The sequence below is a fragment of the Hyperolius riggenbachi genome, chromosome 8, assembly GCF_040937935.1.
Source record: "Hyperolius riggenbachi isolate aHypRig1 chromosome 8, aHypRig1.pri, whole genome shotgun sequence".
NCBI lineage: Eukaryota > Metazoa > Chordata > Amphibia > Anura > Hyperoliidae > Hyperolius > Hyperolius riggenbachi.
In genome coordinates, this window is record NC_090653.1 from 93,294,456 (window position 1) to 93,366,544 (window position 72,089).

General features: G+C 47.1%; 1 protein-coding gene across 2 annotated transcripts; it reads right to left on the reverse strand.

Annotated features, from left to right (window-relative positions):
• Positions 1–23,111: 23,111 nt before the first annotated feature.
• P2RY10 (P2Y receptor family member 10) lies at positions 23,112–54,934 on the reverse strand. 2 transcript variants are annotated; one of them, XM_068249553.1, is made up of 3 exons: positions 54,877–54,934; positions 34,362–34,418; positions 23,112–24,179 (listed from the first exon to the last, which is right to left on the reverse strand). In XM_068249553.1, exon 3 carries the CDS (start codon positions 24,135–24,137, stop codon positions 23,169–23,171), a length of 969 nt encoding a protein of 322 aa, XP_068105654.1. In that variant the 5' UTR covers positions 24,138–24,179; positions 34,362–34,418; positions 54,877–54,934; the 3' UTR covers positions 23,112–23,168. The 2 variants fall into 2 exon arrangements, with proteins under 2 accessions (XP_068105654.1, XP_068105655.1); XM_068249554.1 differs by lacking the exon at positions 54,877–54,934 and adding an exon at positions 46,024–46,107.
• Between the last annotated feature and the right edge of the window lie 17,155 nt (positions 54,935–72,089).

The following is a 72,089-nucleotide window of genomic DNA, read 5'->3' on the forward strand; positions in this document are numbered from 1 at the left end:
CTCCATTACTGCTGGGCCACTATCCCACCTCCATTACTGCTGGGCCACTATCACACCTCTATTACTGCTGGGCCACTATCACACCTCCATTACTGCTGGGCCACTATCACACCTCCATTACTGCTGGGCCACTATCCCACCTCCATTACTGCTGGGCCACTATCACACCTCTATTACTGCTGGACCACTATCCCACCTCCATTACTGCTGAGCCACTATCACACCTCCATTACTGCTGGACCACTATCCCACCTCCATTACTGCTGGGCCACTATCACACCTCCATTACTGCTGGACCACTATCCCACCTCCATTACTGCTGGGCCAGTATCACACCTCCATTACTGCTGGGCCACTATCCCACCTACATTACTGCTGGACCACTATCACACCTACATTACTGCTGGGCCACTATCACACCTCCATTACTGCTGCGCCAGTATCACACCTCCATTACTGCTGGACGACTATCCCACCTCCATTACTGCTGGGCCACTATCACACCTCCATTACTGCTGGACCACTATCCCACCTCCATTACTGCTGGGCCACTATCCCACCTACATTACTGCTGGACCACTATCCCACCTCCATTACTGCTGGGCCACTATCACACCTCCATTACTGCTGGGCCACTATCACACCTCCATTACTGCTGGGCCACTATCACACCGCCATTACTGCTGGGCCACTATCACACCTCCATTACTGCTGGGCCACTATCACACCTCTATTACTGCTGGGCCACTATCACATCTCCATTACTGCTGGGCCACTATCACACCGCCATTACTGCTGGGCCACTATCCCACCTCCATTACTGCTGGGCCACTATCACACCTCCATTACTGCTGGACCACTATCCCACCTCCATTACTGCTGGGCCACTATCCCACCTACATTACTGCTGGACCACTATCCCACCTCCATTACTGCTGGGCCACTATCACACCTCCATTACTGCTGGACCACTATCACACCTCCATTACTGCTGGGCCAGTATCACACCTCCATTACTGCTGGACGACTATCCCACCTCCATTACTGCTGAGCCACTATCACACCTCCACTACTGCTGGGCCACTATAACACCTCCATTACTGCTGGGCCACTATCACACCTCCATTACTGCTGGGCCACTATCCCACCTCCATTACTGCTGAGCCACTATCACACCTCCATTACTGCTGGGCCACTATCCCACCTCCATTACTACTGAGCCACTATCACACCTCCATTACTGCTGGGCCACTATCCCACCTCCATTACTACTGAGGCACTATCACACCTCCATTACTGCTGGGCCACTATCACACCTCCATTACTGCTGGGCCACTATCCCACCTCCATTACTGCTGGGCCACTATCACACCTCCATTACTGCTGGACCACTATCACACCTCCATTACTGCTGGGCCACTATCCCACCTTCATTACTGCTGGGCCACTATCACACCTCCATTACTGCTGGGCCACTATCACACCGCCATTACTGCTGGGCCACTATCCCACCTCCATTACTGCTGGGCCACTATCACACCTCCATTACTGCTGGACCACTATCCCACCTTCATTACTGCTGGGCCACTATCCCACCTACATTACTGCTGGACCACTATCCCACCTCCATTACTGCTGGGCCACTATCACACCTCCATTACTGCTGGACCACTATCACACGTCCATTACTGCTGGACCACTATCCCACCTCCATTACTGCTGGGCCACTATCCCACTTCCATTACTGCTGGGCCACTATCACACCTCCATTACTGCTGGGCCACTATCACACCTCCATTACTGCTGGGCCACTATCACACCTCCATTACTGCTGGGCCACTATCCCACCTCCATTACTGCTGGGCCACTATCCCACCTCCATTACTGCTGGGCCACTATCATACCTCCATTACTGCTGGGCCACTATCACACCTCCATTACTGATGGGCCACTATCACACCTCTATTACTGCTGGGCCACTATCACACCTCCATTGCTGCTGCTCCACTATCACACCTCCATTACTGCTGGGCCACTATCACACCTCCATTACTGCTGCATTACTGCTGGACCACTATCACACCTCTATTACTGCTGGGCCACTATCACACCTCCATTACTGCTGGGCCACTATCACACCTCCATTACTGCTGGACCACTATCCCACCTCCAATACTGCTGGATTAGTGATGGGCGAACACCTGGATGTTCGGGTTCGGGAAAGTTCGCCGAACATGGCCGAGATGTTCGGCATGTTCGGGCCGAACCCCGAACTTCCCGAACATCCCTATTTTGGGGGCCCTATGGGGTCGCAGGCATAAGGGGGGAGCATGCCCCGATCGCGGGGGGGGTCGGAAATTCCCCCCACCCCCTCCGCTAGCGCTCCCCCCTCTGCCCGCTTCCCCATTCAAAAGTTTCAAGAAGTACCTGTATAGCGGATGGCCTGGCAGTGGGCGGCACTGTGGAGTGAGGAGGAGGAGGAGTCCGGAGAGTGACGAGTTGAGGGAGGCCGGGCAGCGGGCGTGAGGTCAGCGAAAGGGCGGAACTTCCGCCCTTTCTCTGACCTCACGCCCGCTGCCCGGCCTCCCTCAACTCGTCACTCTCCGGACTCCTCCTCCTCCTCACTCCACAGTGCCGCCCACTGCCAGGCCATCCGCTATACAGGTACTTCTTGAAACTTTTGAATGGGGAAGCGGGCAGAGGGGGGAGCGCTAGCGGAGGGGGTGGGGGGAATTTCCGACCCCCCCCGCGATCGGGGCATGCTCCCCCCTTATGCCTGCGACCCCATAGGGGGGCCGTATTGCGGCCTGTTCGGCCGAACAGGGCCCTGTTCGCCCGAACAGGGGCCCTGTTCGGCCCTGTTCGGGGGCATACAGAAGTTCGGGGCGAACCCGAACTTAAAAGGCCGAACACCATGAGGTGTTCGGCCGAACTCGAACATCACCCGAACAGGGTGATGTTCTGCAGAACCCGAACAGTGGCGAACACTGTTCGCCCAACACTATGCTGGATCACTATCACACCTCCATTACTGCTGGGCCACTATCCCACCTCCATTACTGCTGGGACACTATCCCACCTCTATTACTGCTGGGCCACTATCACACCTCCATTACTGCTGGGCCACTATCACACCTCCATTACTGCTGGACCACTATCCCACCTCCATTACTGCTGGACCACTATCACACCTCTATTACTGCTGGGCCACTATCCCACCTCCATTACTGCTGGACCACTATCACACCTCCATTACTGCTGGACCTCCATCCCACCTCCATTACTGCTGGGCCACTATCACACCTCCATTACTGCTGGGCCACTATCACACCTCCATTACTGCTGGGCCACGATCACACCTCTATTACTGCTGGACCACTATCCCACCTCCATTACTGCTGGGCCACTATCACACCTCTTTTACTGCTGGACCACTATCCCACCTCCATTATTGCTGGGCCACTATCACACCTCCATTACTGCTGGACCACTATCACACCTCCATTACTGCTGGGCCACTATCACACCTCCATTACTGCTGGGCCACTATCACACCTCTACAGGGCCGGATTTACAGCTCAGGAGCCTATAGGCACAGAAGTTCTGGCGCCCTAAGCCCCGCCTATCAGCACAGGCCACACCCCTAACTCACGCCCCCTTTTCTTACGCAGGCTAATGTAGATATTACCAAAGGCAATTAGAGAATACTAACAATATGCAGATATTGCCAATGACATGCAGAATTTACCAAATGTATGCTATTACCAACAACAAGCAGATAATACAAATCACAAGGAATTAATACAGATAACATACAGTTTCTAATTACAGGCAGATACTAGTGAGTAGATTTTAGTGATGGGTAGATTCTATTGATAGGAAGGTGGAGGTAGGCAATATGGATGGTCTGTGAGTTGATCCAAATTTGGTGGCAATTAGTCTGCTAGTGGGAAGCAGCTGTGTCCTGCCTCCCGTGGCGTAGCTAAGGAGCTGTGGGCCCCGGTGCAAGTTTTACAATGGGGCCCCCCAAGCACTCTATACATAACAATTGATACGGCGCACCAAAACCTGCCAATGGCAACTACAGTGTCAGAGGTGCAAGAAGGGGGTGGGGAACAGCTTGTTACTGATTACCCCCAAGCACTCTATACATAGCAATCCCTGCCAATGGCAACTACAGTGTCAGAGGTGCAAGAAGGGGGTGGGGAACAGCTTGTTACTGATTACCCCCAAGCACTCTATACATAGCAATCCCTGCCAATGGCAACTACAGTGTCAGAGGAGCAAGAAGGGTATGGGGAGCAGCTTGTTACTGATTACCCCCAAGCACTCTATACATAGCAATCCCTGCCAATGGCAACTACAGTGTCAGAGGTGCAGGAAGGGGATGGGGAACAGCTTGTTACTGATTACCCCCAAGCACTCTATACATAGCAATCCCTGCCAATGGCAACTACAGTGTCAGAGGAGCAAGAAGGGGATGGGGAGCAGCTTGTTACTGATTACCCCCAAGCACTCTATACATAGCAATCCCTGCCAATGGCAACTACAGTGTCAGAGGTGCAAGAAGGGGTTGGGGAACAGCTTGTTACTGATTACCCCCCAAGCACTCTATACATAGCCATCCCTGCCAATGGCAACTACAGTGTCAGAGGTGCAAGAAGGGGGTGGGGAACAGCTTGTTACTGATTACCCCCAAGCACTCTATACATAACCATCCCTGCCAATGGCAACTACAGTGTCAGAGGTGCAAGAAGGGGGTGGGGAACAGCTTGTTACTGATTACCCCCAAGCACTCTATACATAGCAATCCCTGCCAATGGCAACTACAGTGTCAGAGGTGCAAGAAGGGGGTGGGGAACAGCTTGTTACTGATTACCCCCAAGCACTCTATACATAGCAATCCCTGCCAATGGCAACTACAGTGTCAGAGGTGCAAGAAGGGGGTGGGGAACAGCTTGTTACTGATTACCCCCAAGCACTCTATACATAGCAATCCCTGCCAATGGCAACTACAGTGTCAGAGGAGCAAGAAGGGGATGGGGAGCAGCTTGTTACTGATTACCCCCAAGCACTCTATACATAGCAATCCCTGCCAATGGCAACTACAGTGTCAGAGGAGCAAGAAGGGGATGGGGAGCAGCTTGTTACTGATTACCCACAAGCACTCTATACATAGCAATCCCTGCCAATGGCAACTACAGTGTCAGAGGTGCAAGAAGGGGGTGGGGAACAGCTTGTTACTGATTACCCCCCAAGCACTCTATACATAGCAATCCCTGCCAATGGCAACTACAGTGTCAGAGGTGCAAGAAGGGGGTGGGGAACAGCTTGTTACTGATTACCCCCAAGCACTCTATACATAGCCATCCCTGCCAATGGCAACTACAGTGTCAGAGGTGCAAGAAGGGGGTGGGGAACAGCTTGTTACTGATTACCCCCAAGCACTCTATACATAGCAATCCCTGCCAATGGCAACTACAGTGTCAGAGGTGCAAGAAGGGGGTGGGGAACAGCTTGTTACTGATTACCCCCAAGCACTCTACACATAGCAATCCCTGCCAATGGCAACTACAGTGTCAGAGGTGCAAGAAGGGGGTGGGGAACAGCTTGTTACTGATTACCCCCAAGCACTCCATACATAGCAATCCCTGCCAATGGCAACTACAGTGTCAGAGGAGCAAGAAGGGTATGGGGAGCAGCTTGTCACTGATTACCCCCAAGTAGTGTTGGGCGAACAGTGTTCGCCACTGTTCGGGTTCTGCAGAACATCACCCTGTTCGGGTGATGTTCGAGTTCGGCCGAACACCTGACGGTGCTCGGCCAAACCGTTCGGCCACATGGCCGAACTAAGAGCGCATGGCCGAACGTTCCCCGAACGTTCGGCTAGCGCTGTGATTGGCCGAACGGGTCACGTGGTTCGGGCCCGAACGCGCTCTGATTGGCCGAACGGTCACGTGGTTCGGGTAAATAAATACCCGAACCACGTCATATCTCCGCCATTTGTCTGTGGGTTTAGCTTTGGGTAGGCAGGCAGGGTAGTTCGCTCTCCAGCCACGCTAGCCAGGGTCCCCTCCAGTCATTGTGTGTCGCTGCTGGGAACAGTAGTACACCGCTCGCTCAGCCACACTATATATATAGCATTGTTTACTGCCACTGTGTACCTCACTCAGCCACGCTATATATAGCATTGTGTTTTCTGACACTCTGTGTACACGGCTTAGCCTGGCTATATAGCATTGTGTGTACTGCCACTGTGCACCTCGCTCAGCCACGCTATATATAGCATTGTGTTTTCTGACACTCTGTGTACACGGCTTAGCCTGACTATATAGCATTGTGTGTACTGCCACTGTGCACCTCGCTCAGCCACGCTATATATAGCATTGTGTTTACTGCCACTCTGTGTACACCGCTCAGCCAGACTATATACCATTGTTTACTGACACTCTGTGTACACCGCTCAGCCAGACTATATACCATTGTTTACTGACACTCTGTGTACACGGCTCAGCCAGACTATATATCATTGTGTGTACTGCCACTCTGTGTACACCGCTCAGCCAGACTATATAGCATTATGTGTACTGCCACTCTGTGTACACCGCTCAGCCAGACTATATAGCATTGTGTGTACTGCCACTCTGTGTACACCGCTCAGCCAGACTATATAGCATTGTGTGTACTGCCACTCTGTGTACACCGCTCAGCCAGACTATATAGCATTGTGTGTACTGCTACTCTGTGTACACCGCTCAGCCAGACTATATACCATTGTTTACTGCCACTCTGTGTACACCGCTCAGCCAGACTATATACCATTGTTTACTGACACTCTGTGTACACCGCTCAGCTAGACTATATACCATTGTTTACTGACACTGTGTGTACACCGCTCAGCCAGACTATATAGCATTGTGTGTACTGCCACTGTGTACCTCGCTCAGCCACGCTATATATAGCATTGTTTACTGACACTCTGTGTACACGGCTCAGCCAGACTATATAGCATTGTGTGTACTGCCACTCTGTGTACACCGCTCAGCCAGACTTTATAGCATTGTGTGTACTGCCACTCTGTGTACACCGCTCAGCCAGACTATATAGCATTGTGTTTACTTCCACTCTGTGTCTGCTGGGCCTGGGAACAGTAGTACACCGCTCACCTGCCACTGTATAGCATTGTGCTCTGTGTCGCTGCTGGGAATAGTGGTACACCGCTCACCCGCCACTGTATAGCATTGTGCTCTGTGTCGCTGCTGGGAATAGTGGTACTGTATAGCATTTCTGTACTGCCACTGTACTGCTGCCAGTCAGCGTGTACTGTAAGGATAAGTGAAATGAGGAAGAAATCCGGTGAAAGAGGAAGGGGCAAGGGAAGAGGTGTTTCCCCTGACGGTTCACGTACAGGCCACAGGGGAGCACCCAAGAAAACCCACTCAATACCGCCCATGTTGTCCAGGACAACAACCCTCACAGATCCAAAAGAACAGGACCAGATAATTACTTGGATGACCTCTCAAGCGTCCAGCAGTGGGTTAAGCAGCACCAGCACATCACGCACGAGGTCCGAGTCCTCAGCCAGTTACAAGGAGCCAGTGGGCACAAAGCTGACACAACCGGCAGCGACACCACGCACACAACTGCCAGATAACCAGTCCGATGAATTACCTCAGGACACAATGGGGTATTCGCAGGAGCTATTCCCAGCCCAACAAACTTCCACCTTTCAAAGGTCAATGGAGGAACAGCCAGAAATGTTGTGCCCGGATTCACAACCATTAACTGTGGGAAATGCACCGCGCACTGAAATACAAGGCGAGTCCGAGGAGGACTCGGAAACCCAAATCCCAGAGCAAGTTGGGCAGGAGGGGTTGCAATTGCAGGAGGTCGGCCGACAAGATCTGGAAGACGACGTTGGAGTGAGCTGCGCAGAGGTTGTTCTGGGGAGCTCTACTCCACGGCGGCGGCCCCCCACAATGACATATGACGAGTTTGAGGAGATGGAAGAGGAGGGTATGGACAATGTGGACAGAGACCCAGATTTTGTTTGTGAACGAGAACATCGCCGTCGTAGCAGCAGCACAGATGAGTCTGTTGAAGAACCCACTGCTGCACGAGTTCGCCTTGTGCCACAAGGTAGGCGGCGCGCAATTTCAGGCACCACAAGCGTGGAAGTTCAAGTGAGAGGCAAAAGAGGAGCAAACAGAAATCGCCAGCAAGGAGGCAGGTGCTCCAAAGTCTGGGCTTTCTTTGAAGACTGCACTGAGGATGTTACCATGGCGATTTGCAAGGTGTGCAAGACCCGCCTGAGCAGGGGGAAAAGTATTAACAACCTCTCCACCACCGGCATGAGCCGCCACATGCTATCCAAACATCCCACTCTGTGGGCAAACGCGGCAGGACAGGGTACCAGCAACACTGCCTCCCTTGGGTTCACCAGACTCACCACCAGACCCGCCTCAGCAGCAGCAGTAGCCCAGCCATTGCGTGGTTCACAACATTCACAAACATCAGACGACGCTGACACTGTCACTTTCCGGAGTAGTGCTCTTGAGGTCTCCCAGTGTTCATCAAACACAACAACCAACAGCCCTTCCGTGTGCAGCGCTACGGTTCAGTTGTCTGTGTCGGAGATGTTTGAGCGCAAGAGGAAATTGCCAGCAAATGACCCCCGGGCCGTGGCAGTAACAGCCAGCATAGCCAAGCTTCTGGCCTGCGAAATGCTGCCATATTGAGTGGTGGAGACAAACAGCTTCAAGGGCATGATGTCAGTGGCCATCCCACGTTACGTGGTTCCCAGCCGCTACCACTTTGCGCGCTCTGCAGTGCCTGAGTTGCATGAGCACGTGGTCAGCAAAATAACCCGAAGCTTGAAGAATGCCGTTGCCTGCAAGGTTCACCTCACCACTGACACTTGGACGAGTGCGTTCGGACAGGGTCGATACATCTCCCTTACCGCGCACTGGGTGAACCTTGTGGAGCCTGGCAGCGATTCCTCACCTGCTACGGCGCGGGTGTTGCCCACGCCGCAAACAGCTGCACCGCCGTCCCTCCCACTGGATAACAACAGCAGCACCTACCTCTCTGACTCCTTCTCCTCCAACGCATCTCAAAGCTGTACCTCATCCGGAAACGCTAACCCAGCAGCAGTAGGATCGTGGAAGCAGTGCAGCACAGCTGTTGGCATGCGTCAGCAAGCGTTGCTGAAGCTGATCTGCCTTGGGGATAAGCAGCACACAGGGGAGGAAATTTGGAAGGGAATAAAGGAACAGACGGATTTGTGGCTGGCACCGCTGGACTTGAAACCGGGCATGGTTGTGTGTGATAATGGGAGTAATCTCATTCGCGCTTTAAGGTTGGCTAAGCTGACACACATCCCTTGCCTGGCGCACGTGATGAACCTAGTAGTTCAGCGGTTCCTGAGGACATACCCAGGCGTGGCCGATCTTCTGTTGAAGGTGCGTCGAGTGGCCAAACATTGTAGAAATTCCAGTACTGCTTCGGGGGCACTCGCCAAGATGCAGGAGCGCTTCAATCTCCCCCACCATCGCTTGCTGTGTGATGTCCCTACGCGCTGGAATTCTACGCTGCACATGCTAGCACGCTTTTGTGAGCAGAAGAGTGCAGTGGTCCAGTACATGACGGCGCAGTACCGAGGCGCATCCGGACAGCTGCCAAGCTTCTGTGGATCCGATTGGGCCAACATGTTGGACCTCTGCCAAGTCCTCCAAAATTTTGAGCAATCCACGTTGCTTGTGAGCAGTGACAACTCTTCAGTCAGCATTACCATACCACTGCTGTGTTTACTGAAGAGGTCAATGTTGAAAATCAAGGAAACAGCTGTCATGATGCAACTGGGGGAATCTGAAGGAGAAAACGATCAGCGTGATGGTACCAACATCAGGCCATCCGCCTCAGGGAACGCTGGCCCCAGCAGCTATGACGAAGAAGAGGAGGAGGAACAGCTGGAGTTGGAGCAGGAATTTCATGCCACCACTGACGAGGGCCAGAGCGGTGCACGTTGGACTTCCACAATTCAGCGCGAATGGTCAGCAGAAGCAGACCAGGAGGAAGGTGATGACTATATTGCATCACAACAACTATCACAACGCTCACAAGAGGATGATGAGGATTCTGGTAGGACTCTTGCACACATGGCTCAATTCATGCTAGACTGCATTGAACGCGACCCACGCATTGTGCGCATTCTGGACAACACCACTTACTGGGTTTATACCCTTCTGGATCCACGGTACAAACACAATGTTCCAAAACTGCTTGAAGAAAGAGTCAGACAGGTCAAAATGGAAGAATACCAGCAGGCCCTTGTGGAGACTTTAGAGAGGAGATTGACATCCTCCCCCTCCTCTAGCCAGTTGTACGCCGACAGACTGACTTCCGCAAACCCAGGACGACCAGGAGGGCAGCAAACAACGCAAGCCGCAGCTAGTGCCCAAAAGGGAATGGTATCGGCAGTGTCCTTGGAGTGGGAAAATTTTCTGACACCCATGCAGCAGCAGCCCACTGAACAGGAAGCGTGCAGATCCACCTCCAACACCGATCGCCTGGAGAAGATGGTCAAGGACTACATGTCAGATGACTCAGCTGTGTCGAACAATCCATCTGCACCCTTCAACTATTGGGTATCGAAGCTAGACACCTGGCACGAACTGGCAATGCACGCAATAGAGGTGCTGGCTTGCCCGGCAGCCAGCGTTATGTCGGAACGCTGTTTCAGTGCTGCCGGAGGCATCGTCACAGATCGGCGTATCCGCCTCTCCACAGAAAATGCAGACCGTCTGACTCAAATTAAAATGAATCAATCCTGGATTGGAAATGACTACACAACACTCCAGGACCCCAACCAAGTAACATGACCAATGAACATCTGGGATGGTGTAGCGTTTCCGGTCCCTGTTTATTGAACCTCTCATCTGTATTACATTTATGACTGCATGGCGGCAAAAAGCATTGCTGCTATATCCGCACGCTTTTTGTCCTCATGCAAGGCCTGGGTTGTTGTGTCTCAAAAAGCATGGCCTTCTCCTCCTGCGCCTGCTCCTGTTCCATCACGTGTGCTGCTGCTGCTGCTGGGTTAGCGTTGCCGGTCCCTGTTTATGGAACCTCTTATCTTTATTACATTTATGACTGCATGGCGGGACAAAGCATGCTATCCGCACGCTTCTTGTCCTCATGCAAGGCCTGGGTTGTTGTGTCTCACAAAGCGTGGCCTTCTCCTCCTGCGCCTCCTCCTGTTCCATCACGTCTGCTGCTGCTGGGTTAGCGTTGCCGCGTGGTCCCTGTTTATTGAACCACTTATCTTTATTACATTTATGACTGCATGGCGGTACAAAGCATGCTATCCGCACGCTTCTTGTCCTCATGCAAGGCCTGGGTTGTTGTGTCTCACAAAGCGTGGCCTTCTCCTCCTGCGCCTCCTCCTGTTCCATCACGTCTGCTGCTGCTGGGTTAGCGTTGCCGCGTGGTCCCTGTTTATTGAACCACTTATCTTTATTACATTTATGACTGCATGGCGGTACCTCATGCAAGGCCTGGGTTGTTGTGTCTCACAAAGCGTGGCCTTCTCCTCCTGCGCCTCCTCCTGTTCCATCACGTCTGCTGCTGCTGGGTTAGCGTTGCCGCGTGGTCCCTGTTTATTGAACCACTTATCTTTATTACATTTATGACTGCATGGCGGTACCTCATGCAAGGCCTGGGTTGTTGTGTCTCACAAAGCGTGGCCTTCTCCTCCTGCGCCTCCTCCTGTTCCATCACGTCTGCTGCTGCTGGGTTAGCGTTGCCGCGTGGTCCCTGTTTATTGAACCACTTATCTTTATTACATTTATGACTGCATGGCGGTAACTCATGCAAGGCCTGGGTTGTTGTGTCTCACAAAGCGTGGCCTTCTCCTCCTGCGCCTCCTCCTGTTCCATCACGTCTGCTGCTGCTGGGTTAGCGTTGCCGCGTGGTCCCTGTTTATTGAACCACTTATCTTTATTACATTTATGACTGCATGGCGGTACCTCATGCAAGGCCTGGGTTGTTGTGTCTCACAAAGCGTGGCCTTCTCCTCCTGCGCCTGCTCCTGTTCCATCACGTGTGCTGCTGCTGCTGCTGGGTTAGCGTTGCCGGTCCCTGTTTATGGAACCTCTTATCTTTATTACATTTATGACTGCATGGCGGTACAAAGCATGCTATCCGCACGCTTCTTGTCCTCATGCAAGGCCTGGGTTGTTGTGTCTCACAAAGCGTGGCCTTCTCCTTCTGCGCCTCCTCCTGTTCCATCACGTCTGCTGCTGCTGGGTTAGCGTTGCCGCGTGGTCCCTGTTTATTGAACCACTTATCTTTATTACATTTATGACTGCATGGCGGTACAAAGCATGCTATCCGCACGCTTCTTGTCCTCATGCAAGGCCTGGGTTGTTGTGTCTCACAAAGCGTGGCCTTCTCCTCCTGCGCCACCCTCCTCCTGTTCCATCACGTGTGCTGCTGCTGGGTTAGCGTTACCGGTCCCTTTTCCTGGAACCTTTTATATGTATTACATTTATGACTGCATGCCGACAAAAAGCATGTTACCTGTGCAAAGAAAACAGACATTTCCCGCATTTAAAAGACAGTTTTCCCTTTGAAAGTTTAAAATCGATTTTCTCAAAAACTATAACCTCTTTTTGCTAAAATTTTTTTCCTCTTGTACCCACTCCCAAGGTGCACATACCCTGTAAATTTGGGGTATGTAGCATGTAAGGAGGCTTTACAAAGCACAAAAGTTCGGGTCCCCATTGACTTCCATTATGTTCGGAGTTCGGCTCGAACACCCGAACATCGCGGCCATGTTCGGCCTGTTCGGCCCGAACCCGAACATCTAGATGTTCGCCCAACACTACCCCCAAGCACTCTATACATAGCAATCCCTGCCAATGGCAACTACAGTGTCAGAGGTGCAAGAAGGGGGTGGGGAACAGCTTGTTACTGATTACCCCCAAGCACTCTATACATAGCAATCCCTGCCAATGGCAACTACAGTGTCAGAGGTGCAAGAAGGGGATGGGGAACAGCTTGTTACTGATTACCCCCCAAGCACTCTATACATAGCAATCCCTGCCAATGGCAACTACAGTGTCAGAGGTGCAAGAAGGGGGTGGGGAACAGCTTGTTACTGATTACCCCCAAGCACTCTATACATAGCAATCCCTGCCAATGGCAACTACAGTGTCAGAGGTGCAAGAAGGGGATGGGGAGCAGCTTGTTACTGATTACCCCCAAGCACTCTATACATAGCAATCCCTGCCAATGGCAACTACAGTGTCAGCGGAGCAAGAAGGGGATGGGGAACAGCTTGTTACTGATTACCCCCCAAGCACTCTATACATAGCAATCCCTGCCAATGACAACTACAGTGTCAGAGGTGCAAGAAGGGGATGGGGAACAGCCTGTTAATGATAACCACTATTCAAAGTATCTATAGAAGTGATTATTATGAGCACAGGACCAATAGAGAGCTAATACTGCAGTTGAGGGAGGGCCCTTCGGGGCCCCTCTGGCCCAAGGGCCCGATGCGGTCGCTACCTCTGCACCCCCTATTGCTACGCCCCTGCCTGCCTCCTCACATAGAAACAGCACACTGTTCAGGTATACCCAAGCGATGTCACACTAAGGACTGAGCTCAATCCATACAGGTGACACTTATTATAATAGGAGCCTCATCAGTCTTCAAAGGATACCTTACTCCTAAACGTATCATCAAATTGGCGCCCCGTGTGTGTGTGTGTGTGTGTGTGTGTGTGTGTGTGGAGAGGGGGGGGGCGGTATGCATGTGCTTACTGTGTTTCCCGTGTCCAAGCGTCTGCGTCCGTTTGCCCGTTATCCTCCCTTTCAGAGTCCTGGTCGGCACCCTGTGCCCCTAACATACTATGCTGTGCACGTGCAGTTTGTCTGACGGGTACATCTTGGTGTGACAGTGCGCATGTAAAGCACTTGGAGGTTCCCAGCAAGTGCGGTCACAAGGCGCCCAAGTGGACATACTGTGCATGCACAGCGTAGTATGTCTGGGTTTTAAGGGTTCCAACAGGACCCTTAGAATGGGGAGGAAAATAGGCAAACGGAGGCAGACACCGGCCCACGGGAGGTGCAGTAAGAATATGTACAGCTCCCCTCACACACAGACAATTTGAGGATATGTTTAGGACTAAGATATCGCTAAAAGAAATAGCAGGCATTCGCGAAAATGTGGAAAATGCGATGTACTTACCTGTTGCTTCCTCCAGCCCCGGAAAGCTATGAGTCCCTTGCTACAGTTCCGCTCCCAGCTGGTCTCCAAAGGTCCCCACTGTTGCAGATGCCGACCTGGTAAGGTCGTTATTTTCTGCGCCAGTGTGCGGCTGCTCGCGATCACGTAGCCGGGAGATTTGTGTGCAGGTGCAGTACTTCTGCGCCTGCACAGAACACTCCCGGCTACGTGAGCGTGATCCCGCAGGTGCAGAAGATACCAACATCGCTGGGTTGGCATCTGCAACCGAGGGTACCTTTGGAGACCGGCTGGGAGCAGAGCTGTGGCAACAGACACCTAGCTCTCTGGGGCTGGAAGAAGGAACAGTTAAGTAGATTGCATTTTCTTTAAAATACATACTTCGTTTAACCCTCACTGATCTCTAGCTGAGAGACTACATTACTTCCTCCTTCTAAAGCTAAGTACTCACGGGGGGACAATTGTAGCTGTCGCTGCACACGGGAGCGTTTGCGCGACAGTTCGGAGACAGTTCGGCGACAGCTCGTCGCCAAGTCCCTCTGCATACACACGGCAGCAGAGGGATTAGCGATGCGGCGGAAGCTGTCGCCGAGGTTCCTCCCCCCCGCCGGATGCTCCGTGTACTGTGTGTGGGTAGCTGTCGCTAGCCCGCATACACATGCGGGGCTAGCGACAGTTCCGGCGATGTTGCGGCGACGGCTGTAGCCGGCGATTGAACATGTCAATCGCCTGGCGACAGCTCCGACGGGCGACGGTTCGGGGCGCGCGCGTCATACACACGGACGAACCGTCGCCGCAACACGCGCGTGCCACGTGGTTGCGGCGACGGCCGTACCCCGTGTGTATGAGCCTTAAAAGTGTCCCCTTCTGAGGCAATCCTATCAAGTGGTTCCCCTCCCCATTTGACACATAGACCTGGCCTCCAGCAGTGTTTTCACAGAGTGACACCTCAGCACTGACCAGCTGTCACCTGACCGGATCAGAGCAGCAAATACATCTGAATAGGTCAGGTGACATCTGTACAGAGCTGCCTGTCACCCTATGGAAACATCACAGGATTGTCTCAGCAGGGGATACTGTTCAGGGGGGGGGGGGGGAGGGGGGAGCATTATAGTCTCAGCTAGGAGGGGGGGGGAGCATTATAGTCTCAGCTAGGAGGGGGGCGGGGGGAGCATTATAGTCTCAGCTAGGAGGGGGGGAGCATTATAGTCTCAGCTAGGAGAGGGGGGGGAGCATTATAGTCTCAGCTAGGAGGGGGGGGGGAGCATTATAGTCTCAGCTAGGAGGGCGGGGGGGAGCATTATAGTCTCAGCTCGGGGGGGAGCATTATAGTCTCAGCTAGGAGGGCAGGGGGGAGGGGGGAGCATTATAGTCTCAGCTAGGAGGGGGGGAGGGGGGAGCGTTATAGTCTCAGCTAGGAGGGCAGGGGGGGAGGGGGGAGCATTATAGTCTCAGCTAGGAGGGGGGGAGCATTATAGTCTCAGCTAGGAGGGCGGGGGGGGAGCATTATAGTCTCAGCTCGGGGGGGAGCATTATAGTCTCAGCTGGCAGGGCGGGGGGCATTATAGTCTCAGCTAGGGGGGGGAGCATTATAGTATCAGCTAGGAGGGCAGGGGGGGAGGGGAGCATTATAGTCTCAGCTAGGAGGGGGGGGAGGGGGAAATCAAAGGTCCCGAGCCTCTCTGCATTATTGATCAGCCACTTACTGTCCCTGTAACTGGCTGCAGATCTCGCTGGCTGCAATACAGATAGCCTGTGTGAATGCACGCTGGTCCTGTCACTGTAATCATGTGATGGAGCAGGAAGGAATGGCATCTGCAAAAGTCCCGGGCACAGGAACACACTGAACCAATAGACACGGGGAGGGGGGCAGAGCTGTAGCCCATCACACGCTGTGCAGCAATCAATCACAGCATTCCCTGCTGCTCTCCCCACCACTCGCCTGTCACTTTACTGACCCTTTGCCTGCACGTGTGAGATGGAAGGGGAGGCGGAGCTTTATGTACTTAGCCTGGCTCTGCTTTCTCCTCCCCCTCCACAGACTTTGTAGTGACTTCGGTAACTTTCTCCCCGATAGCTCCCGGCGGCTAAAGAGTGAACAAATAAAGTCAGCCGGAGGACAGTGTACGCTGCTCTCATCTCCCCGACACCCCCGTCCATGGCAAGGCACTGTGTCACTCCGCCCCCCCGCTGCCTATGCACGCAGCTATTCACGCAAGCATGCGTGCAGGCATGGAAACGGTGGGCGGGGAGAGCGGGGTAATGAATGTGTTGTCACTAGCCGCACGCAGCCCGCCCCTCTCTGTAGTTGCAGCCGCGACCGCCCATTATCATGTAAATAAGGGCGCAAGCGGCCGCTATTGCATCTTCACTCATTCAAATTTAAAGGGGACATGACACAAAGCCGCCCTTTGATCAATCAGGCGCCTGTAGGCACGTGCCTAGTGTGCCTTATGGTAAATCCGGCCCTGCACCTCTATTACTGCTGGGCCACTATCCCACCTTTATTACTGCTGGACCACTATCCCATCTCCATTACTGCTGGGCCACTATCCCACCTCCATTACTGTTCCATTACCGCGATCGCATTGACATCAGAGGGTGATTAGACTACACTGTCTGATGTTTCCATACATGTGCTGTAGTTCACCACTGAATCGCAGCGCATGGTTGCATGCATTTTGGGTAGATTGCTCCTGCAATCCCCTTCACTGTAATGAATGCAAGCGCCGCCTCTGCTGATGCACCGCTGCTGCGTTGCATATGGAAACAAGCCCTTAGGTGTAAAAGGGGCCTGAAACAACCTGTACTGCTTACTTGGCTTTCTTTTGCCACATTTGTTTTTGCTGTTTCATTAAGTTAGTGAAGGTCATTGATTTTTAGTGTTTGTGTCTTTTTCTTTTTTTTATCTCCACCGGTTCCTCGGCTATTACGCCGCTTTATCAAGAGCAGGGGAATCTCAGTGACAGAGGGAGAGAGGACCCCAGGCGGATATCTCCACCGGTTCCACGGCTATTACGCCGCTTTTTCAAGAGCAGGGGAATCTCTGTGAGATCCGCGAATCTCACGGAGATTCCCCTGCTCTTGATAAAGCGGCGTAATAGCCGCGAAAACCGGTGGAGATATCCGCCTGGGGTCCTCTCTCCCTCCTCACGGAGATTCCCCTGCTCTTGATAAAGCGGCATAATAGCCGCGGAACCGGTGGAGATATCTGAATGGGGTCCTCTCTCCCTCCTCACGGAGATTCCCCTGCTCTTGATAAAGCGACATAATAGCCGCGGAACCGGTGGAGATATCTGCCTGGGGTCCTCTCTCCCTCCTGCCTGCCTGATGCTTGCGCTCCCATCCGGATAAGTAAATTGCTCTCTTGTTCACTCTATTACTTGCGCAGTATGCAGTATCATAGTCAATAAATGGGAATGTGTGTCTCACCTTCATAGGATTTTGTGTGTTCACAATATATATATTGATCATATTGCATCGTATTACTGTTTGCATCATATTGATAGCACTGTGTGATATTTGCTATTATCTTGGTTATTTTTTCTAATTTTCACTAGGGATCTTTTGCACTTTATCACTGGTATACTCGCAATTTACTGAACCCGGGTTCAAGCCCAGCGGGTGGCTCTTTGTTGAGCACCCCTGGGGCTATTTAATGTTCTATTATCATAATTAATTGTTGGGCGCTTTATATTTATGCAACACTGCTTATGCTAATTATTATTGATGCTACAGGCGGCATGAATGTTTTAATTGTTTTTGTTTCTATAGTGATGTTCTGAATTGTATTGAATAACATTTGCATATACTTTGAATACTATACCTGTGTGGTGCTGGTTTCTAAAGGGCCTAGTTCTCTTGTTCATATTAAAGATGGGCCGAACGGTTCGCCGGCGAATGGTTCCAGGCGAACTTCTGTGGTTCGCGTTCGCCATGCATAGGCGAACTTTTGCGGAAGTTCGATTCGCCCCATAATGCTCTATGGAGCAGAACTTTGACCCTCTACATCACAGTCAGCAGGCACATTGTTGCCAATCAGACTGCACTCACGCCTGGAGCCCCACCCCCCCTTATAAAAGGCAAGGTCCTTGTGCCGTTTTACTCACTCGTCTGCCTACATTAATTGGTTAAGGGACAGCTGCTACACACACTCTGCTTTTTGCTAGGGAGAGTTTAATTAGGCTGTTATATATTACCCTCCACCCTCCTACCGGAGGGAGGAGGGTCTCATCTGCTGGGGAATTGTAGTATTTCAAAAGCCAGCTCACATACCATGGCTGGGAATTGAACCCAGGTCTCACTGTGTGGTGGGCAAGTACCTTAACTGCTGTACCACCAACACTACTAACTGAAGCTAGCCTAGCATGTACCATTTCTGCTCAATCCAAGAGAAACATTAGGTTGCTTAAAGGGAACCTTAACTGAGAGTGATATGGATGTTTCCTGTTAAACAATACCAGTTGCCTGGCAGTCCAGCTGATCTCTGTGGCTGCAATAATAGTGGCTGAATCACACCCTGAATCAAGCATGCAGCTAATCCAGTCTGACTTCAGTCAGAGCACCTGATCTGCATGCTTGTTCAAGGGCTGTGGCTAAAAGTATTAGAGACACAGGATCAGCAGGCGATTCAGGCAACTGGTATTATTTTAAAAGGAAAAATCCATATCCTTCTCAGTTTAGGTTCCCTTTAAGGATTTGTAGCATAAAAGCAAACTCACATTGGCTGGGAATTGAACCCAGGTCTCACTGTGTGGTGGGCAGGTACCTTAACCGCTGTACCACAAACACTACTAAATGAAGCTAGCCTAGCATGTACCATTTCTACTCAATCCAAGAGAAAAATTAGACAAGACATATAACATTTATATCTCACTTTTATCCTGGTGGACTCAAAGCGCCAGAGCTGCAGCCACTAGGACACACTCTATAGGCAGTAGCAGTGTTAGTAAGACTTGCCTAAGGTCTCCTACTGAATAGGTGCTGGCTTACTGAACAGACAGAGCTGAGATTCGAACCCTGGTCTCCTGTGTCAGAGGCAGAGCCCTTAACCATTACAGCATCCAACCACCGCTTAAGGATTTGTAGCCAGTCATGGCCTTGCCTTTTGTGTTCAACAGTTGTCCAAAGAGAACCCCAGATAGCCAGGTAGATTCATCTCTCTCTCTCTCTCTCTCTCTCTCTCTTTCTCTCTGTCTCTCTTGTATTTTTGAGCATACATCGATTGAGCATAAATGGTACATGCTAGGCTGGCTTCAGCATGTAGTGTTGGTGGTACAGTGCCTGGCTATCTGGGGTTCTCTTTGGACAACTGTTGAACACAAAAGGCAAGGCCATGCCTGGCTACAAATCCTTAAGCAGTGGCTGGATGTTGTAATGGTTAAGGGCTCTGCCTCTGACACAGGAGACCAGGGTTTGAATCTTGGCTCTGTCTGTTCAGTAAGCCAGCACCTATTCAGTAGGAGGCCTTAGGCAAGTCTTCCTAACACTGCTACTGCCTATATAGAGTGTGCCCTAGTGGCTGAAGCTCTGGTGCTTTGAGTCGGCCAGGAGAAAAGCGAGATATAAATGTTGATTGTCTTGTCTAATTTTTCTTTTGGATTGAGCAGAAATGGTACATGCTAGGCTAGTTTCAGCTAGTAGTGTTGGTGGTATAATGGATATGTTAGTTACCTACCATACACTGAGACCTGGGTTCAATTCCCAGCCATGATATGTAAGCTGGCTTTTGAAATACTACAATTCTCTGGCAGATGAGACCCTCCTCAGGAGGGAGGAGAGAAGGCCAGGCCTGTAATTGAAAATTGACCTTAAAATAGGGGTTTATGTGAAATCTAGAATTTTGCCTGGGACTTTTGATGTGTATTTCACTCAATCATGTCTGCCTCCAGGTATTAGATCCCTTGAAACATGTTTTCTATCATTTTTCCAGCCGGTAGAATTTTTTCTATTTTTCAAAGTTCGCCTCCCCATTGAAGTCTATTGCGGTTCGCGAACTTTTTCGCGAACCGAACCTTTCGCGGATTCGCGAACCAAAAATCGGAGGTTCGGCCCATCTCTAGTTCATATACAGTTTCAAAATTGGTCCTAGCACACACATTGATAGTGTTGCGGAGTCACTGCTATTGTTTGTTTCTTTTTGCCAATAGCATCCACTTAACCTCAGAAATATGCTGTTCACAAGATGTTTCATTCTGACTATGGCAACAATGGGCAGAGAGCTACTCAAGCAGCCACAAACTACTGGACTGAGTCACTAAACAACATTAAAATTGTTGGGCGCTGTCACTTTACCACCGTCTGCGTAAGCAAGATTTCAATGCACACATAGTGTTTTTCCTTTTTTTGTGCTGTATTAAACTGTTAACCCCTGCCCACCCCCATTAACCCCTTGTGTCATCTGCACCTAGCCTTATTAAGGGCTTTTTTACCATTGCAAATAATGAACGCACTGCAATGAAATTGCAGTTTTTCCAAAATTGAACTCACATGTTCCATGCATATCTATGCAATTTCCACCCATTTTGAATCCTATGCCCTATTTGTGGGTGTTTAAAGTGAACACAAGGTGAGAGGGATATGGAGGCTTTCATATTCATTTCTTTTCTAAACAATACCAGTTGCCTTGGCAGCCCTGCTGATCTATTTGGCTGCAGAAGTGTCTGAATTACACCAAAAAACAAGAATGCAGCTGATCTTGTCAGATCTGACAATAATGTCATACCCTCTGATCTGCTGCATGCTTGTTCAGGCTCTATGGCTAAAAGTATTACAGGCAGATGATCATCAGGAAAGCCAGGCAACAGGTATTGCTTAACCATCTTAGCGGTATGGACGAGCTCAGCTCGTCCATCACCGCCGGAGGCTGGCGCTCAGGCCCTGCTGGGCCGATGTTGATGAAATAAAAAGCAGCACACGCAGCCGGCACTTTGCCAGCCGCGTGTGCTACCTGATCGCCGCCGCAGCGCGGCAATCCGCCGCGTGCAGTGGCAAAAGAGGGTCCCCCCAGCCGCCCGAGCCCTGCGCAGCCGGAACAAATAGTTCTGGCCAGCGCTAAGGGCTGGATCTGAGGCGGCTGACGTCAGGACGTCGGCTGACGTCCATGACGTCACTCCGCTCAAGGAAGGCTGCTCATTGCAGCCTTCCTTGTTACTTCTGGTTGCCGGAGGCAATCAGAAGAATGCGTCGGGAGCGCCCTCTAGTGGGCTTTTATGCAGCCAACTTTCAGTTGGCTGCATGAAATAGCTTTTTTTAATAAAAAAAAAACCGCTCCCGCAGCCGCCCTGGCGATCTTAATAGAACGCCAGGGTGGTTAAAAGGAAATAAATATGGTAGCCACCATATCCCTCTCATTTCAGGTTCACTTTAAACCTGACAGGATGTTGGATTTACAGACCTCCCACCGCTATAGCTCCCACCACTATTGTGCGCACCTGACGCTAGAGATTCAGCTTTCATTTGGCAGCTGACATCTCCTGGCACTGATCAGGAGCTGTGCCAATTGGCTCCTGATCATGTGATCACTAGTGATTGTAGTGATTGTAGGCACAGAGGGAGAATGGCTCTTACCTCTCCTCCTTCATCCTAATGATTGTCACTCTGCTTACCATGGCATCCAGCATCACACTGCCTCTAGTATCGGGTACCATCTTGATGAAGCCCCCTGCCCCCATCCCCCCATTAGTGTTTTAACCCATTAACCCCCTGTTCTTCTTTAGTTAAAAATATATAAATATTTTTTTAGTAGATTCTATCTCTGTGTTGATCAATTTATCTATTAATCCTACTGATTTATTAAACAATAGAATTAAATGTAGCTATCTATACTGGGGAGGGGGGGGGGCTGTACTACTACCTAAAACTGGGGGCACATCTGGCCACCTATAGTGGGGAATGGGGGACCTATATAATACTGGGCTGGGAACACATCTGCCAACCTATACTGGGTGGGGGAGACATAACTAATACTGGGGGCACATCTGGCTACCTATTCTGCTTGGGGTACATACCTAAAACTAGGGTCACATCTGGCTACCTATACTGGGGGGTGTACCTATCTAATACTAGGGTCACATCTGGCTATCCATACTGGGTGGGGGAGCTACCTACCTAATACTAGGGTCACATCAGGCTACCCATACTAGGTGGGGAGCTACCTAATACTAGGGTCACATCTAGCTGCCTATACTGGGGGGAGGGGGGCTACATAATAGTGGGCCAGGCACAATTTGGGGGAAGGTGGGAAGGGCACGTTTTAGAATCTCTGCCTCTGGTGCTGGAAAACCTTGTTCCGGCCCGGGTCAAAATTGTCCTGAAACACCTCCCCTTTAAATTCCCCCCCCCCCCCCCCAGTGGCGTAGCTAAGGAGCTGTGGGCCCTGATGCAGGTTTTACATGGGGCCCCCCAAACACTCTATACATAACAATTGATACGGGGCACCAAAATCTGCCAATGGCAACTACAGTGTCAGAGGTGCAAGAAGGGGATGGGGAACAGTTTGTTAATGATTACCACCATTCAAAGTATCTACAGTATAAAAGTGATTATAATGAGCACAGGACCAATAGAGAGCTAATACTGTAGTTGAGGGAGGGCCCTTCGAGGCCCCTCTGGCCCAAGGGCCCCGATACGGTCGCAACCTCTGCAACCCCTATTGCTACGCCCCTGCCCCCCCCCCCCCCCCATACACATCACTTAAATGTATTTAGTAAAGAAAAAGTTATTGCTGTATCAATAGCAACACAGCTGAAATGTCAGGTACTTAAAGGAAAACATTTCAGGAACCTTAAGGAATAAAATCCCTAGATTTTGCCTCATTTTAGACAGACTTCATAATAGAATAAACACACAGACACTTCAACAATACAATTTTGTTGTCGTTTATGTCAAGAGGCCAATAAATGAAGAGTGTCTTATCATGTCAGGGTGACATAGAAGAAACACTTTCTCTGCTTGTAAGACGCATACGGATCACAGACGACCCATGTTTAACCATCTCATTTTGGAATTCTGATGCTATAAAGAAATACAGGATCGGGTTCAGGCAGCAATTAAAACTGGCTAGACAAAGTGAAATGGGGTGAAAATCCATAATGATCTTCTGAGCGACACAGTTCTGGATGGCTTGTGAACCGACCAGTACGTAGAAGAAGAAACTAATATGGTACGGGGTAAAGCAAATGATAAATACAAAGGCACACATCATGACCATCCACAGAGCCTTCCTCTTTCCTTTTTCCTTTATACCCTCTAAGGAATTTATTTTGAGTTGTGTTCGAGTCTTTACAGTGCTGTAAGTAATAACAGTCAAAGGAATTATAAAGCCAGACAGTTCTGCGGCAATAAGCATGCCAACGGTGGTGCCACCAGTCATTTTTGAAGTGCCAAGGTCAGCAAAACAACTTGTGGAGTTTGTCATTCCAGAACTCCTGTAGATAGGGAATGCCAGGCATGCACTGCCAACCACAATCCATACGCATACGCTGATGGCAACATCATACCTCCTTTTCCAGTCCTTGGCTTTGAAAGGATTGGCGGTGAAGACGTATCTCTGGACGCTGATGAGCGTTAGAAAGATGATACTGGCGTACATGTTCAGATACTTGAGATAAAAACACAATAAGCATAAAAACCGTCCAAAAGGCCAGGTGTGATTTATGTAGTAATAAATCCGCAACGGCAGTGACAATACATGGGCGAGGTCAGCCGAAGCCAAATTGATCATGAAAATAATGGCTTTGCTCTTCTTGTTGATATAATTTCGGAGAACCCATACGGCAATGCTGTTGGCGAGCAGACCAGGTATGAAGATGACGGTGTAGGTGATGGCATACAGGGTATGTTGGAAGTCAGGTGGTTTGCTACAGTTTGATAGGTTTTCACTTGCCATTTTCGTTTCTTGCCTTAGGAGGTCGTGTGAAATCCTGAATGTCTGCATGAAAGATAACAATGGCTTAGGCTGAGTAAGATTACCAAGCTATACTAAGTTTAAAAAGTTGTGCTTTTCACTGATAGTATGACCCTGGCTAATGCTGGGTACACACGTTGCGATTTCCCGCTCGATCCGCGGGATTGATCGATTATTTCCAACATGTTCGATGAGGTTTTGATCGATACAGCCGTCGATTTTGCATACTTAACATGCAAAATCGACAGCTGTATCAATCAAAACCCGATCGAACATGTCAGAAATAATCGATTGATCCTGCGGATCGAGTGGGAAATCGCAACGTGTGTACCCAGCATAATGCTTGGCTCACACATACAAAGGTGTCCAGTTTTTGACAGTTGGCATCAGTTTTGTATGTGTTTCTATGGGTGTGTTCACACATAAAAGGTGTACATTCCTGGGCCAGTCAGATAAAACTGATAGAAAACTGATGCGTAACTGACAGGACTGACTGGACCAAACCGGAAATGTGCAGGTTTATGTCTGAACCAAGCCTAAGGCCCCATTCACACTAGAGCGTTTTGCCTTGATTTCGGCAAGCGTAATGAAACCCTATGGGCAAAAACGCCAAATGCGTAGCCTGCACCATTTTCAGGCGACTTCCCGGCGATCGCGTTTCAGTGCTATAGAAGCGCTAAACGCGATTGCCACAAAATCGCTGCACTGTTCAGTGATTTTTCCGCATGAAATCGCGGAAAAATCACTCCTGCAAAAACGTTTTCAAAAAGCAGGTTTGAATAGAGCCTAAAGGTGGCCACACACCATACAACTTTTAAATATCTTTACAAGTTAAGAATTGCAATCATTTTTTCTGAATTATGACAGTCACTGCGCTCTTGACATCAGAAAACAGGCATCCACCTTGCCCCCCTATATGAAACCACTCACCAGCAGTTGTGGTCTGCAGACAGACCAATCAGCGCTTTCGGGGTGTATGGCCCCCCGTTGCCTCCCTGGCTCTGCTGCCTCTGGCGTAGTCCGTAATTGATGCGGATCCGTAGTGGTCTCTTGGTCCGGCGTGGTGTCAGCTTGTTGAAAGGAAAAAAGAACACACAGGAAGACCCGCTTCCAATAGTGTGATTCCGTTTATTTAAAAAAAGCAAGGTATATAAAAATAAGTCACTAAGGGGCACTGAGCGATACACTAGATGGTAGATGGAGTCACCTTCTGTGTGGCCACCAGGTACTAGTGAACTCCTCTCCGTGCCGCTACCGTGCGCCCCGTGGAATTAAAAAACTTGCTAGGTACGCCAGGATCTATCGCACCGCTGTAGTCACTGTCTCCAGCGTCTATGCGTGCCTGCGTACTAGCTTGCGTAATACGTCACTCCGTTGGCTCCGCCCTACGCGTTTCGTTGCGTAGCAACTCATCAGGGGCTATCACGGAGTGACGTGTATGCCTCCATTTATTGCCTGTCAGGCCGCCATCCAGGAAGTGACTCCTCCCTTACAAATTGAGATAAAACAATACGTGATTCATTGGACTAATAGTATAAAAAGTAATACATGACATCTCATATGTACTGGGGATAGAGTCCCCTGCCTACAAAATAAGCTCATATTTAGCGCAGCATTACCAATGATTATGGCAATATTAGCAAATAATTTCAACACTTTAAAAAAATTCATCAGACGTAATCATTATTCACACAGTCAGTTCATGTTATCCCTAGTGATTGTTAGGACACATATGTACACATACGAGTGCAAGTCATCCAACATATAGGTCCCAAAAAGGTCATGATTATAACTGTTATTTAACATTCACAGAGATCAATGGCATTGATCATCAGATCAATGATTATAACGCTATTACTACCAGACCTGTGTCTCCAAGTTAGTACATATAGATATATAATAGCTCTGAAGGTCCTCATATGGGTCCTTTGAGTGACCAATTGACACCATTACCCGATGTGGGGTGCAGGTTGATACCTCCCCCACATGTACTGTATATTGGCCAGGCTAGTTATGATCCTGTGGTGGGTGACAGCCAAGTGTTGGCATCCACAACGCATCATCCGCACAGATCGATGCATCTAAGGGTCCCCCACCGCATAATTAGCATAACCCCACCTACATTCACCTCTAACCATAATGTTATTACTTACATTGGTATCACTGTATGAATGTTTAGAACAATGTCGGATATGGGGCAAGGGCCAGAGATTATAGGATAGACATGCTGAAGGAATTATGAGTTGTTTAGAAAACAATTAAGATCTATGTCGATGTTAAGCCCAGAGGGTTCAAGAGTGTCCAACTCATAGATATTTTTTGTTTCCAATTTAGAAAGTTACCGGATTTTGTTACAGCCTCTCCATGAGGGCTGCAATTTCTCCAGGCCGACCATACTCATATTTTTCAGTTTACATGAACCATTACCTACAAAATGTCTTGGTACACTATGGTTAGTGTGTCCCTTTTCAATCTTGTAGTAATGTTCTCCCAGACGTTCTTTCAACTCCCTACTGGTGCGCCCTATGTATTGTTTACCACATTGACAGGTCAGGCAATATACCACGAACTTGGTAGTACAGGTAATGAATCCTCTTACCCCGAACTCCCGGCCATTTGCAGTCGATATGACTGGCTTATAAATGGCAAATTAGGAAAAAGGTCAAAGCCCAGGAAGAGTCCGCCAGGGCTGCCCAGGCCAATTTACCTAACCAGCAACCTATAGATCCCCAACAACCAAGGGCACAGGCAATCAGCCTACCCACTGGCACCATCCCCAAAAGAGGTAGAGGTGGCTACATACCCAGGGGTAGGGGGAGAGGGAGTCCATACCATAAACCACTCCCCACTTGGAGGGACCCACAGCCACAGAGGCCAAGGGGTGGGGGTCCAAGGGGTGGTCACCCCCATGCTCCAACTTATTATAGACCGTATGAGCCTGTGGGGAGACCGTTACCCATATCTAATAGATATGACCCAATTAGAGATCAAAATGATCAGGAATCATCATCTTCTTTTTTATGGGAACCGCCCAAACCCAGATACAAACCTTGGGAAGAGGAAGACCTGAGCATGTATCAATCTCCAAGGAGACAGATCAAACGAGGCGCAGAAGAGGGTGCAGAGGAGGGGGAGGAAAAAAGAAGGAGACAATAACCCCTGATGGCATCTTCAATATCAGTGGTGTTAGGCTTGATAACAAAGAATTACACTTGCTGAGTAAAGGCCTCAAGCATGCCCCTAATAATAAAATGAGTAAGTTTGATACATACATTGATCTCAACAAATTTGTCAGAAAACTTAATATTAAAAAATATTTTTTGGGCAAGGATAATGGGATAGCTCGTAGGACCCCATTGGATCCATTCAGGCACACTAATCTCAAAAATAACTCGACCTTTAACCCCGCAGGTGCGCCTGTGGGCAGCACAGTGGAGACATTCAAGAGAATGGTATGTAAAGATCTACATGAACTTAAAACGAAATACCCAGACCAATCTGTCAGTAAGATAAAGAAGACTATCCAAGAGAAGCAACTGGTAGTAAGACCAGCTGACAAGGGCGGGGGGGGGGGGGGGGGTAGTTATCATGACCAACACGCAATATGACAACGAGTTGAGTAAACTGGTAGGAGACTCGACCACTTACAAACAACTGACTGGGGATCCCACAAAGATCTATCTAGGTGAGTTAAGGGAGCTTCTGAAACAAGGTCTTAGTGAAGGGTTGGTTAATGACTATGAATTTGACTACCTAATTCCCTCGGCCCCTAGAATACCGGTAATCTATCAAGTACCTAAAGTCCATAAAGATCCAGTGTGCCCACCAGGCAGACCAATCATTAGCGGTATGGGGTCGGTGACTCATCGATTGGGTCAGTACCTGGATGACATGCTGCAGCCAGCTGTGGCGCTTGTGCCACATCTTTTGAGGGACACAAGGCATGCCTTGCAGGTATTTGACAAGATCAAAATTGAACCCCATATGTTGCTGGTGACGGCAGATGTGGCGTCACTTTATACAAATATACCACATGGACCTGGGGTGGAAGCATCCAGAATATATCTGGCCCGCACTGGCATGATTGACAGACAGATAGAGTTCATAATACAATTACTGGAATTCGCCCTGAGAAGTAACTACTTCTGGTATAGAGATCACTTTTATGTGCAGATCAGGGGATGTGCCATGGGGGCGGGGTTTGCCCCGAGCTTTGCTAACCTGTTCATGGCGGTGTGGGAGGAGAGGGTCCTGCTACACCCCGCCTTCATGGCCGTTGTCACCTGGGCCAGGTACATAGATGACCTGATTTTGGTCTGGAATAATACTGAACAGGAATTAAGAGATTTTATGACCATACTAAATAACAACGATCTCAACATACAGCTCACAATGGAGGTCAGTGACACCAAAGTGCACTTCTTGGATCTTGAAGTGCATAAGGGCATATCCAAAATTTGGACGCGCACGTTTTTCAAGACGACGGACCGTAACGGTTTCATCGGGGTAGATAGTTGCCATCACCCTAATTGGGTCAAAGCGGTCCCCAAAGGACAGTTCCTTAGGATGAGGAGAAACTGTTCCCATCACAAAGATTTTTTGGAACAGTCTGATATATTGAAACAGCGTTTTGTACAAAAGGGATATGATCCGACCTACATTGATGAGCAACTTAACCAGGTAGCTATGATTGATAGACATCAAACCTTTGTCAAAACCTCTAAGGATAGAGATATGAACTCTTTACCATTCATAACAGGCTTTAGCCAACAGTATCGAGAATTAGAAAAAATTGTCAAACGACATTGGAGTATACTTAAAGCGGATGCACAGCTGGGTTCCATGTTGCCCACTAAACCACAATTTATTTATAGAAGGGCCAACAATTTGAAGTCTTACCTGGACCCCAGCTGTGTTAATCCACCTAAAAGACCTAAAAACCCTTGGCAACAAAATGGCTTTTACCCCTGTAGAACATGTAGATTGTGCCAAGCAGGAGTCACCAAAAAGACCTCATCGGTCATATCGACTGCAAATGGCCGGGAGTTCGGGGTAAGAGGATTCATTACCTGTACTACCAAGTTCGTGGTATATTGCCTGACCTGTCAATGTGGTAAACAATACATAGGGCGCACCAGTAGGGAGTTGAAAGAACGTCTGGGAGAACATTACTACAAGATTGAAAAGGGACACACTAACCATAGTGTACCAAGACATTTTGTAGGTAATGGTTCATGTAAACTGAAAAATATGAGTATGGTCGGCCTGGAGAAATTGCAGCCCTCATGGAGAGGCTGTAACAAAATCCGGGAACTTTCTAAATTGGAAACAAAAAATATCTATGAGTTGGACACTCTTGAACCCTCTGGGCTTAACATCGACATAGATCTAAATTGTTTTCTAAACAACTCATAATTCCTTCAGCATGTCTATCCTATAATCTCTGGCCCTTGCCCCATATCCGACATTGTTCTAAACATTCATACAGTGATACCAATGTAAGTAATAACATTATGGTTAGAGGTGAATGTAGGTGGGGTTATGCTAATTATGCGGTGGGGGACCCTTAGATGCATCGATCTGTGCGGATGATGCGTTGTGGATGCCAACACTTGGCTGTCACCCACCACAGGATCATAACTAGCCTGGCCAATATACAGTACATGTGGGGGAGGTATCAACCTGCACCCCACATCGGGTAATGGTGTCAATTGGTCACTCAAGGGACCCATATGAGGACCTTCAGAGCTATTATATATCTATATGTACTAACTTGGAGACACAGGTCTGGTAGTAATAGCGTTATAATCATTGATCTGATGATCAATGCCATTGATCTCTGTGAATGTTAAATAACAGTTATAATCATGACCTTTTTGGGACCTATATGTTGGATGACTTGCACTCGTATGTGTACATATGTGTCCTAACAATCACTAGGGATAACATGAACTGACTGTGTGAATAATGATTACGTCTGATGAATTTTTTTAAAGTGTACTGAAATTATTTGCTAATATTGCCATAATCATTGGTAATGCTGCGCTAAATATGAGCTTATTTTGTAGGCAGGGGACTCTATCCCCAGTACATATGAGATGTCATGTATTACTTTTTATACTATTAGTCCAATGAATCACGTATTGTTTTATCTCAATTTGTAAGGGAGGAGTCACTTCCTGGATGGCGGCCTGACAGGCAATAAATGGAGGCATACATATCACTCCGTGATAGCCCCTGATGAGTTGCTACGCAACGAAACGCGTAGGGCAGAGCCAACGGAGTGACGTATTACGCAAGCTAGTACGCAGGCACGCATAGACGCTGGAGACAGTGACTACAGCGGTGCGATAGATCCTGGCGTACCTAGCAAGTTTTTTAATTCCACGGGGCGCACGGTAGCGGCACGGAGAGGAATTCACTAGTACCTGGTGGCCACACAGAAGGTGACTCCATCTACCATCTAGTGTATCGCTCAGTGCCCCTTAGTGACTTATTTTTATATACCTTGCTTTTTTTAAATAAACGGAATCACACTATTGGAAGCGGGTCTTCCTGTGTGTTCTTTTTTCCTTTCAACAAGCTGACACCACGCCGGACCAAGAGACCACTACGGATCCGCATCAATTACGGACTACGCCAGAGGCAGCAGAGCCAGGGAGGCGACGGGGGGCCATACACCCCGAAAGCGCTGATTGGTCTGTCTGCAGACCACAACTGCTGGTGAGTGGTTTCATATAGGGGGGCAAGGTGGATGCCTGTTTTCTGATGTCAAGAGCGCAGTGACTGTCATATATCTATTGTTTATACTGGCACAACCCAGAAACTGAACTGCAGCACTTGGATTTTACTGTTATTTGAACTTTGTGCGATACAATAATACACCACTGCTTTAACAGTGGTGTTTCTGAGGAACGAGCGCTAATCTTGTATTTTTGCATTTTTTCTGATTGATTGTAACATTTTAAGAATCTGACCAATGTACCACACACATATGTTCAATTTTTCCCCAATCATTTTTGCTTCAGTGTCTCTTTAAGCTGTGCTGCTTTAGCAGTGCAGCTTAATGAATCAACCCCAATGATCCATCATTACTTTCAGGGTGCTCAGGTGATAACTAGGTATCACTTAAAGCCAACATCCTAGCAATAAATCAGTTGTAATGAATGAAAGGTTATTAACCACTTCACCACTGAGGAGTTTTTCCCCTGGAGCACCAAAGCAATTTTCACTTTTCAGCGCTCCTCCCTTTCTCTCCCCAATAATTTTATCACTACTCATCACAGCAAAATGATCTATATCTTTTTTCTTTTGCCACCATTTAGGCTTTCTTTGGGTGGTACATTATGCTAAAAATATTTTATTCTAAATGCATTTTAATAGGAATAATAAGAAAAAAATTGAAAAAGATTCATTATTTCTCAGTTTTTGATCAGTATAGTTTTAAAATAAAATGTTCTACTATGGATAAAAGCCACACATTTTATTTGCCCATTTGTCCCGGTTATTGCAATGTTTTACATTTTTCCCTAGTACAATGTATGGCGCCAATATTTTATTTGGAGATAAAGGTGCATTTTTTTAAGTTTTGCCTTCATCACTAATTTAAAGCCCTCTATTTTCAAAAATAACACTAATATACCCTCTTGACATACATATATAAAAAAGTTCCGTCCCTGAGGTAACTATTTATGTATATTTTTTAAATTGCCTTTTTTCTGCAAAATATTTATTTGGGTAATTATGGGAGAGTGTGGGAGACAAGGAGTTAATTTTTTGTAGGTCTTTTTATTGAAATACATGTATGTAGGTGACATTTTACTATTTTACCACAAGATGTCCTCACTCATTCTTTTCTTGTTAGCATACTATTGTTATGGAAACAGGAAATAATACATGAACGGGTAACTTTTTTTTTTTTTGCAATGATTGCAGCCAGGGTCAGACTGGGACACTGGGGGCCCACCAAAGAAATTTCAACCTGGGGCCCACACATCCCATTATTGCAGTGAAAAAAGGGCGTGACCATGCACCGGAAGGTGGGCGTGGTCATGATGTATTATGGACAGGGCCAAATGTACATCTTAGCAGAATTGTAATTCAGAGACACTGCTGCCCAGCAAAACTTTGCATAGAGTCCCCTCCTTCAATATAAAGTAATGTCCTACTTTGCAGAGGTTGCGACCGCAGAGGTTGCCGAGGTTGCGACTGCATCGGGGCCCTTGGGCCAAAGGGGCCCCGAAGGGCACTCCCTCAACTACAGTATTACCTCTCTATTGGTCCTGTGCTCATAATAATCACTTCTATAGATACTTTGAACAGTGGTAATCATTAACAAGCTGCTCCCTATCCCCTTCTTGCACCTCTGACACTGTAGTTGCCATTGGCAGGTTTTGGTGCGTCATATCAATTGTTATATATAGACTGCTTGGGGGCCCCATTGTAAAATTTGCATCGAGGCCTACAGCTCCTTAGCTACGCCACTGCTCTCAGCATGAGTGATTACAACACGGAGAATGGCTAAAGAAAGTAGTTCCACCTCTGCTTCAATGTCACTTACAAAATTTTATTAAAGGTATATCACACTTTGCATGTTGCTTCTGTATCAATTTAAAATCATAAAACACGCTGCTAGTTGTCTATAGCACAGCCGGCTGGGCTCATGCACTCAGCACTATCACACCTCTGCCACACGTGGGATCCCATCAAACACAATTCTACTCTAATAAAGGGCTTCAGATCTTCCCAACTAGAGTCCTGGGTTCCCCCCAGTAATTTGTGGATTAACTTCTTTAAGTTCAAGTCAGATGACTTAAAGGTATCAAGTGAGGAGGCTCACGCTGCGGCCTAGCACATGCCAGCCTGTCCTCCCTGCAGGAGCCCCTATGTTAGTCCGGCGCCGGACAGATCCTGGGGCTGTTCACAAGAGGGGATGAGAGACTGACCAGACCCCGGCTGTGAGCTAATGCTGGCACACACACATCAGCTGACTACCACCAGGGGAGGCCACATTGGCAGCACTATCTCTGGGACTCTGCACGTGATGAAGGTTCCTGAATGCTGTGCAAGGGACTAGCGACTGATGGCTGAAAACCATAGAATGGAGTGGTGAGAGCCTCTGTTGAGGCAGACAGCTCGCTGTTAACATTTATGACTGCCATATTGTTGCTGAACATGGGTCAGTGCATGCGGAACTGTAATAGAAGTGGCATTTGATACCTTTAAGTCATCTGACTTGACTTTAAAGAAGTTAATGTATAGCTGTGCTATAGACAACTAGCAGCGTGTTTTATGATTTTAAATTGATACAGAAGCAACATGCAAAGTGTGATATACCTTTAATAAAGTTTTGTAAGTGACATTGAAGCAGAGGTGGAACTACTTTCTTTAGCCATATCCATATCTGTCCACCTTGTGCTCCCCCAGTTATCTGGGGTGTCACACAGCCATCGCTAGTGAGTTCCATGTATGTATTTGATTTTTTTTACAACACTGAGAAGAGAATTTTGTGCTGCAGGCAGCAATTGGAGCTCTGTCAGACAAGGAGGGGGCCCACCAGAGACCTGGAGGCGGGGCCCACCGAGGGAAAAAACTGTACTACTGTGGCCCAGTCCAACCCTGATTGCAGCTTCTCATTGAAGCCGTCGATCATTGATAAGGTGGCTTAGATCAATGAATGGGAACTGGGTTCGCATTCACTGATCTCCCTACTACCGGTGGCGGCTTGAAAAAGTGCGGGAACGTGCGCACGAGTGAGCGGGAGCACGGACAGCAGAGGTCGCGGCGGAGATGTGTACATCTAAGCCCCAATCGCTGAGATGAAGTCTGCCGTGTACTGTATGCGGTCGCACAAGTGGTTAATACATCACTGCCATACTACTGCCTGCTTTTGTTTATACCATTTTGTTTTACTATTAGCGTTAACAGTGTGAGAATTGTTGTAATCTAATGCAAAAGTTGACATATACATCTTTACCATTTGTTTGGCAAGAGGTAAATACAGTGGCTCACAGTTTACTGTTATGTCAAGACGTTTGATCTCATAAGATAAAAGTGCGGCTTTGCTATTTCCTCTCAATTTCCTGCATGCAAAGTAACCCTAATTACATGGATGCAAACTAGGTAAACCGGGGAACACTCCCTTCTGTTAAAGTGAAACACACATATCAGTTTAACAGTGTAAAAGTGATGCAAGTACAATTTTACCTTGTCATGATCTCATACTGGTAGTTTCCACTGCGAAGCTTTGCAGGGTCACATATACTGTAAAATAAAGTTTAAATATAACAAAATGACAACTTGGTAAATAAATAAAAATACCTAAAAATATTGATGGGTGTAATTATGCATTTGGGTTGAATATATTCTCCATTACCATATACTTAGAGATTTTTTTTTACCACCAATACATTAGATTATTGAGATCAGCCTATAATCTGGGGACGACACATTGAGGGCCTGTTTCCACTTGCGCAGAAACGAATCCGCAGAGTTTCCCCGCAGGCAAATCACGGGGGGAAACTCTGCCATAGGGCGTAATGGAGCCGCCGGCCTAATCGCTTGCGCTAGCGATTCGGACGGCTTTTCCATCCGAATCTGTGCGCATCGCATAGCCGTGCATGGCACGGTTTATGGAATTCGTCAGCGTAACCGCGGATCCGGAAGTGCCGAGATGCGTCTCGCAGACGGCTGCAGTGGAAACGGGCCCTGAGTCATATTCAGGAAAACGTGGTAAAATTGTCATGTGTGTGCAGGCAATTTTATGAGTACTTACATAGCTTAACCCGAATGATGTGCACAGTGTGCACGTTGCCAGTATAATGTATGTTACATCAAATGTGTAACATACTTAGTACAGCGCCATGGAATATGTTGGCGCTTTATAAATCGATAATAGTAATAATAACAATAATAATACTTATACTAGCAACATTCATGTGCTACACCATTTGTGCAACACATGCTATATATTTTGATTAATTACTGGTAAAATTGACATGTGCTGCCAGTACATGGCAATTTATTGCAGTTTTGTGTATATGCCATTGGTCAATGCAGTGGCATAGCTTAGGAGCTCTGGGCCCCAGTGTGAGTTTTGTGTGGGACCCCCCAAGCACTCTATACATAACAATTGATATGTAGCGCCAAAACCTGCCAAAGACTGCCACAGTATTAGAGTAGTAAGTAGGGGATGGGGAACAGTTTGTTAATGATTACTACTATTAAAAACATCTATAGAAGTGATTATTACCAGCACAGGACCAATAGAGAGCTAATACTGCGGTTGAGGGAGGGTCCCCTAGTGGGTCCCTGTGGCCCAAGCACCCCAATGCGGCCGCGACTCGCAACCTCTGAATACCCTATTGCTACACCACTGGGTCACTGGTCTTTCAGTACTGTTGTGCAGCCTCAAATTGTTTGCTGTAAAGCATATAAAGGAAAAAAAAGACCACATTTAAAGCCCCACTACAAACACCTAGGGCCTGTTTCCACTGCACGCAGATTTGATGTAGATTGGATGCAGAATGGATGCAGAAAAACTGACTCCAATGAATGCCTATGGGCCTGCTTCCACTAAATGCAGTTTTTCTGATGCAGATTTTCCCATAGGCATTCATTGGGGTAGGTTTTTCTGCATCCATTCTGCATCCAATCTGCATGCAGTGGAAACAGGCCCTTATACTATATTCCGCTAGAGCTGTGTAGTAAAGCTGCTTAGATTTTGGTCAACTGACAGTAAATAACTTTGAGGCTGGGAGCACACTAAGCGGTGCAGAAAACCATGCGTTTTCTACACTGTTTTTTTAATTTTTTTGGTGCATTTTGGTATGTGTTTGTATTCTGCATTTGCATCTTTCATGCATATTTTCAATATTTTTCCTTTATCAAGTAAAATATGTTATACTTTTTTCTAAAAAAAAAAAAAAAAAAAAAAAAAACATGAAAAACACATTTAAAAACAGTCCTCTGCAGCGTTTTTTGTGTTGCAGATTTCATATGTTGTTACAGTAAAAGCTGTTACTGCACAGGTGCTGTAACAAAAATGCCTGGAAAACCGCTTTGATCTAGTGTTTTTCAGAGCGATTTTCCACTCTCCTATACTTTAACAATGAGGCAGAAACACCTCAAAAATCTTAAAAAAAATCTGCAGCCCCCGAGTTTGCGTTTGTGGAAAAAACGACCCGCTCTGATGTTCACTTTCCTTAGCCAATCGGGTTTCCTCCTGCAAGCGTTTTAAAAAACACTCCAGAACTGCTCTGGTGTGCACCAGTCCTCAAACAAAGAAAAAGTACTATGCAGGATGTCTACCAACTCAGGTTTTCCATCTCACCTATTTAAACCTTGCACATTCAAAAAATATATCATAGGGAGCGCAGGAAAATTGATATTATGATAATTTATTCTGGTTTACCATCTAGTGTGACACTGTGGGCTGATACTAGTTTATGTAGCTAGTTTGTAGCTATACTTGTAGCTACCATAATATAGAAACGAATAACATCCTGAAGGTGACATACTGTATCAATATTAAACAGCAATGCTAAAATCTGTAGTGCAACAGCATAATGAAATATAGTTAGTATCATCAATACACTTTTCACTTACAAAAAAAGGGGATTTTGTTAACTGCAATTCTCAAAATACTCACTCCCAAGAATCACTGTCAGTTAGGCAGATGTGTTATGCTAGTCCTCCAACACTCATTCTAAGAAAGGATATGACTACTTTTTGGATATTGTGAGAATGAACTCTCCTGGGGACATTTTCACTAACAACTGGTAAATCTTACATCTGCGTACACACACAACATTCACATTGCTGGTATAACCCATTGCACACTATGTACATAAAGTGCATGACACCAGCAGCATGTTGGTGCATGGCTACCAACTGTCCCTCTTTCTTCCTTATTCTTCCTTCTATGTAAATATACTGTATGTACTTGTGTTTGACTATAACTTTATTCCCATCAATTTGATATATTTCTTGTCTTCAAATCAGGGAATTTGAAGATATGTAACACCATGGGCATCCGCAGAAAATTTTCCAGGGGGGGGGGGGGGGTTGGGGAAAAAAGGTGGGGAAGAAGAGCCAAAGATTTCGGGGACGCAGTGTGGCCGAAAAATATAGAAGTTATGTTGAGCGGCCTGCACCGAAAAATGGGTGTGTCCATGGACCAAAAATGGGTGTGGCCACGGGTGAAGACAAATTTGCATGAATTTAGCAACGTGGGACATTAGATTAGGACAGTGGTGGCGAACCTTTTGGAGGCCGAGTGCCCAAACTGCAACCCACAAGTCACTTATCTATCACAAAGTGGCAACAGCAATTTAAACTAAATAGAAATGTTTTAACTCATACATGAACATTGTGGAAAATCCAAGTTGAAAATAAACTGTGAAGATAAACAATAATTTCATCCATCCGACTCCTGAAAAATGTATTCTTTTTTTAGTACCTCCCAGTTTTATTTTCGGTTTTAAAAAGCTAAAAAAGTAGGTTTAATGCTATTGTCTCATATGATGATGATTCAGCTTTTCCCATAGTCTCGCAGTTAGCAATCACGTGACCCCCAACAAGACAAATTCAGCAATCATAAGGGCCCCCAACAAATCATGAGGCCCCCAACAAATCATAAGGCCCCCAACAAGACAAATTCAGCAATCTTGAGGCCCCCAACAAATCATGAGGCCCCCAACAAGACAAATTCAGCAATCATGAGGCACATAAATAGACAGCATTTCACATAAATACAGAAGTCATGAGGCACATAAATAGACAGCATTTCACATAAATAGGCAGAATGCCCCCTTAATATGGTAGACACCTCTCACCTGGTTTCTCAATTCTCCCCTACTGGCTGCTGTGCCTGGCAATACTGTTTTTGTCTGGATTAAGGATGATGTGTGGGCTGAAAGGCCTTGTGGTGATGCTGTGGCCGGGCTGGCAGTGATGCTGTGGCCAGGCTGGCTGGCAGTGATGCTGTGGCTGGGTTGGCTGGTGGTGATGCTGTGACCTGGCTGACGGTGATGCTGGGCTGTGCTGGGCTAGTTGAAGTAAATGCTGGCCTGACTGGTGGTGATGCTGTGGCCTCTTTGACATTGATTCTGGGCTGGTTGGCAGGTGGTGATGCTGGGCTGGCTGGCCTGGATAGTTTAGGTAGTGACAGGTGTCCCCCAGTTTAGGTAGCGCCAGGAGCCCCCCAGTTTAGGTAGCGCCAGGAGCCCCCCCCCCCGGTTATGAAGTGACAGGCGTCCCCCAGGTTAGGAAGTGACAGGCGTCCCCCAGGTTAGGAAGTGACAGGCGTCCCCCAGGTTAGGAAGTGACAGGGACCCCCATTTAGGTAGTGCGTGACAGGGACCCCCATTTAGGTAGTGAGTGACAGGGACCCCCATTTAGGTAGTGAGTGACAGGGACCCCAAGTTAGGTAGTGACAGGGACCCCCATTTAAGTAGTGAGTGACAGGGACCCCCGTTTAGGTAGTGAGGGACAGGAACCCCCGTTTAGGTAGTGAGTGACAAGGACCCACATTTAAGTAGTGAGTGACAGGGACCCCCATTTAAGTAGTGAGTGACAGGGACCCCCATTTAAGTAGTGAGTGGCAGGGACCCCCGTTTAGGTAGTGAGTGACAGGGACCCCCGTTTAGGTAGTGAGTGACAGGGACCCCCATTTAGGTAGTGAGTGACAGGGACCCCCAATGGTAGTGAGTGATACAGACCCACGTTTAGGTAGTGAGTGACAGGGACCCCCAATGGTAGTGAGTGACAGGGACCGCATTTAGATAGTGAGTGACAGGGACCCCCAATGGTAGTGAGTGACAGGGACCCACGTTTAGGTAGTGACAGGGACCCCCAATGGTAGTGAGTGACAGGGACCCCCAATGGTAGTGAGTGACAGGGACCCCCATTTAGATAGTGAGTGACAGGGACCCCCAATGGTAGTGAGTGACAGGGACCCCCAATGGTAGTGAGTGACAGGGACCCACATTTAGATAGTGAGAGACAGGGACCACCAATGGTAGTGAGTGACAGGGACCCACGTTTAGGTAGTGACAGGGACCTCCAATGGTAGTGAGTGACAGGGACCCCCAATGGTAGTGAGTGACAGGGACCCCCATTTAGATAGTGAGTGACAGAGACCCCCAATGGTAGTGAGTAACAGGACCCCCTCCTCTAGCCGCCGCCGCACCCACCTTGCAGCCAGCAGTGTGTCAGATCTCGATCAGTGGGCGACCCGACCAAAAAGAGTGGGCGTGCGGACGCACCACGCTCTATATGCGGAAGTGATGTCACTTCCGCATATCAATGCAGTGTGCTAGGTCCTAGTGCCTGCACTATTGGTCGCCGCCTGATCGAGGTCTGACTCGGCTAGTGGAGGAGGGGGCGGCGGCAAGAGGGGGGGAGCGGCAGCCAGAGGGGGTAGCGAGCGGCCAGGGGGAGGCAGGCGCCCATTTTTGCCATATGTGCAGATGCCCATGCACAACACCCGCATACTTTCAAACTTTTTGAGATAAGAAAGAGGAGCACTTTAGAACACCCCCACCACATCTCTAAGCACACCCCTGTTACACCCCTCTCCATGCATGTAACAAAGATATAGTTTTAACAATAAGACCACACTGGTCCTTGCTATCATCATTAGATTTTCTTCATTTTAACATTTGAAACAGGGGCGTAACAAAAAATCACTGGGCCCCCATGCAGAACTTTGGATGCCCCCCCAGCTGTTGTTGCTGGTAGCCCGACTCCCCACCCCCCTCACCTCGGGCTACCAGCAACGACAGCTGGAGGGGGGGGGGGCATCCAAAGTTGTGCATGGGGGCCCAGTGATTTCTTGTTACCGACTTTAACATCGATTTTCTCAAAAACTATAAGGTCTTTTTGAAAACTTTTTTTTGCATCTTGTTCAGTAGATTCTGCTTAATAAACCCTGAAAATTTGGTGTTTCTAGGACTTACGGGGGCTTTGCTATTAACCGCTAAAGTCGGCGGATTTTTACTGTAATGTAAATGCAGAAAATAGGCAGATGCGGATTTTCTGCATTTTACATTACAGTAAAAATCCGCCGACTTTAGCAGTTAATAGCAAATCCCCCTTAAGTCCTAGAAACACCAAATTTTCAGGGTTTATTAAGCAGAATCTCCTGAACAAGATGCAAAAAAAGTTTTCAAAAAGACCTTATAGTTTTTGAGAAAATCGATGTTAAAGTCGGGCGGAATTTCCGCGATTTCCGGCAGAAATTTCCGCGATTTCCGGCGGAAATCCGCCTAACACACTTGCATTACCGATTTCCGCATTCCGATGCGGAAATGCAATTTCCGATCGGAATTTCGGAAATTGCATTTCCGTGGAATCCGAATGAGCATCCCTAAATAGTCCAAATAGTTTGCTTCCTGTTTGTTCAGAAAAACAACTTGTTTATGAGAAGCATCGCTACACAGTTTGGGTTCCAGAAAAAAACAAATTGCATGCAATTGGCAGTCTCTAGTGGCTCTAATGCTGGGAATACATGGGTCGATTCTGGCGCTGGTTTCTGTGCCCGATCATTTTGCCCGCTCAATACTCTTATCTTCCGATTGTTTTTCTTATTTTTTTACAATTCACTTCAATGACAAATCGAGCGGCAAAACGGTCGAACGGTGATCCGACGTGTCGGAAATTATCTACCGAGCCATCTTATCAGCTCAGAATCGAGCCGTGTATTCCCAGCATAAGAGTCAAAAAACAATCCCTTACCTTACGAGGACATGCCTATACTGTGCCAGGGAGGTGCCAGGGAGGTGGGGGATGACCTTTTAAAGGTCCCAAAGCACTAATAGACTTGACAGAAGGTCTTACAGAGAACAATTTGGAACATCAGGCGGCTTGGCATCTGATCAACCATCTGATTCAATTATTATAATCGAATCGGATAAAAAAAATTGGTGCCGTCAAGTGTATGCCCGACCGACAATTCGGCCAATTTGGGGACAAAATTGGTCACTTAGGTCAATCGCATATACTGCAAGATAAGTCGATCGCACATACTTGCTCAATCAGGTGCATGGCGGTAACAGCGTGCAATTTTGTGACGATAGACGAACGCAACGAAACCCTCTGCGCTGTCCCCCCCTAATGTGAAATGTCCTCCGGGTGCCCAGTGCAAGTTACACACGACAATCCCAGTAGGACTCAACCCAGCATGGATGTATATCCAATTTTTATTGCATGTGTATCAGTAGCAGCAATACAAGAGCATCACAACAGCATGCATGACGTTTCGGGCGGAGGCCCTTTCTCAAATGCTGAAGTATCCTTCTGCACCTCAACCATATAAAGCTTATACAACATCACGCCCCCACCTTAGGGGCGGGCACCAACTTACAAATTTCTTAACCCCTACTTGGGAGGAGAGAGCAGCGATAAAAGCTCATAGAAAACATCTCAGGCTAAAATCTTCATTTAACCCGCCTGGTGACTGTGTCCCCAGCCTGTCCATCCAGAAAGCCTCCCGCCTAAGGAGGGCATTCCTATAATCACTACCTTCTACACACTTAACCACCTCCAGCACTTGCCACCTAATCTGTGTCACTCTGTGTCTTAATTCAATAAAGTGTCGTGCCAAGGGGGACTCTCTTTTTGTCTGTACCTCACCTTCTCTCACTTTCGGTGGATTTTGTATACTACTTTTGTGTTCATTGAGCCTTGTTTTTATTTCCCTTGTGGTCTGGCCCACATAGGCCAGGCCACACAGGCATTTAATGAGATAAATTACACCCTTGGTATCGCATGTGGCATAATGCCTAAGTGGGATGGGAAATCCCGCACTAGGGTGGCGCACCTCAGTGCCTTTAATAATACTGTTACAATGTTGACAATTCAAGCACGGGTATGTACCAACCTTCCCAGGGCCTAAAAACATCTGTTTTTTCCCCTGTGTGCGTCCAACATCAGCCCGCACTAAGTGGTCCCTTAGGGATCTACCTCGTCTATATACGAACCTCGGCGGGGTCTTACATACATGGACAAACTGGGGATCACTCTCAATCACTGGCCAGAATTTAAAAACCATATCTCTCAATACCGTAGATTCCCCACAAAATGTTGTAATAAAATTCACCTCACTGGATGCATTTTCAATCTCAGCCTTATAGTCTCTCAATTGTCTTCTATCCATTTCCAACACCTCTGTCATTATCTCTTCACATCTTACTTTACTGTAGCCTCTGGCAACAAAATCCTGAGTGAGGAGCCGTGCCTGTTCAAGAAACAATTCATCTGTGGAGGTAATCCTCCTCGCCCTAATAAATTGACTCTTGGGGAGACCATGGATCAGAGGGCGTGGGTGGCAACTTTCTGCTGACAGAAAATAATTCTTGTCAGTCTCTTTTCTATATAAATTAGTAGCCACCTCTCCCTCCTTTTTCATGATCTCCACATCCAAAAAATGTAACCTCTGGGCGTCATACTCCATTTTAAATTTAAGAGTCTCATGTCTCTGATTCAAATCATCAAAAAACAGGCACAGCTCCTCTTCACTACCACTCCAACAGAAAAACAAGTCATACATTACCTGTCCTCAGCCTCTGCTTTTCCTCCTACTGGCTCCAGCAGCACTCCACTCTACATACACGCATGCCCCACGTGGTTGCCTAATACAAGCATGCGTATGATGTCAGACATCACACATGCAGTCACGTTACTAGGCAACCACGTGGCACACGTGTATGGAGAACAGAGTGCACTCGGAAGCCAGCGGGGGACTAGCGGAGGCCGCAGACAGATAATATATCACTTGCACTGGGCACCAGGGGGAACATTTAAGATTAGGGAGATAGTGTAAGGGAGGCGAGACAGTCGGATGCGGCGTCACTAGGCCAGATCGATTTGAGCATGAAATTGATCGGGAAACGGCCTGCGGTGTATGGGGAGCCAACAGATCTTCCTCTAATCCGATTAGATTAGAGAGAGATTTGTCTCTTGGTTGAATCTGCCCATCATCGCTAGATGCAGGGCCGGCCTTAGGTTTCAAAGCGCCCTGAGCGAAACCTCATTTTTGTGCCCCCCCCTCCTTCATCCTCTTCACGCATGCGCGCGCACACACGCACTCACACGCACAGGCCCATATGCAATTCACCTTTTCTCCTGAGATATCTCCTTGGACAGTGGTTAGCAACCTTTTTGACGTCGTGACACATCACGCCAAATGCTCAGATCTCTGTGACACATCACATATGTATAATAGGAAAAATACTATTAATAACCACAAATGTAATGGAAAGAGTGCATTATCCTGAATACACTTAAAAATGAAGGCTAGAACCTTTCAGGAACATTAATAAAAACAATCAGTGGGACAATTAGCCACCCCCCCCCCCAATTTAGTATGAGAGCACAGCACCGACAATTTGCACCATGCGTTATAGCCACAGTGCGCCCCCCCCCCAAAAAAAAAACACCCCCCGATCTCATGTGTAGGTGCCCTCAATATAGTTTGCCAAGCATAGGTGCCCCCAGTATAGTCAGTTGAAGGTCTCCATCGCCCCCATAGGTAGCCAGGCGTAGGTGCTTCCAGTATAGGTAGCCATGTGTTGGTGCCCTCAGTAAAGGTAGCCAGCTATAGGTGCCCCCAGTATAGGAAATCAGGTGTAGGTGCTCTCAGTATAGGTAACCAGTTATTAGGCGCCCCCTTGGAAGCCGGCGCCCTGAGCAACCACTCTGGTCGCACAGGTCAAAGGCCGGCTATGGATGTATGGCTACCTTTAGAGGATGGTGAATGTCACGCTATGGGTGTGGTGGTGGCTTTCTTGTCCCTGATAATAGTGTGATGATAAAGAGCCTTGGATTTGTGGAAAAGTTCATGCTGTTGCAGTTATGAAAGTCATGTTGAGGATAAGGGACTTTTTTCTAGATCCTTAGAGGCATAAGAGACTTTTTTGAAACCCAAACTGGGTATTATTAATATTATTATTATTAATTGTATTTATAAAGTGGCAACATATTACGCAGCGCTGGACAATAAACATTACGTAGTGCTGCCTCTCATAAAGATTGGTGTATTTGTGAGGTGTGCATGAACAAAGGACGCCAGGAAAAAAGGACCAGGCTGGATAACGAATTGGTGCCGATGTAAAACGAAATCTCAATAATGATACACATTGTTAACGAAATTGGTTAATGATAAATACCATTGTAAAACAGACGGGAGAATTATAACGAAAATATATTAACAATAAAACTTGTTACGTAATTCAACAATACAGCATAACTTAACCCTATTCTCACACAGAACCCTGCCCTGGTGGTGCCTAACCCTAACCACTCCCCTGGTGGTGCCTAACCCTAACCCCCCGGTGGTGCCTAATCCTAACCCCCCGGTGGTACCTAACCCTAACCACCCCCCTCCCCCTGGTTTTGCCTAACCGTAACTGCCACCCAGGTGGTGCCTAACCCTAACCACCCCCTCGGCGGTGCCTAACCCTAACCACTCCCCCTGCACAAACACCCTTAGGCTCCCTGCACAATGCATCCGATTCCGATTTTTAATCGGATTTTACATCCGATTCCGAATTTTAATCATTACTGCATGCTACGTTTTTCCCTCCGTTTTTCTGTTGATTGCATTCAGTCTATGGTGGCACCCTTTTCGTCAGATTTTTTAAAGGGGAACATAGATTACTAAAATGAAATATGAATCACTGAGGCCTGGGGACCAGCAGCAATTTGTGCTTTCTGGGAACTGCCAGCGATTAGCTAATGAAAGCCTAAGGGCTCATTTCCATGCAGTGCACAGCCTTGTGGCTTTGCGCTGCACGTCAGTCCTGGCGTGGGGCGGGGCTTGTGATCCCATTCATTATACTGAATGGGATTGCGTGCTGAATCGGCATGAAATGCAGCAAACCATGCGGCAATTCAGCATAGAATCGCTGTGCAGGAATGGAAACAGCAGACAGTGCAGTTTATGCACTGTCTGATGTCCCTGCGATCGCGTTTCCTCAAAGCACACTATATGGAAACGAGCCCAGAGGCAGTGATTCCGTAGAACTCATTGCGATTTGCTGAAATCACATTCGTGATAGCATGCAGCATTTTCAGAGCAATTTCATTCCGGGAATGCAGGAGCCAAAATTCCCTGAAATCACTTTGTAGCAAAACTGCATCCAAAAACACTCACATTTCTGAGAGAGATTTGCGATCTCTAGTAAGCCGCAGGGCTGATGTAGACTTGCACAATGAAGACAAAGCTTACCTTCCAGTGCTGAGCTGCTTGTTATGCATCGTGAGTGAGGAATCAGATAATATAGTGTACATGGGGTGCAAGCAAGAGGAAGTACACATCAACAAGGCAAAGCCACAACCCTTTTTTACGGTACCAAGCCTAATCTTGCATGAGTGTTCACATGTGAATTACATTAAGCACTGCAGGTGATATTATTATTATTTAGTATTTATATAGCGCCAACATCTTCCACAGCGCTGTGCAGAGTATATATATTGACTTGTCATTTAACTGTCCCTCAGAGGAGTTCACAATCTAATCCCTACCATAGTCTTATGTCTATATCAGGGGTCCCCAAACATTTTGGGCCGAGGGCCGGGTCAACATACTTCAGACTGCTGGGGGGCCGGTATATACATAAACTGATGTAGAAGTCTTTGCGGGCCAGACAGTGAAGCATACCCAGGTGACAACCTGCAGTGGACAGCAGTGTCACTTGATGTGGAATTTGATTGGAAACCAGCGAATTACTGCTTTCTGGCTTCCATGTGGATGGGTTGTGCCAGCACTGCTATTCTATATTACGTGTGGAAGGATCAAAACCTTGGAAAAAATCGGCACTAAATGCTGGAATGGCAGAGTCTTTGGGGGGTCCTTGGCCTTACTCACTGTGCCTCCGGTAAAGACTTCAGCTATGCAATAGGAAAGACAACAGGCCGGGCACCAGCTGAGTTACTATGCCAATTTATTTCATCCCATCCAGTGACAGATACAGAGAAAAAGTCAGGCAGCAGGCCTAACAGCCGTTTCACAAGCTTACAGTGCTTGCTTCCTCAAAAGCTATTCTATACGCGAACCACCAATATTTAAAGATGTAGCTGACCGCATCTACAAGTAATACATTTTGTGGGGGGGGGGCGGTAAAAAAGCCTCAGGGGGCCACATTCGGCTCGCAGGCCTTAGTTTGAGGACCACTGGTCTATATCATCTAGTGCAGGGGTCAGGAACCTTTTTGGCTGAGAGAGCCATAAACGCCACACATTTTAAAATGTAATTCCGTGAGAGCAATACAATATGTTTCAAACTGGGACAGTGCGCATGCGCAGCAGAGGGCTCACGTCTCTGTTGCCATGGTGCTGTGTATACAATTAGTCTGCCGGGCAGCGGAAGTGTCCGACACGTCTTTAGCTTCTCTTGGGTTTCAGATACATCAGCAATTTCTCCGAGAGCCAGACAGGAGAAATACTGACTAACAGCTTGTACAATTAGCTAGCTGACTTGGGGGTTGATTCACTTTGTAGGACGAGATCCCTGCACTTTGGCCCAATAGGCTGCCTGTCAAGTCACAGGCAGCCTATTGGGCCAATCAGAGTGTGGGGATCGCGTCCTACTAAGTCACTGGACCTGACAGGGTGGGACAATTGGAGCAGCTGTTAGTTTTGGGGTAGCGTGAGTAAGTTAGTAGTGCATGCTACAGCAGTAACATGCCTACTTTTAAAATTTTACCTGCGCTGTCACACTGAGCTGCGCTGCCTGAGCAATGTATATTAGTGAATCAACCCCTACTGGTTTGTATGAGAGCCAGATGTAGCCATCAAAAGAGCCACATCTGGCTCCCGAGCCATAGGTTCCCTACCCCTGATCTAGTGTAAATATCGTAGTCTAGGGCCAATTTAGAAGGGAAGCCAGTTAACTTATCTGTATGTTTTTGGAATGTGGGAGGAAACCAGAGTACCCGGGAAAATACATGCAGACATGGGGAGAACATACAAACTCCTTGCAGATGTTGACCTGGCTGGGATTTGAACCAGGCACCCAGCATTGCAAGGCGAGAGCACTAACCACTATGCCGCCCTAACATGACATCATTAGGCAGGAACAGGGACATTGCTAGCCCCAAAGATCAGTGGCAGGTGCCCCTGATCTATTCTGGGGTGCCCCGGACGTTCCTAAGGCAGAGTAGAGGCACCACAGCACCCAGCATGGCACCACACAGTACCCAGCATGCCCCACAGAGGCACCACAGTACCCAGCATGGCACTACACAGCACCCAACATGGCACCACTGCGCCCAAAATGGCATTACAGCACCCAGCATGTCCCATACCCCCCTTTGCTGTATGTTGTGGTGCCAGGTTGGGTGCTATGGTGTCATGCTGGGTGTTATGGTGCCTCTGTGGGCAAATTGGGTGCTGTGATGCCATGCTAGGTACCGTGATGCCTTTATGGGGCATGCATGGAGCTGTGTTCTTCTATGGGGACATGCTGGAAGTTATGATGCCTCAATGGGAGGCCCGTGGGAGCATGGGAGGGGGTCCACTAGAAGGTCAGGGAATGCTATGCGGGGACTGGCAGCAGACCAGCTCGCCCAGCAGAAAGCCAGACCAGCCAGCAGACAAGCCAAGTAACTCTGCCTAGTTATGTTTAAAGCGGATCCGAGATGAAAAACTAACTATAACAAGTAACTTGTCTATATCTCATCTAAAGTTTAAATAGTTTACACAGCAAATCTAGCTGCAAACAGCTTTAATAAAATATGATTATTTCTTCTTGATACAATGACAGCAGCCATGTTGTTTGTAAACATTACACAGAGGCAGGCTTATCTGCATCTTGAGCACTCAGTTGGTGAAAAAAAACCTAATCCCCCCTCCTCCTCCCTCCTCCCCTCTGCCTCTGAAATAGAGACTAGTAATACCTCCACCTCCTCCTGCCCAGATTGAGCTCCCATGAGCCCTTGCTACTGTCTGAAAATGCCTTGGCTCTCTGAAAAGCTGTGTGCGTGGCTTGTTTAGTTTATAGGGAATTAGAGTATTAAAACAAAAACAAAAAAGTATTTGGCTTGAGGAATGCCCTATAAACAATAGGAAAGGAACACAATTATGCAATGAGTAAAAGTTCATCTCGGATCCACTTTAAGTGACACTGCCTATTTATGTGATTTGCCAACTCAGATCACTGTTAAGTTCATGTAAATTTTACTCCACCCATGAAAACACAAATTCCGGTGCATAGCCACACCTATTTTTTGGCTGGAGTGCCCAATAGTGCCCCAGATCTCTCAGGATCCTATCAACGCCCCTGGGCCGCAGGAACATGCACAAATGCTACTTCAAATACTTCTGTAGCAACATAAAAACATCCACTTACTGCCACTGAAAAGTCCCGATATTTGAAGTCTCAATTCTCATGCTGTTATTTAAGGGCCGGTTCACACTTGTTATTAAAACGTATCCATGGCTCCGGTTTTGGGCCCGGACCAAAAACGGAGCCACGGATACCAATGTTAAAAGTAATTAAAAAAACTGATCCCTGGGCGATCCGGGGGATCCAGCTTGAAAAACTGAATGGAGCATCCGGATTTGTCGGGACTTCATAGAACCCAGATGGGACTTCACGGAGCCTGGATACACGGAGGGGTAGTGGCAGGCAATGCAAAAATGGATCTCCCTCTACACAGGCACAGAAACGGAGGGAGGTCCGGATTGCCTACTGCCTGCTCCTCCCCTCTATGCCACCCCCATAGGTGTCCTGGTATGGAGGGGGAAGCAGCCAGGAAAGGGGCAGCGGGAATAGTGGCGGGGAGGGGGGTCACACCCATCCCTTACCTGGGTCCCCCCATCCCCGCTCCCCCTCCAGCTATATCCACTATTGTAAAACTGCAATGAGCAGGCAGGGAAGCAATTACCTTTCTTCTTCTCCTCGCCGCGTGATTTCCTGCAGTGCCGCCCACTAGAGCTGGGGTACGTTTCCACGGACTGGAAACGTATGCTGCGAAAAGGACATTTTGCTGAATTTTTTTTTTTTTTTTTTAAACGGATCCGATCTGCAACTGGACAAGTGTGGACCAAGCCTAACTGTGAAGCTTTTTTGAACTGTGTCCTTTAAAGCAAGCCTGTCACAAACATGCCCTGGATTTTGATACTTATTGTCTGCTACTAAAGTACTAATCACATATAACCTCTGTTCGGCTATTAGACTGTAGTAAGGAATACTGATAGTTTAGGAAATTAGCAAGGGTGTCATTGCAGTAACATACTAACATACACACATCTGCAGCAAGGACATTTTTGAATAAATCCAAAGTCAGAGATACATGAAAGTGAAATGGGATCCTGAGCTTGGCACGTGATCTTTTTGGTAAATAGAGGAGTAAAGGCCCATACTTCCCTCCGGATGTCTTCTGGATCTCTGTCACCCAAGGGATCATGTACTGATCCCTGCCGGTCAACAGAGCACTGATGACATTGTACAGATGTTTCACCAGCCTTTGGCAACCTGTCTGTTGCTATGAAAGGGGAGGAGGGACGAGAAGCACGTGTGAAGAATCGGCTTCCAGTGGGTGGGGGAGCAGCGAGAACAATGTAATTGCCCAATCCTCAGGTGTTGGGCATCGCTAAAGTTCCAACAAGGTGGATCTTTAGCAATCGTCGTGCATCCGCTGTACACATGCTGGACTGACCAATTCTCGGCCATGGCGGTTGTTAATTGTTATTGTCTGCTATGGCCAAGTTCAGACCAGCGTGGGTAAGTAGGTACGGGAGAATGTCAGCTATGTCACTGGACACGCAGCAGACCCGGCCTAGGCTGCTGCTTAGGTTTCCTTTTTCATGATCTGAGTTTGTCCAGAGCAATCTGGTTTTATTTTAGAAAACAATTGCTGCAGATTATTACAGAGTATTTCATAAGGAAGATAACCTCAGGTTACCGAAGTGACAAGTCTGTTTATCAACTTCCTTCTGCCTTCAAATATCTGTGAAATTTTAGCCACAGGCTCAGGACCAGCACATTCCAATGTAGAAATGAGGAAGATGCTACTCCCCACAGAAAGACATTTTAGCAATGTATTAGCTCAGCAGCTGCAGTCTCTGCTGGTGGCAGCTTGATTTACATACGCAGATACTGCAGGCCAAGAAACACTGAATATATCCACTTGGTGGGCTTCATTAATCACCTTTTTCTATTTATTATTTCATTTTGATGACTGCATCTGGTCCACCAAGCAGATCTTGAATCACCAATCGTGTTGCTTCATTGATGGGGGCTACAATCAAACAGATACTGGATTTCAAGCCACTTGTCGTAAGTGATGCACACAAGCTCCACAAACAATTGATCTGCACATATTTGGTCATGCAGTTCATGAGAACTCAATGCTGCAATAAGGATGTCTCAAATGAGCCTGTTTGGAGGAAGTTTGTGTTGGCACTGCAAACCCGCTAAGTGAGCAGCAGCTGGGTAAGACTGTTAGAAATGAGAACACAGTTTGTGGCAGTCACCTAGGTAGACATGTGAAAACTTAGAAGAGGGGAATCCCTGCAGACTGACACACACACACACACACACACACACACACACACACACACACACACACACACACACACACACACACACACACACACACACACACACACACACACACACACACACACACACACACACACACACACACACACACACACACACACACACACACACACACACACACACACACACACACACACACACACACACACACGATTAAAGGGAACCTAAACTGAGAAGGATATGGATTTTTCCTTTTAAAAAAATACCGGTAGCCTGACTCTGATTCTGTGTCTCTGAGGCAGAGAACACACTTGACTGTTTTTGTGCGCATATTAAAGGAAACCAAACCGGAAAAAAATGAGTTTCACTTACCTGGGGCTTCTACCAGCCTCATGCAGCCATCTTGCGCCCTCGCAGTCACGCATGGCTCTTCCAGTCCCCCGCTGCCAGCTAGTTTCGTTTTATCCGACTAGGAGTCGGCTGGACGCCATGCGTACCTTTTTACACATTCCCGCTGGTGCTGGAAGCTATCTCGGACATTAACAAATACATTTTACGCATTACGGGTGCAATACATAAAATTTTACGCATTGTACCCGTAACACGTAAAAATGTACGTGTTAATGTCAGCGACAGCTTCCTGCACCAGCGGGAATGCGTAAAAAGGTAAGCATGGTGGCCGGCTGACTCCTAGTCGGCAAAAACGAAACTAGCTGGCAGTGGGGGACCGGAGGACCGGAAGAGTCATGAGTGACTGCGCACAGGATGGCTGCATGGGGCTGGTAGAAGCCCCAGGTAAGTGGAACTCATTTTTTTTTGGTTTAGGTTTCCTTTAACCATTTCCGCCGCCCGGACGTCCGGGCGGCTGCTCTGCTGCGGTGCCGCGCTTCGGTGCGCTCCCGCGCGATCGAGGGCGCGCCCACGTGCCCCCGTGGTGTCCCCCGGTAGCCCTGGGATCAGTGAACGGGAATATGGTTCCCGATCACTGATCAGTGTCCCCCGCAGCAAAAACTGAAGCGCTCTTACAAGAGGCTTCAGTCTTTCTGCGCGTCAAAATTTCTGCATCCCCCTTGTGCTTCCGCTTAGCGAGAAGCACAAGGAGGGAAAAAAAAACTGAAGGTGGCCATCTTGTGGCCATATAGTAAAACTACATCTACATATTTTTTACATTACAATTTACACATATAACAACATTAAAAATTATGGTAACTGTTTATTTCCCAAAATATTACCCAAATAAAAAATTTTATGGAAAAAAAAAATGACAATAAAAAAAAGAAGAAGACATAAATAGTTACCTAAGGGTCTGAACTTTTTAAATATGCATTTGAAGGGGGTATACTACGAACATTTTTTAAATTCTAAAATTGTAAATAGTGATGGACGCGAAATGGAAACAATGCACCTTTATTTCCAAATAAAATATTGGCGCCATACATTGTGATAGGGACAAAATGTAAGTGGTATAATAACCGAGACAAACGGGCAAATAAAATACATAGGTTTTCATTATGGTAGCGTGGATTATTTTAAAACTATAATGGCCGAAAACTGAGAAATAATGAATTTTTTCCATTTTTTTCTTATTAATCCTGTTAAAATGCATTTATAAAAAAACAATTCTTAGCAAAACAACCCAAAGAAAGCCTAATTAGTGTAAAAAAAAAAAAACAAGATATAGATTAATAAATTGTGATAAGTAGTGATAAAGTTATTAGCTTTTGAATGGGAGGTGAAAATTGCTCTGATGCATTAGGTGAAAAATCCCAGCGGGCTGAAATGGTTAATCATATCACACTTGATATGTTTTTCGCATGCAGAATGAGAGTCTGGATTCTGGTTGAAGGTATTTTGGACCATTCCTCTTTACAAAACATCTCTAGTTCATTCAGGTATGTTGGCTTCCGAGCATGGACAGCTCTCTTTAACTCACACTACAAATTTTCAATTATATTCAGGTCTGGGGACTGAGATGGCCATTCCAAAACGTTGTACTTGTTCCTCTGCATGAATGCCTTAGTGGATTTTGAGCAGTGTTTAGGGTCGTTGTCTTTTTGAAAGATCCAGCCCCGGCGCAGCTTCAGCTTTTTCACTGATTCCTAGACATTGGTCTCTAGAATCTGCTGATACTGAGTGGAATCCATGCGTCCCTCAACTTTGATAAGATTCCCAGTCCCTGCATTGGCCACACAGCCCCACAGCATGATGGAACCACCACCATATTTTACTGTAGGTAGCAGGTGTTTTTCTTTGAATGTTGTGTTGTTTTTCCTCCATGCATAATGTCCCTTGTTATGCCCAAATAGCTCAATTTTAGTTTCATCAGTTCACAGCACCTTATTCCAAAATGAAGCTGGCTTGTCCAAATGTGATTTAGCATACCTCAAGTGGCTCTGTTTGTGCTGTTGGTGGAGAAAAGGCTTCCTATGCATCACTCTCTCATACAGCATCTCCTTGTGTAAAGTGCGCAGAATGGTTGAACGATGCACAGTGACTCCATCTGCAGCAAGATGATGTTGTAGGTCTTTGGTGCTTAACTTGAACTCAGCCTGATATGATTTTCGAGTGCAGAAAAAAAAACTGACATTCTGCATGATGACTCTGCACATTCTGTAAGTTTTCCCTATCAATTACATTAGCTGCTGTGAAAAAACGCATGTGTTTTCCTGCATAGAAACACACTTGGTATGAAGAAAAAGTATGCAGAAAAATGCGTGCAGAAAACTGAAAGACAAGTGTGTTCCCTGCCTCACACTTTCAGTCACAGCCCCTCAACAAGCATGTAGATCAGGTGCTCTGACTGAAGTCAGACTGGATTAGCTGAATGCTTGTTTCAGGGCTGTGATTCAGCCACTACTGCAGCCAAAGAGATCAGCAGGACTGCCAGGCAACTTTTATTGTTTAAAAGTAAACATCCATATCCCTCTCAGTTTAGGTTTAGTGGGGCCATAGGCAAAATAACAGTTTTTTGCCCACTGTTGATGATTACCTGGCTTTTTTAGTAACATTTGGTGGGGGAGTGGGGGGGGGGGGGGTGAAGAAGGGGTAGCATCCGCCAGGCCCTTAGGTTCTCTCTCTCCTTACCTTATGGATGATACGGCTCTGACACACACACACACACACGCGCACACACACACACACACACACACACACACACACACACACACACACACACACACACACACACACACACACACACACACACACACACACACACACACACACACACACACACACACACACACACACACACACACACACACACACACACACATACACACACACACACACACACACACACACACTATACTAAGAATTTTGTAACTATTAATTCAGCATCTATTTGCTGCAGATTACTAGTGTCATAATCAATGTTGCAATGCCCGAGCAGGCCAGACATTACAGCCATGCTGCGATCAACCAGCTCTGCTACATGTTCAGTAGCCTAATAGTGATCAGTTCCAAGCCAGTGGTTATTCTTGTAAACTAGGCACAAAGTATTTTAGCTATTTAAAGGCATACTGGAAATTTCTAGTGAGTAAATAAAAATAAATATAGCATACTCATAATAACCTTGTATTATGAAGTCAAGGAATGTGATCCACACCAGGGTGTACTAGATTTTTTTAAAGGGGTACACAGATTACTAAAATATAAAACACTGAGGCCAGGGGACCAGCAGAAATGTGCGCTTTCTAGGAATCTCCAGCGATTCCAAAAAAGTGCTAAACTAATAAAAGCATAAGGGCTCGTGTCCATATGCAATGCAGAACCACGCGGCTCTGCATGGCATATGATTCCCCGTGGGGTGGCGCTTGCAATCCCATTCATAATGAATGGGATAGCATTGCAAACAGGACAAAAGGCAGGCAACAGTGGTGAATCGCAGCGCATGTATAGAACCATCAGACAGTGCAGTCTATGCATTCTCTGCTGTCCCTGCGATTGCGTTTCCATAAGTGCAGCTGAAAGCGTGTATATGGAAACGGGCCCTAATTCTGCTGAAACCACAATTGCTGTGCATGCAGCATTTTCAGAGCAATTTTGTTCAGGGAATGCAGGGGCAAAAATAGCCAATTCCCTGAAATCATGCCAGAGATCCCTTTGATTTCAGTAGCAAAATCACTTTCAAAAAAACTAGAATTTCTGAGAGATTTGAGATCTCTAGTAAGCCTCAGGCCTGATGTAGACTTGTACAATGAAGACAAAGCTTACCTTCCAGTGCTAGGCTGCTTGTTATGCATGGTGAGTGTGGAATCAGATAATATACTGTATGCACGGTGCAAGCAAGAGGAAGTACACATCAACAAAGCGAAACCACAACCCTTCTTTCCGGTACCCAGCCTAGTCTTGTATGAGTGTTCACTTGTGAATTACATTGAGCACTGCAGGTGATATGACATCATTAGGCAGGAACATACGCAAATGCTACTTCGAATATCACACCTTCCCTCTGTAGCAACATAAACACATCCACTTACTGTCACTGAAATGTACCGATATTTGAGGTCTAAATTCTCATGCTGTTATTTTACTGAGAACGTTTTGTGAACTGTGTTCTTTAAAGCAAGCCTTTCACAAGTCTGCCCTGGATTTTGCTACTTATAGCCTGCTACTAAAAGGGTGATAATGTGAAATCTCTGTATAGGACCTATTAGACCGTAGTGAGGAGTGTTCAAAGTTTAGAACATTAGCAAGGGTGGCATTGCAGTAACATACACACCTGCAGTAAGGACGTATTTGAATAAATCTTAAAGGACAACCGAGGTGACATGATGAGATAGACGTGTATGTAGAGTGCCAAGCACGCATATAACTAGGCTGTGTTCCTTTTTTTCTTTCTCTGCCTGAAACAGTTAAACAACAGGTATGTAAGTGACAGTTTCTGTCCGGGTTGGGACCGAGTCGGACTGGGTCAGACTATAGCATAACTCTCACTGATAAGTAATTACAGCCATAAAACACTTTCCTGTCAGTAAATGGCTTCTGAGAGCAGAAAAGAGATAAAAATTGTCAATGATTCATAGATCTGAGCTCTGGCATACTTCAATGAAGGTATCATTGAGCAGAGACAATGAAACAGTAAAAACTCAAAAAACTAGATTTAAATATGAAATAAAACTGTGGGATATCTAAAAAAAAATTTTTTTAGTAGAAGGAGGATAGATACAATTGTTTTTCTCATCAGTTTATTTTCACCTCAGCTGTTCTTTAAGTCACCAATACATGAAATGGAAATGGGGTCCTGGGTAAGTAATTATCTTAGGCTTGCCATGTGATCTTTTTAGTAAAAGCAGGAGTAAAGGCCCATACTAACCTACAGATGTCTTCTGGATCTCTGTCACTTGAAGGGGTCATGTGCTGATCCCTGCTGGGTGACAGAGCACTGACGATGCTGTACAGATGTGTCATCAGCCTCTGGCTGACGACACTTCTGGGGGACGGAGGGACGATGAGCGTGTGTGTGGAGTGGCTCCCAGTGGGCGGGGGAGTGGCAGGAAAAATGCAATCAAGCAATCCTCGGGTATCAGACATGGCGGATGTTTAGTGATCATTGTGCGGCCACAGTACACGTGCCGGTCTGATGCCTGGTTCTCAGCCATGGCCGTTGTTATCGTCTGCTATGGCCGAGTTCAGACCAGCGTGCGTATTTAGCTTAAGGGGTGATGTCAGCTACTTCCCTGGACACGCACCACCAGACCCTTGGTTACTGCTTAAAGGAATGCTATAGGGGGGTCGGCGGAAAATGAATTGAACTTACCTGGGGCTTCTAAAGGTCCCCCACAGACATCCTGTGCCCGCACAGCCACCCACCGATGCTCCGGCCCCGCCTCCGGTTCACTTCTGGAATTTCAGACTTTAAAGTCTGAAAACCACAGCGCCTGCATTGCCGTGTCTTCGCTCCCGCTGATGTCACCAGGAGCGTACTGTGCAGGCACAGACCATACTGGGCCAGCGCAGTATGCTCCTGGTGACATCAGCGGGAGTGAGGACACGGCAATGCAGGCGCAGTGGTTTTCAGACTTTAAAGTCTGAAATTCCAGAAGTGAACCGGAGGCGGGGCCAGAGCATCAGTGAGTGGCTGCGCGGGCACAGGATACCTGCGGGGGACCATTAGAAGCCCCGGGTAAGTTCAACTCATTTCCCCCCGACCACAGTATTCCTTTAAGTTGCCTTCATGATCATCTAATTCTGTCCAGAGCAATCTGGATTTATTTTAGAAAACAGTTCCTACAGATGGACTATTTAATTGTTGTCAGTTTGATCTGAAGAGGAAGTGGAAGATAGCCTCAGGTTACTGAAGTGACAAGTCTGCTTATCAACTTCCTTCTGACTTCAGATAGCTGGGAAATGTTAGCCACAGGCTCAGGACCAGCACATTCCAATGTAGAAATGGGGAAGATGCTACTCCACATAGTAATTTTAGCAAGTTATTAGCCCAGCAGAGCTGCAGTTTTAGCTGGTAGCATATACTGCAAGCCAAGAAACACAGAATACATCCACATGGTGGGCTTCATTAACTCTCTTTTTCTATGTGTTATTTCATTTTGATGGCTGCATCTGGTCCACCAAGCAGATCTTGAATGACCATTTTTGTTGCTTCCTTGATGGGGGCTACAATCGAACAGATCCTGGCATTCAAGCCACTTGTAAGTGATGCATGCAAGCGCCACAGGCAATGGCAGGAAACATGGCAGCGCTTTCAAACCAAACTTATACCTGAATGATTTATCTGCATTGATGTGCGGACCCCAACAACTGGACTACATCACACACCTAGCACTAACTACAGGCAAAAGGGGGGTTAACTTATACCTGAATGATTTATCTGCATTGATGTGCAGAGCCCCACTGGACTGCATTACACACCTAGCACTCACTACAGGCAAAAGGGGGTGAACTTATACCTGAATGATTTATCTGGATTGATGTGCGGATCCCAACAACGGGACTACATCACACACCTAGCACTCACTACAGGCAAAAGGGGGGTGAACTTATACCTGAATGATTTATCTGCATTGATGTGCAGAGCCCCACTGGACTGCATTACACACCTAGCACTCACTACAGGCAAAGGGGGTGTTAGCTTCAGTGATAATATGTGCACAGATTATCACCTAGTAGACTTCCCCACGGCGGTGACATACCACCTCGGGGAAGACCTAACACTAATCTAGTGATAAAAACATAATATTCCTCGTGCTGCTGGTCATACAAATGGTGTACACATTTCATAAGACAAAACAGACAGAGAAGTGAAAGCACACAAGGATGCATCCGAACTGCAAGCCTACAGAGGCAATGCAAAGCCCCCCTGGAACTAAATACATGCCTTAAATGCAAAACAGATGCAAATGATGTGCTAATTCTAATCTAAAAATTTTGAAAGTGAATTTGAAGCAGTGAATGCAGCTGGCCACTAGTATACTTACATAGGAAACATGGCAGCGCTTTCAAACAAAACTTATATCTGGACAGGGGCGGACTGACAACTCATGGGGCCCCCGGGCAATAGGAGATTATGGGGCCCCCATACCAGTGTTTCCCACCTTTCACGTTATATCTTTACAGACTAAGATATAATAATTTACTGACAACAGTAAATATGTTATATTTTATAATGATAAAAACCCCTGCGCCACGCGCAAAAAATGGGTGTGGCCACGCAACAGAATATGGGTCGGGCAAAATATACATGACCTTAGCAGTGGTGTAAAAGGTCTCCTGGGGAAGTTTGAACTCTACATGTATTTTGGGGGGAAACACTAGGGCAATCAGACAGCATTTCACCAAAAATCCATGCAATTTGGCAGAGGTTCCTCCAAAATACAGATAATATGGCAGTCGTTCCCCCAAAATAGACGTTATCTGGCAGCAGCGGTTCCCCCAAATACACATAATTTGGCAGCGGCTCCCCAAAATATGCATAATCTGGCAGCGGATCACCGAAAATACATGTAGCAGCAGTGGTTCCCCCAAAATACACAGAATCTGGAAGCAGCAGTTCCCCCATTATACACAATCTGGCAGCAGCAGTTCCCCAAAAATAGTTAATCTGGCAGCAGTTCCCCCAAAATAGGTGCCCCCAGTATAGGTAACCAGGTCAAAAGGTATCCCCAGTGGAAGTAACCAGGTCTATAGGTTTTCCCAGTGCAGGTATCCAGATCTATAGGGGTCCCCAGTATAAGTAGCCTAGTCTACAGGTGTCCCCAGAATAGATAACCAGGTCTATATATGTCCCCATTTAAGATAGCCAGGTCTATAGATGTCCCCAGTTAAGATAGCCAGGTCTATAGGTGTCCCCAGTATAGGTAGCCAGTGTCAGGAATATAGCCACTAGTTATGAGGCTGATAATGTTAAGGATAATAACAGAACATATTTCTGTCCTGTTTCTGTCTACTGGGTAAAACCTCAGATGTGTATTGTGCTTGGGAGTAATTGGTCACCTGGCCAGAGTAACCTAAAGGCTAATGTAATTCTGTATGTAGATGTCCATTACCTCTGCCCCATTGTCCAGCAGGGGAAACTGTGTCTACTGCTAATTAGCTGCCAATTGAGGAAGAATAGGCTGGTCGGCATGACTTTTGAGTCTGGTGTCAGCCATTGCCCCATTATACAAGGCAAGCCTGCTAGAGTCTTGGAGACAGGGGGAAGCTGACACCTGAATATTTGACAGCCTACTGGAAATGATTGAAGGGGTAAAGTCCTTTTGATACCATTTTCTACCTGTGGAAATTAAATTATTGGTGGAGGTGCAAACTATATCCTTATCTTTGATCAGCTGGAAATCCAATTATGACTGAGGATGTAATTAAATCTAGGTTCCCCCCCCCCCCCCCCCCCGTCCACACAGGCTTACAGCCTCGAGGCGAATATTTCATTATAAAAACCAGGGGACAGCTACCTCAAATCAGTCCCCTGCTGACGGTAGCGGCAGCTGGTCTCCTGGCCCAAGCTAGTGGACTCCTGGTCTAACCAGAATTGTGTCCGTCCACAAAAGTCCAAGGTTCTTCTATCTGGATTCCTGTATTTTGGTAAGCAAATTGCTTGGTGTGTATCTTTGTAACCTCTTATTTTTGTAACTTTTATCTTTGTAACTTTTTTACTTTGTTTTTGTACATCTTTTGTATATATTAAGTTCTGCATTGTTCCACGTTTTTTATGGAATATTAAATCGTTATTTAATAAGCTTGACTTCTGCTGTGCTAAACTAACACTCATAGCCTAGAAGAGACTGAAGTGTAACCGTGTATAAGTTCATGCCTAATTGTACGCTTGAGCAACACTACCGTATGAAATTGTAATTGCATTGTGTGTATGAGGCACTTCTGCGCTCGACAGCCGAGTGGGAAGTCTAACAGTATCGTTCGGAACGACTGTTAGTGGTTTTGCTTCATTACAGCGTAAGATTGCAACTGTGTGTGTGTGCGTGGCGTTCTCGTATTCGGCCTAAGCGCAAAGCTGACCCAAATATGAAAACGCGGAGTGCGTGTTGAGCACTCGACAGCTGAGTGAACGTGTCTAGCAACAGCTAGTGGTGGCAGTGGGAAGTGTTTGAGGGGTCCCAGTCTTGTTTTTAGCTTAAATAAGGCTGTTCCCCAATTAATCTGGTCAAACCCGCAGTCGGGAACCGTATACGCAGGCGTGCCACGGGCCGGTTCCTGACAGCCAAGTCTACAGGTGTCCCCAGTATAGGTAGCCAGGCCTATAGGTGTCCCCAGTACAGATAGCCAGGTCTATAGGTGTCCCCAGTATAGGTAGCCAGGTCTACAGGTGTCTCCAGAATAGGTAGCCAGGCCTATAGGTGTACCCAGTACAGATAGCCAGGTCTCTAGGTGTCCCCAGTACAGATAGCCAGGTCTATAGGTGTCCCCAGTATAGGTAACCAGATCTACAGGTGTCTCCAGAATAGGTAGCCAGGCCTATAGGTGTCCTGAGTACAGATAGCCAGGTCTATAGGTGTCTCCTGTATAGATAGCCAAGTCTATAGGTGTCTCCTGTATAGATAGCCAGGTCTTTAGGTGTCCCCAGTATATGTAGCCAGGTGTATAGGTGTCCCCAGTATAGACAGGTCTATAGGTGCCCCCAGTCTATACAGCCAGGTCTGTAGGTGCCCCCAGTATATGTAGTCAGGTGTATAGGTCTCCCCAGTATATGCAACCAGGTGTATAGGTCTCCCCAGTATATGCAGCCAGGTGTATAGGTCTCCCCAGTATATGCAGCCAGGTGTATAGGTGTCCCCAGTATAGCCAGGTCCATAGGTGCCTCCAGTATATGTAGCTAGGTCTATAAGTGCCCCCAGTATATGTAGTCAGGTGTATAAGTGCCCCCAGTATATGTAGTCAGGTGTATAAGTGCCCCAGTATATGTAGTCAGGTGTATAAGTGCCCCTAGTATATGCAGCCAGGTGTATAGGTCTCCCCAGTATATGCAGCCAGGTGTATAGGTGTCCCCAGTATAGCCAGGTCTATAGGTGCCCCCAGTATATGTAGCTAGGTCTATAAGTGCCCCCAGTATATGTAGTCAGGTGTATAGGTCTCCCCAGTATATGCAGCCAGGTGTATAGGTCTCCCTGGTATAGCCAGGTCTATAGGTGCCCCCAGTATATGCAGCCAGGCTTGTAGTGTCTCCAGGAGGGGAGACAGCCAGCAAAGGAGGACGATTTGCATAGCAGCGGAGAAGGGGGGAAGTTTCACCCACCGATATAGGTCTCCCCAGTATATGCAGCCAGGTGTATAGGTCTCCCCAGTATATGCAGCCAGGTGTATAGGTGTCCCCAGTATAGCCAGGTCCATAGGTGCCCCCAGTATATGTAGCTAGGTCTATAAGTGCCCCCAGTATATGTAGTCAGGTGTATAAGTGCCCCCAGTATATTAAGTCAGGTGTATAAGTGCCCCAGTATATGTAGTCAGGTGTATAAGTGCCCCCAGTATATGCAGCCAGGTGTATAGGTCTCCCCAGTATATGCAGCCAGGTGTATAGGTGTCCCCAGTATAGCCAGGTCTATAGGTGCCCCCAGTATATGTAGCTAGGTCTATAAGTGCCCCCAGTATATGTAGTCAGGTGTATAGGTCTCCCCAGTATATGCAGCCAGGTCAGGGCCGGATTTACCATAAGGCACACTAGGCACGTGCCTACAGGCGCCTGATTGGCCAAGGGGCGGGTTTAAATCAAGTCCCTTTAAGATGGGAAGCCACCCAGAAAAAGCAACATGCCAGCGCCGCCCGGTGCGGCCTAATGTGCGGCCGCAACTACAGTGAGGGGCGGGCGGCTAGTGACACACATACAGACTCGCTCAGTCCTTAGTGCCGGCGCCGCTCTCCCCGCCCACCGGCCGCCGTATTCATGCCTGCACGCAGCGCTGCAACTTGACAGCAGCTGCTGCGTGCATAGACGGCGGGGGGCGGCGTGATTGTCTGTCTCTGCTGCTCGCTCTGACTGATAAACCACGTGGGCGGCCCGAGGCGGGTGCATGATCCGGATTGGCGAAATTAGCCTGCCTGCGCCGGTGTGATGGAAGGGGACAGAGAGGAGGACAACTCAACTCGTGCAGCACAGGTAGGAAGAAGCTCCGCTCCGCCCCGCCTCTCTTGTCCATTAACAGGCAGCCAGCCGATCAGCATGTGTTTTGAAGTGACAGGCGGGGAGGGGGCAGAGGAAACATCCCTGTAGGTAGGACTCAGGAGATAGCCCTGCACTGTCTGTCTATATAGTTACAACTCCGCCCCGCCCTCTGTATATACTATTTGGGTCTTGAAGCTGGACTCTGCACACGTGTGTGACATAGTGTGACAGAGAGTGGTGTGTGTGACCCAGTGCCCTGGTGGTGGTCCCCCCTGGAGTGGAGAGTGAGACCTTGCTGTGGCACTCAGGCGGTGCAGTGACAGCTGTGGAAAACGACATGTCAAGGCTGCCTGTGGTAATGACTTTTTAGCTTGCTGCCTGAATATCCAGTGGGGAGGGGGGAGGAGGAGGGAGTTGTGTGTGTGTGTGTGTGTATATACAGTGGGTGTGTGTACTGTGCACAGGGGATGTATGTGTACAGTGTGTGTACAATGTGTACTGTGTTCGTATGTACAGTGTGTGTGTGTGTGTGTGTGTGTGTGCGCGCGCAATGTGTTCTGTGTCTGTGTGTCCCATGTGTTCTGTGTCTGTGTGCACTATGTATCTGTGTGTACCGTGTGTGTGTACCATGTGTTATGTGTCTTTGTGTATCATGTGTGTATGTACACAATGTGTACTGTGTGTATGTAGAGCCCATTTCCACATGTGTTTCAGAATGGGACACAGCACCTGTGCAGTTGTTGTGCAATGGCTATAGGGATTAGGAAGCATGCTGCAGGAAAATGCAGCATGCTATCCAAAATCGCAATGGTATGTGATTTGGAGGGGAAACCCACTGACTGAATAGGCAGCGTTTCCTCATCCGACTCGCATGCGGGGAAACGCTGTGGATTTGGAACAGATTCGTCCCTACTGGAAACGGGCCTTTAGTGTTAAAAAGACATGCTCTATGTGGTGAGGGGTGGGTTTAGAATGGTTATTGCGCAGGCCACAGTCTGCCTGGGGGGAGGATTTTGTATAGGCCAGGGGCTGCTTGAGGGGGGCACAGGAGTTGAGCTCCGTACTCACCACCCGACGGGTCCAGCGACATCCTTTGACGATGGTCGTTAGACGATGCCTCCTCCTGCTGGCGAGTATGCACAATGTCAAGTGACGTTACATGACGGCGCGACAAGACTGTAATCCATCACGTTACTTTGCGCGAGAGTCGTCGGGGATCTTAAAAATCCGATCAGCCATGATGGTCGTTATTGCAGCGCGATGCTAAGCAACAGTTGCATAGTCGTGTGACTGTATCCACAACGCGATAGCGCAGAAATGACTGCTCGGTGCTCAAAAAATTGCTAGTCATTGGGAAAATCGTGACGTAGGTACATAGCTTTAGTCTTTATTAATAGAAACTATACATCACAATTTTTGTGTTATTAGTCTCATTTCCTTGTGATTTGTATTATTTGCATGTCGTTGGCATTCTCTGCTTGTCTTTAGGGATATCTGCATTACCATGTGTGGTTTTATTTCTTAAAGTGAACCTAAACCCAATAAATGAGTTTCACTTACCTAGGGCTTTTACCAGCCCCCTGCAGCCATCCTTTGCCCTTGACGTCACTCCCGGATCCTCTGGTCTCCCACCGCCAGCTAGTTTCGGTTTGCTGACTCGAATCAGCGGGCCGCCACGTGTATCATTTCATGCATTACCGCGGTTACAGGATGCTACAGCGGTTGGCAATGCGTACAAAGATACATGTTGACACCCACTGTAGCGTCCTGTAACTGTGGTAATGCATGCAATGATATGATTCCGAGTTGGCAAAAATGAAACAAGCTGGCGGCAGGGGACAAGAGGATCCGGGAGTAATGTCAAGGGCAAAGGAGGGCTGCAGGGGGCTGGTAAAAGCCCCAGGTAAGTGAAACTCATTTTTTTATTGGGTTTAAGTTCACTTTACGAAAAGGGGGTGTGATTTGGGGTGTGGCTTTATCTGAGGGGCGGAGTTTAGGGCGGCAGAACTTCTGTGCCTATAGGCTCCTGAGCTGTAAATCCGGCCCTGAGCCAGGTGTATAGGTCTCCCTGGTATAGCCAGGTCTATAGGTGCCCCCAGTATATGCAGCCAGGCTTGTAGTGTCTCCAGGAGGGGAGACAGCCAGCAAAGGAGGACGATTTGCATAGCAGCGGAGAAGGGGGGAAGTTTCACCCACCGATGGCAGACTAGTGGCACACAGATCAGCGCTCCCTCCGGTGGCTGAACAGCGGTAAATTTCCGCCTGCTGTCAGCTGCTGAGCCGACACTTTACCGATTCTGGAGGGGAGAGCCAGGAAGGGGGGCCCCAAGGTGAGGGAAGGGGGGGGAACTTCCCCCCTTCTCCGCTGCTCTGCCCATCGCCCTCCTTCGCTGGCTGTCTCCCCTCGTGCTCAGGGCTCTCTGGTCCGTGCCCGAGTGCCCTAATGGTCAGTCCTACCTGTACCTGGATGATTTATCTGCATTGATGTGCGGACCACAGGCAATGGATCCGCACATAGTTGGTAATGCAGTTCATCATGACACCTCAATGTTGCCGGATGAGCCTCTAAACATTGAATTACACTGAGTAAGGATGTCTCAAATTCGCCTGTTTGGAGGAAGCTGGTGATGGCACTGCAAACCCACTAAATGAGCAGCAGCTGGGAAAGACTGGTAAAAAGGAAAACACACTTTTCCAGCCCTGTCCAGTAGCTGGAGCTTGTGTGGCATTAGCTACATATCAGCCTGAAACTACAGAGACAGCAGAGTCTCAAGACCTGACTAGCTGCAGTCACCTTGGTAGACGAGTTTAAAGATGGCACAATTGCGTTTCACTTGTACAATGATGATCAGCTAGTGAGAAGGGATTTTCCATAGAAAAGGAGGACAAGCAGAAGTGGTGTAGGAGAATACGGGAGTACAGAAGGCAGCTGTGGGCAAATCTATACTCCTTACAACTAGATTAATTCATTGTTTTGTGAAAGTTGTGTAGCACCTCTGACCATGCATAGTTACCTGGGTTAAAAAAAGACATACGTCCATCGAGTTCAACCAGAAAAAAGTACAACACCAGCCTGCACACTCAAATATCCCTGTTGATCCAGAGGAAAGCAAAAACCCCTTACAAGGCATGGTCCAATTAGCCTCTAAAGGGAAAAAAAATCCTTCCCAACTCCAAATGGCAATCAGATAAAATCCCTGGATCAACACCACTGGGCATTACCTAGTAATTATAGCTGTGGGTGTAAAACTGCAATATCTTTCCCGTAATGTGGTGCCCAGAACTGAATTCAATATTTCAGATGTGGCCTTACTTAAAGGGAAACTTAAGTCAACTATAAAAAATGAGATTTACTCACCTGGGGCTTCCCTTAGCCCCCAGCAGCCGATCGGTGCCCTCACAGCCCCGCTCTGACGCTCCAGGACCCGCCGGCGAACACTTCCGGTTTGGCCGTCACCGGCCGACAGGCATGGGAACGCGAGTGATTCTTCGCGTTCCCAGCCTGTATATCGCCCCCTATGCTGCTATTGCGACCAGCTGGCATCTCATTTTTAAGTTTTTATTTCCCTTTTAATGCATCCCCAAATTTTATTAGCTTTAGCTGCAGAGGCTTGGCATTGAATATGATTATTTAACTTGTTGTTGATGAGTACTCCTAAGTCCTTCTCCAAGTTTGATGTCCCCATCTGTATCCCGTTTATTTTGTATGGTGTTAGATCATTGGTACAATCAAAATGCATGACTTTATATTTTTGAACATTGAATTTCATCTGCCATTTATGTGTCCATATAGCCATCCTATCCAGATCCTGTTGCAATATGTCACTATCTTCCTGCGAGTTGATGTTTCTGCACAACTTTGTATCATCTGCAAAAATAGCAAGATCTACTAGATGCATCAACTGCATCTACTAGATCATTAATAAATAAATTGAAGAGTACTGGACCCAGTACTGACTCATGTGGGACCCCACTGCTAACAGTCTCCCATTTTGAATAAGATCCATTGTCAAAAACTCTTTGTTTTCTGTCCCTTAGCCAGTTCCCTATCCATGCACACAGACCCTTCCCCAGTCCTTGCATCCTAAACTTTTGCACCAGAGTTTTGTGGGGAACAGTGTCGAAGGCCTGCTTACGGGACAATGTATCCATGGTCAGGTGCACCATGCAAATCACAATAGTGTGCTTTAAAGGGAACCTAAACTGATAGCAAAAAAAGAGTGTCACTAACCTGGGGCTTCTACCAGTTCCCTGCAGCCACCCTGTGCCCGCCCTGACACAGAAAAATCCTCCCCAGCAGCTAAGTTTCATTTTCGTGGACTAAGCCAAGGGGATGGCCAAAGTGGTGAGATTTGGCACTAGATCAAGGCCATGTGAGTATTGCAGACGGGTTGGGGACAGGGGACATTATTGGCTGCGTGTTGAGCTTTTTTAACAGGACAGCAAATTTACATGGTTATACACGCTGTACACTAACTACTTTACATTGTCAAGATGACATATGTTCAGTGTTTTCCCATGAAAAGATATAATAAAATATTTACAAAAATGTGAGGCCTGTTTTACACATGGCCTGTGCGTTTGTGGTGACCCACCCCTGTCGCATTGCACCTAAATGCACAAAATGCAGAGTGCACCGACAGGGTTGTATGCATAGGCAAGACCCCTGCATGCCCCTCTCCACCCCCTCACCCAGTGACATACTTCCTGCTGGACAGGAAGTACATCACTGCGATTCCCGGGTTTCCCCGTCATATTTCCTTCATTCCGTGCATGTTCACCGACCACTACTGTCAACATTTTTACATTTCCTGCAATATCCATTGACTTACATTACTTCTGACACAGCTGCATCGCCGTGGACACCCAATGTTAATGCACTGTTGACTTCGTGGCTCAGCGGCAGATCAGGCATTTCTGGCGCAGCACGACACAATGCAGTTAGTAGGCTAGACACTATTGCCTTGCAACGCAGGATTGTACTCTCATTTCTGTGAGTGTGTGTGTGTGTGTGTGTATATGTATGCATAATGTTATCCATTCAGTTATGCCCGACTCTTGGTAATTCTATGGGTTAGCTCTCTCCATGCTGTCCAATCTTGTACCATTTCTGCCAGTTGCCTTAATATCAATCCAGTGTCAGCTTTGATGGTGTCAAGCCAACGTGTTCTCTGGCGGCCTTGTCGTCTTTTGCCACTGATCAGTCCTAGCATTAGGGCTTTCTCTAAGGCAGCTGTGCCCAACCTACGGCCCGCGAGCCATTTGTGGCCTGCGAAGCCAACTTTTGTGGCCGGCAGAAATGTCATGAGGAGGAGGATTGGGGATTGTGTCATACTATGTCATAGGTTTACACAGTGTACTCTCGTTCTCTGCAGTAGCGATGTGATAGTTAGAGACCCTTGTCCATTGGTTGCAGCAGGAACCACCCTCCAATAGGAATCAGCCTTATTCCTATTGGAGGGAGGTTCCTGCAGCCACCAATGGGCTTTAGTCTCTAACTATCACAGCGCCACTTCAAAGAACGCGAGTACGCTGTGTAAACCTATGACGCAATCCCAGATCCTCCTCCTCAGCACGGATTCTTGCTTCGGCTCTCCTCACGTACTCCGGCTCTCCTTTCCCAGATGGTTTGCCACTGCTCTGGCCTCTCATCTCAGGGGACAGTGTGACATCACGCCCTACCAGCCTGTCAATCTGTAAAAAACTTTGCTCCACGCTGACCTTCACTCGCGGCTAGGCCGCAGCAACTAATTGAGACTCCGGCTTCTGCTGAATAGTAGGCCTCAACTACCCGCAGCTCACACAGCACTTGTGTTGGGCAGTGGGATCACCCAGAAAGCCTCTGCACATACACCCAGGTACCCCAGAAAATGGGCATCAAATGGTGTGTACAACAATTCTTGGTTTGCCGTTTTCTTTCCTTTTCCAACACCATGTTAACTGTTACTACAAAAATGTTAAAGATTTATATTAAAATTTTGTATGTATGTGTTCCGGCACACAAAATTTATCTTGATATGAAGTGCAGCCCTCGGGCGAAAAAAGTTGGGCACCACTGCTCTAAGGAATTTGATCGCATCACAAGGCCCAAATATGTGAATCTGAGTCTGGTGAAACTGATGACATAAACAATTATATTTATCATTTTACTCCAAAAAATTCATTTTTCAAGTATCCCATGGTTTTCTTTTATATTTAAACATTCACACAGTAGGTTGAATGTTTTACTGTCTCTAATCAGTGGCAGCCTATTAAGCATCCCAGAGTTAGAAAAAGGTCAATAGTTCATGTATTTTATCTCTCCTCTGCCCTCAGAGGGTGTATTTTGCCAGGAAACCATTTATGGTTGTAATTTGCTTATCAGTGAAGTCTACTATATTCCCGATGAGGTACCGACAAGACAGAAGCTGTCACTTCTATGCCTAGAAATTAACTCTTTCAAGCAGCAAATTAAATCAAGTAAAACAGCCTGGTTATTAATATGTTTTGTACTGTACATACACATGTTTATGTCATCATGTCACATATTGCCTCGGTACATATTAAAAAATATATGTATATATGAAGAGACATAACCAGACGTTGCTAATTAGTGCCATATTGTGGATGAAAAGTGAAAATACAACAAAATCAGTTTGTAACAACAAGCTATTTGCAACTATAGGAAAAAAGTGTTTTACCCCTTCTTACATAAGTGACATTGCACAAATTGCTCACAGAGTGGGACTTGTATTATGTAGGTAATGCCTGCTTTCCTTCTATAATATGTGTTACACAAGTAGCTTGACACACGTTATACTAGTAATTCGTATATTCTAGCAACACGTACAGTATGTTGTCTACAATGTGAGTTGTGCCATGTGCGCAAAGTGCACTATGTCACTTGCCTAAATACAGGCTGCCTGTTTATAATAGTATTACCAGCATTTAGTGAATGAGGCCCAAAGCAATATTAAGTGCAAATATTAATAATCTGATGTGATAATTTTCACTAACTGCAGTCAACTTTCAACTATTAAGCACAACTACTAAGCTGTTTATTTTTCAAAATGGCATGGAACTGGTTGCAATGCATTTACATGACCAAATGTTGTAATATGTGCATGGTTACTGTGCCAATAAAATATTGTTCCAAAAAAAAAAAATAGGTTTAGGTGTGTGGTTTTTTTTTTTTTTTTATGAATTGCTCTGGCTGTACTTCCATGTCTCATCCACAAGATGACACTAATGAGCCTTTTATTTCTGATGTTTCATGTCTATTTAAAAAAAAATGATTTTTTTTTTTTTTTAGATTTTATTTTTATTTTCAAAATTAATTAGATTTATTATAATTATATTTTGTTGCTAAGGAACACAGTATTCAATCACTTTAAACCAGTGAACTGTATCTGGTATAAGAGTCATTTGTGCATTCTTCATAGGTTTAGTTTGGAAAAACACTTCATATGAGTGTAACCTAACGATTTGCTATTGGCACTGTCAAAACTAATCAATGTAATGAATGTATGTCCTCATCATCCTGTCCCATCCCCCCACCCCTGTATGCATTGGCCTGTTATTTCTCAGAATTTGCGAGGCTATGTATATATATATATATATCTATATGTGTGTGTATAGATATAGATAGATAGGGATGGTCAGAAATGCTCATTTCTGATTTCGCATAAATTCTGATTTCTGCTAATTTCAATTTCCGTTTTTACTATTTTCCATATTTACAATTTTCAAGGACAATTTTATTAGTCATTTTTTGCATCAGAGAATACAGAAAAATGAAAAAAAAAATCAGAAAAAAAACGGAAATCAGAAAAAAATGGAAATCGGAAAAACTGAAAGTCTTGTGACTGGTCTAAAATTACCATGCTAATCCAATATTTTGCAGAAAAATTCAGCATTCTCTGATTGGTTCAGTGCTTCTGAGCAGGGGCGCCGCGAGGCATAAAGCAAACCAAGCGGCCGCTTGGGGCCTCAAGATCGTAGGGGTCTCGGCGGCTCAGTGACGTCGGTGTGACGTCACTGTTTTCCCGCAGCCCCACGGGGCTGGCAGAGCAGAGCAGGGCAGCAGGGCTACGGGAAGATGGCCGCCGCCAAAGCCCTGCTCTGGAGACTATGTCTCCAGTACAGGGCTTCGGGTGGCCATTTTCCCGTAGCCCTGCATTCAACCAGCGCGGGAGATTGGAGGAGGGAGGGAGCTCCGTGGGAACTGCGCGCCTGAGGAGCCGGCCACCGGCCAGGAGAGGAGACGGGGAGAGAAGACTTCTGCCAGTGCCAGGTGAGTAAATTCTTTTCTTTTTGCAGCCCTAATCTGCTGAAAATGTGCCCTAAATGCATTTGATATCTGCTGAACTGTGCCCTAATTGCATTTGATTTCTGCTGAAAATGTGGCCCTAATTGCGTTTGATTTCTGCTGAACTGTGCCCTAATTGCATTTGATTTCTGCTGAAAATGTGGCCCTAATTGCGTTTGATTTCTGCTGAAAATGTGCCCTAATTGTGTTTGATTTCTGCTGAACTGTGCCCTAATTGCGTTTGATTTCTGCTGAGAATGTGCCCTAATTGCGTTTGATTTCTGCTGAAAATGTGCCCTAATTGCATTTGATTTCTGCTGAAAATGTGCCCTAATTGCGTTTGATTTCTGCTGAACTGTGCCCTAATTGTGTTTGATTTCTGCTGAAAATGTGGCCCTAATTGCGTTTGATTTCTGCTGAAAATGTGCCCTAATTGCGTTTGATTTCTGCTGAAAATGTGCCCTAATTGCGTTTGATTTCTGCTGAACTGTGCCCTAATTGCGTTTGATTTCTGCTGAAAATGTGGCCCTAATTGCGTTTGATTTCTGCTGAACTGTGCCCTAATTGTGTTCGATTTCTGCTGAAAATGTGCCCTAATTGCGTTTGATTTCTGCTGAACTGTGCCCTAATTGCATTTGATTTCTGCTGAAAATGTGGCCCTAATTGCGTTTGATTTCTGCTGAACTGTGCCCTAATTGCGTTTGATTTCTGCTGAAAATGTGCCCTAATTGCGTTTGATTTCTGCTGAAAATGTGCCCTAATTGCGTTTGATTTCTGCTGAACTGTGCCCTAATTGTGTTTGATTTCTGCTGAAAATGTGGCCCTAATTGCGTTTGATTTCTGCTGAACTGTGCCCTAATTGCGTTTGATTTCTGCTGAAAATGTGCCCTAATTGCGTTTGATTTCTGCTGAACTGTGCCCTAATTGCATTTGATTTCTGCTGAAAATGTGGCCCTAATTGCGTTTGATTTCTGCTGAACTGTGCCCTAATTGCGTTTGATTTCTGCTGAAAATGTGCCCTAATTGCGTTTGATTTCTGCTGAACTGTGCCCTAATTGCATTTGATTTCTGCTAAAAATGTGGCCCTAATTGCGTTTGATTTCTGCTGAACTGTGCCCTAATTGTGTTTGATTTCTGCTGAAAATGGGCCCAAATTGCGTTTGATTTCTGCTGAGATGTGGCCCAAATTGCGTTTGATTTCTGCTGAAATGTGGCCCAAATTGCGTTTGACTTCTGCTTAAATGTGGACCAAATTGCGTTTGTTTTCTGCTGAAATGTTGCACAAATTGCGTTTTTATTTTCTGGTGTCTGGGGTAACTGTTGCTGCATTTATTATTTAATGGTCATAGTTGGCTATATTTGCTGTGCTATGGTTAAGCTCCGCCCATACAATGTCATGGCCACGCCCATTTTTCGGCGCGGCGTGCTACGTGCGCCTCAATCGCCCCCACATCCATTTTTCCCCGCAAACAGCCCGCCCCAATCCGCCCTCCGGCTCCACCCACATGTCATGACCACGCCCACTTATGCGGGATAGCCACACCCATTTTTCCGCTAGGGCCACTTACTACA

Excerpts from the sequence above, each read along its gene's own strand:
- P2RY10 (XM_068249553.1), bottom strand. The coding sequence starts at position 24,137 with ATGGCAAGTGAAAACCTATCAAACTGTAGCAAACCACCTGACTTCCAA.